We start from the raw sequence: 72,089 nt of genomic DNA, 5'->3' as shown, positions 1-72,089 counted from the left end.
GGATTAATCTTGCTCAGGATAGGGACCGATGGCGGGCTTATGTAAGGGCTGCAATGAACCTGCGGGTTCCTTAAAAGCCATTTGTAAGTAAGTCAAAAAAGAAAAAGAAAATTTAGCTCAATACCCAGTTCAGTTGCAACCCCTAGGGAGAGCAACCCCTAGTGCTATCTGCTGGTTACGGCCCTGATTTTGTTCCAAATCCTCACAGAAGTGAGGACAGAGCAGGCCAGGGGTAGAACATCATCACCAAAGCTCGGAACTTGGGGACTTGTGTCGTGTGCTTGAGTAAGGTTACAGGTACAACGTACACAAAGCTCACGCTACAAGTACTTAGGGACAGTCGTATGTACTAAGAAAGTGGCCACAACTAATGACAGGAAGACGGACGAAGAAACTGTTATGTCGAAGCCAATGACATTCAGAGAATTAAAGATAAACGGTCTGTTTGAGGAAATAGAAAATACGTGTTATTTCGAATGGGTATTATAGAAGTTTGAAAATACATTTTGTTTTAAATTTAAGATACAGAATTTCGTGGAGAATTCGGAGGAGATACATTATTTTTTTCGAATGGAGGGTTTATATTTTGTAAGTTGTGCCACACACAAACTAGAGGCTGGAATCGGAATTCATTGAAAGGCATTGCAGTCCCTCAAATTGGAGAAAGATCTGTTCATAGCCATGGATCGAGACGTAGAGGGGCTTGCCCTAGTAGTGGCAAATAAATTGAAAACTATTTTCGAGAAAAATTTAGGCTATACTTATATTTCTCAGATACGAGATCAGCTCAGCTAACAACTGCTGAAAATCGAACAGAAAACAGTAACAGTGAAAAAATTCAGTATTTTAAGTCTACTACCGAAAAATCTTCGAATGTAGGTAGTCATACATTGTAATAAAATGTACACAGCAGAACAGTAAATTTTATATATTTTTCATGTTTATTTTTATTATATACAGTATATGCTATGAAATTACGTGTAAATTTGATGTAATTTTCATGTTTATTTTTATTATACATATGCTATGAAATTACGTGTTTCAACCTACCATAATATTATCAATATGTTGTCGCAGCCAGAAACCACTTTTGTAGCTACCTGACAGTACCTCTGTGCTGGAAGCGGGAGTATGTTGACATTGAAGTCCGGTCGCTTAGTCACGTGCAAAGACACAAGTCCCCAAGTTCCGAGCTTTGATCATCATCATCATCATTTTAGTAATTTGTTGTGTATCATACTTCAGTAATTGCTCGTGCATATTTGTGCGGGCCGTAAGCACAGTCCAAACAAAACTCGCTCGTGGATGCAAGGTTACGGTACCCGTTCTGTAGTAGAGATGCAATGTGGGTCATCGAAGCCTCCCTCTACTCCCAATGTCAGTGACTTTCCATTGTGATTACACGATGTCTGTCTGTCATAAGTAACTAACGGAAAGTCCAAGCCACACGCGCTTTCTTGTTTGGTTTGCTTTGTTTTGCGACCAGTTCTATCTCATCTGCATAAACGAAAGCAGTCGTAAGATAGGGGCTTATTAAATCTGCTCATAGTCAAGAGTAGCGTGGAAATACCCAGAGTGCCAGGGGTGAGGAAACAGTGACTGCAACGTAAGAGATGTGACCTTCATGGCCAGTCCAAACCAATAATACAAATACGCACTTTTTACATACAGCATAATATTAAGGCCCATTCACAATGAAAATTAAACATAACCGTAACATAAACACAGAAGTTTGCGCCCAGGCTACCAAATGGGATCATTCACAATGATTCACATAAGCATTGACATAAACATTAACGTAAGACGTTAACATGAAAGTTTGCAAACTCCAAACTTTCATGCTTATGCTTACGTGATTTGCAAACAGAACACAATCGTGGAGCGCTGAAGTATACGACAGAATATGAGGAAATGGCGTCGTTGTTACGTTTCCACGGTTACCAAGTATGTTTGCGTTTATGTTTATGTTCCCATCGTGAATGATGGTATGACTTCTTGATTTTACCGTAACGTGTATATTCTTAAGTTAACGCTTACGCTATGTTTAATTTTCATTGTGAATGAGCCTTTATTGCTTCGATCAATTACGTTATGTGAGTCGAAATGTTAAGGCCCATTCACAATGAAAATTAAACATAACCGTAACATAAACACAGAAGTTTGAGCCCAGGCTACCAAATGGGATCATTCACAATGATTCACATAAGCATTGACATAAACATTAACGTAAGACGTTAACATGAAAGTTTGCAAAATCCAAACTTTCATGCTTATGCTTACGTGATTTGCAAACAGAACACAATCGTGGAGCGATGAAGTATACGACAGAATATGAGGAAATGGCGTCGTTATGTTTCCATGGTTACCAAGTATGTTTGCTGTTATGTTTATGTTCCCATCGTGAATGGTCTTGATTTTACCGTAACGTTTATATTCTTAAGTTAACGCTTACGTTATGTTTAATTTTCATTGTGAATGAGCCTTTAGAGAGGGTGGAATTCTTAAGTTAGAGGCCCGGATGCAAACCCCAAAGAGTTAAACTGGAATTTGTGTTGGACAAAGAAAGTGCGGGCAGATTTTGTTAGGACATTGCCATTGCTCTGCTATCATCCCAACCCACATTTCTCCATAATTCTCAGTCATTCCTAACACTGGGCATGACGTATCTGCGGAAGAAAAAGTTGAAATATGAGTGCATCAGTACTTTGAAGATAATATAGGATAGTTCATGATCATTACGTTTCCCAACAATTCAGCTCTCGCATCATGCAATGAATGATATTCCCCCTTTTAGTTTAGATCAGCGGTGGGTACGCGGGGTTGTCTTAAGGCAGGGCCGGGCATGAGAGCGGCTCCATTTAGTCGGCCAGAGCTGCTCTCGCTCCGCAAGGCACTTCAATTCCAAGCCAGAGCAGAACGCTCACGCAGCTACCTTCCCTGCATTAATATAACAAGAGCCACGGTTGTTCTAGTCATTCAGTCTGTCAGTACATAATAGGCTAGTTTATAAGGCTATTACATCAATCCATTGTACATTACAGAATTTATAACACTCTTATTAATTTAATGAAATAAACTTCGCTCTATGCACACATACAAATCATTAGGCTTATTTACATAACCCATACGCACATACTGCAATCTCAACACGGTTCTACGAGACAGGCTTATGGCTTCCACTTCCCCTATTTGCTGTGGACAGAGTTCATCTACCAATATAATTAAACATCGCTTGATGAATTCACCTTCGTTGAATGTTTTCAATTCCTTTGCAATTTCGTGGCAAATTTTGTAGCTAATTCTCATAGCCTATTCACTGAGTGCATTATTGTCATCCTGTTAAATGATATGATATGATATGATATGATATGATATATGATATGATATGATGTGATATGATATGATCTGTGATATGATATATGATATGATATGATGTGATATGATATGATCTGTGATATGATATATGATATGATATGATGTGATATGATATGATATGATATATGATATAATATGATATGATATGATATATGATATGATATATGATATGATCTATGATATGATATGTGATATATGATATGATATAATATGATATGATATGATATGATATATGATATGATATGATATGATATGATATGATATGATATGATATGATATATGATATGATGTGATATGATATGATATGATATGATATATGACCATAAATTAATACAACTTAAAGAAAATGTTTCTCAGGTACATTACATTAGAGTATCTATTCGATATTTATATTGCATTATAAGTTATTATAGTACATTTAGTAGACCCTAATATATAATTTTAAATTATACAGATATTATGATATATCATAGTATAGTATATTACAGTTCATGGTATATAATATGATATATAATATTATATGTTACTAAATGTATAATAACCTATAATGCAATGTAAATATCAAATAGATACTAGAGTATCTATACCTGAGTATAATATACCTGAGAAACATTTTCTAAAGTTGTGTTAATTTATGGCGTTCATTACCAACATATTTGTCATATTCAGTAGCATGTTGTAAAGAATAATGTCGTTGGATATTGAACTTCTTAATCAGTTGGAGTGTTTTATGCCAAATTAAACACTTTGCTAATCCACTGCTCTCTACCAAAAAGAACTCCTCCTCCCATGATACATTAAAAGCATTGGGAATAGCGGGACGGTTAGTGTATGAGCGGAAGCTCCGTCTTCAAAGTTCGCATCATACTGCAGAGTCACGACTGCACCGACACTGAATGGCGTACAGTATGCAAACGTCAGAGCGCTCGCTAGACCCGCTCTTTAAAGCACACAGCGCTCATTTCTCAGAATCACGTGATGTGTCTTAAGGGTACGCATCCCACTGATTGCGTATGTAAAAATCCTAATATATTTATTTTATTGTACTTATTGATAAATGATTATTGCACTATATTATAGTTTCTTTTGCAATATCAACTCTTGTTTTTCCTTGGTTGAATACCATTTTACGTAAATCATTAATATCATTGTTGTTTCAATAGGTATTATACAATAATAATAATAATAATAATAATAATAATAATAATAATAATAATAATAATAATAATAATAATTTATTTTTAGTACAACATCAATAATAGTCTTTGCTTAATTCTTATGTAATTGCAATGCAGTTTGGGAGTACAAATATATATTATTATGATGTACCGAAGTACATATGATATTTCCGTGCAGATATTCTGCGTCATAATATGATGAAATATGAGTGGGACGGAGAAAAATTCTCTCCGGCACCGGGATTTGAACCCGGGGTTTCAGCTCTACGTGCTGATGCTCTATCCACTAAGCCACACCGGATTCCCATCCCGATGTCGGATCGAATCCTCTCAGTTTAAGTTCCACCGCTTAGGTTCCCTCTAGTGGTCTACACTCATGCAGAATATCTGCACGGAAATATCTTATGTACTTCGGTACATCATAATAATATTTGATATTCGAAAAATAATCACTTAGTGATTTAAGACGGCGCTTATTCCGTCAGATCCCGGCCACTTAGTCACTCATAACGAGTGCACCTCTGCACATGTGTGGACATTGTGCCACTGTCATACATCTATGACGCAGTGCATGAGGGTAGGCCACAAGAGGGAACCTAAGAGGTGGAACTTAAACTGAGAGGATTCGATCCGACATCGGGAACGTTGGGAAACCGATGGCGAGATTATGAAGCCGGAACATGCAGAGATATGTCTAATCCTGGATATGAATAAGAGTAATGTAAAGCGTACATACAGCCATTTAGTCTTCATGGAATAAACTAGAGTTGTACTATATAGTCATTAGATGTCAATTAATGTAAAAACAGTTAAAGATGACAAATTGGCACAGAGTATCCTCCATAACACAAAGTAACTCGTAATAGCTCCCTTTGGAATGATATGCCTCAAAACATTCCTTACAAAAATCTACTCCTCATGCTATAGGCTACATCAGTACATTCATTTTCATTTCATGTTCTGCTCAAGGGCAGGAGTTTCACTGCAAACCCAGCTTTCTCCAATCTTTCCTATTTTCTGCTTTCCTCTTTGTCTCCTAATATGATCCGTATATCTTAATGTCGTCTATCATCTGATATCTTCTTCTACCCCCGAACTTCCGTTCACCATTCCTTCCAGTGCATCCTTCAGTAGGCAGTTTCTACTCACCTAGTGACTCAACCAATTCCTTTTCCTCTTCCTGATCAGTTTCAGCATCATTCTTTCTTCACCCACTCTTTCCAGCACAGCTTCATTTCTTATTCTATCTGTCCAATTCACACGTTCCATTTTTCTCCATATCCACATTTCAAATGCTTCTATTCGCTTCTCTTCACTTCGTCGTAATATCCATGTTTCTGCCCCATATAATGCTACACTTCATACAAAGCACCTCACTAGTCTCTTCCTTAGTTCTTTCTCCAGAGATCCGCAGAAGATGCTCCTTTTTCTATTAAAAGCTTCCTTGGCCATTGCTATCCTCCTTTTGACTTCCTGGCAGCAGCTCATGTTACTGCTTATAGTACACATTAAGTATCTGAAGCTATCGACTTGCTCTTCTGCCTCATTTAGAATTCGCAAGTTTACCTTCACAATGGAGAAATATTTCTGTGTAGCTTTCCCAATGCGGAATTTCCCTCGCTGCTATCCGCACAATCCTTAAACATCGTACGTTGAGCTCAACAAAGTGAATTTGAGTCATTCTCTATTTGAGTATTACTATAATTAGTCTAAATCTATAAACAGAGGAAGAAAATGCCAAAGAACGTTTTTGTATCTTCACAATGTATAGGCCTACAATGCGAAGAAATGCAGAATTTGCCTTTTCACTTTGCCTTATTCTAATGATGGAACGTGTAAATAGTTCTTTATCATTCGAGATATTAAGTCCAAACACACGATGGAATATTCCAAAACTTTTCCTTTGGATTAACAAGTCTTCAATATTGAAGTTAATGGAATGAGAACTGCAAAGCAGTTGTAATGTCTTGAAGGAAATCTCCATAGCCGTTTTATCTTGAAATTTTATACAATCTATGTATGTATTTCATATCGAATTCTAGTCTCTTTGTTGGAAATCAATTAACTGTCCGATTGAACCATAACTGACTCCCTTACTTGGAAATAGGCTCTTTTAAATTTGAAACTGTCCATAGTTTTATCTAGCTTGGCTCTGAAATTAACAACAAAAATAATGTTAGTTCTGAAATAAAAAAACGAATATTATCTGCCAATAGATGCTTTTATGGTCTTAGAAGACATATGAAATCTCAAATTATATTTAGAAATACAAAAATTATGATGTATAAAATTCTTATAAGGTCTGTACTATCCTAAGCATCTGAGACTTGGCCGTTGTCGAAGTCAGATGCGACATTATTATGTACATTTGAAAGAAAGATTCTTAGGCAAATCTTTGGACCAGTTAGAGAAAACGGAACATGGAGAAGAAGATATAATTTCGAACTGTACAGATTATATAATGAGCCGGACATTATTAAATTCATAAAAATGAGAAGATTGGATTGGGCCGGGCATGTTGTGAGAATGCAACACGATAGGGTTGCGAAGAGACTTTTTAAATTTATTCCGATAGAAAGAAGGAAGGTTGGGAGACCGAGATTGAGATGGGAAGACTGTGTGATGGATGACATCAAGACTTTGGGTGTTAGAAATTGGAGAAGTTTGGCATTGGATAGGGAGGAATGGCGAAAACTTCTGAAGAAGGCCAGGGGCCATGAAGGGCTGTCGTGCCATTGATGATGATGATGATGATGATGATGATGATGATGATGATGATGATTGAACCATAACTACATCTGTGGAGTACCTGAAGAAAGTATGTTGTTCGCCTAAATTATCAGAGAAAAATAATTGCTAATGGTTCCCAGGCAGAAAGTCAGTCAAAGTAGCTCTCACCTTGATGGCTCTATACTCAAGAGAAGCGTGAACTTGTACGGAAAGAGAGAGTAGGCCTAGGCCTATGTGAAGTCGAGAAGAGTGAGTCTTGCAGCGGTCCGTGACCCCGAAAGAAGATGACTTGCTGTACGAGACACACAGGTGGTCGGCGTGATGTAAAGCATCAAGGTTCAGCGAACTCCTTCTACACGCAGTCGTACGTGCTGTAACAATCAGCAGTACTTGGTAATTTGAACTAATGCAGTCGCTAAAAGCCAGTGGCGGAACTCTTAAGAGGCTTAGCAGAGTTCACGGTATGTTTGGAGAAATAGTGACAATGGACAAGGAATCGAAATTTTACTGCAATCCTTTTAGCTTGCGACCGATAGAAGCTCCTAAAAGTCTGCAGATTGAATTGATAAGTCTACAGAACAGCACGCCACTCAGAGTTTCGACGAAATCAGAATTCGAACTGTTCGCAGTGCTGCCTAGCGATAAATAATAAACACACGTCCAATTTGATATTCAACAATGCAAACTTATTTATACAAGCAGTTAAATTTAAGCAGTTTCATAGTATAATAACGTGATACCAGTATTACAATATGCATATGCGGACGATATTGTTATCTTATCACGCAATGTAAGTACAATGGATGAAATACTCAAACAAATAGAAGCTGAAGCAATCAAAGCCGGTCTGGAAATTAACAATGGTAAAACTAAATACATGTATAATATGAATCATGACAATACTAATAAGATTAATTTGAATGATACTAATTTATTTTGATACAAACTGCTGAGCCATTTATACCCGAACCCACGATTTCAGAAGTCGAAATTGCGATAGAAAATCTGAAAAAGTACAAGTCTCCAGGTCTCGATCAAATTCCAGCAGAATTAATACAAGAGGGTGGAAGTGCATTATATAGCGAAATTTATAAACTTGTACTTGCTATTTGGGAAAAGGAAATTGTACCAGAACAATGGAAGGAGTCCATAATTGTACCTATTTTTAAAAAGGGGGACAAAACGAACTGTGGTAACTTTCGAGGAATATCACTTTTGTTGACGTCGTACAAAATTTTGTCCAATATTCTTTTGAGGAGATTAACTCCGTACGTAGATGAAATTATTGGGGATCATCAGTGCGGTTTTCGGCGTAATAGATCGACTATTGATCAGATTTTTTGTATTCGGCAGATAATGGAGAAAAAATGGGAGTATAAGGGTACAGTACATCAGTTATTCATAGATTTCAAAAAGGCATATGACTCGGTTAAGAGGGAAGTATTATATGATATTCTTATTGAATTTGGTATTCCCAAGAAACTAGTTCGATTAATTAAAATGTGTCTCAGTGAAACATACAGCAGAGTCCGTATAGGTCAGTTTCTATCTGATCCTTTTCCAATTCACTGCGGGCTAAAGCAGGGAGATGCACTATCACCTTTACTTTTTAACTTCGCTTTAGAATATGCCATTAGGAAAGTTCAGGATAACAGGCAGGGTTTGGAATTGAACGGGCTACATCAGCTTCTTGTCTATGCAGATGACGTGAATATGTTAGGAGAAAATACACAAACGGTTAGGGAAAACACGGAAATTTTACTTGAAGCAAGTAAAGCGATCGGTTTGGAAGTAAATCCCGAAAAGACAAAGTATATGATTATGTCTCGTGACGGGAATATTGTACGAAATGGAAATATAAATATTGGAGATTTATCCTTCGAAGAGGTGGAAAAATTCAAATATCTTGGAGCAACAGTGACAAATGTAAATGACACTCGGGAGGAAATTAAACGCAGAATAAATATGGGAAATGCCTGTTATTATTCGGTTGAGAAGCTCTTATCATCCAGTCTGCTGTCCAAAAATCTGAAAGTTAGAATTTATAAAACAGTTATATTACCGGTTGTTCTATATGGCTGTGAAACTTGGACTCTCACTCTGAGAGAGGAACATAGGTTAAGGGTGTTTGAGAATAAGGTGCTTAGGAAAATATTTGGGGCTAAGCGGGATGAAGTTACAGGAGAATGGAGAAAGTTACACAACACAGAACTGCACGCATTGTATTCTTCACCTGACATAATTAGGAACTTGAAATCCAGACGTTTGAGATGGGCAGGGCATGTAGCACGTATGGGCGAATCCAGAAATGCATATAGAGTGTTAGTTGGGAGACCGGAGGGAAAAAGACCTTTAGGGAGGCCGAGACGTAGATGGGAGGATAATATTAAAATGGATTTGAGGGAGGTGGGGTATGATGATAGAGACTGGATTAATCTTGCACAGGATAGGGACCGCTGGCGGGCTTATGTGAGGGCGGCAATGAACCTTCGGGTTCCTTAAAAGCCATTTGTAAGTAAGTAAGTAAGTAAGAGTTTCCTGTTTTAAGTATCTGGGTTCCATGGTGAAAGACAATAATGATGTTATGACTGATATAAAAGAGAAGATTGCAGCTGGGAATCGAGGTCTTTGGGCACTGAATAAAACTATGAAGTCCAGGTGTATCTCAAGAAAAGCTAAAATAAGAATATATAAAACTATTATTAAACCAATAGTAGTATATGGAAGTGAAACCTGGACTCTATCTGAAAGGGCAATAAAGATCTTAAATGCCTGGGAAAGGAAAGTATTACGGAAAATCTTTGGGCCTACTTATGAGCAAGAGTTTTGGCGAATCAAAACAAATGCTGAGTTATATGAATTATATAAAGATAACAACATTGTTGTTGACATAAAACTCAGAAGGTTAGAGTGGCTGGGACACGTAGCCAGGATGGAGAACAATCGCACACCCAAAGCTCTACTAGATGCATTGCCAGTAGGCAGAAGGAAAGTCGGACGACCTAAATTGAGATGGCTGGATGAGGTTCAGGCTGACCTAACAAAAGTTGGAATTAGAAGATGGAGAACACGAGCATTAGACAGGAGTGATTGGTCGGATGTTCTGAGGGAGGCTAAGGCTAAACTATAAGGGCCGTAATGCCAATGATGATGATGATGATGATGATGATGATGAGTATTACAATATAACCACAGTCTAGTATATACAGTCACGAAGCTCAATACGGGCTATTCCATCTCAAATCGACCGAAATATAGAGAAAATTGACCTTGCAATTTTTAAATACAATGAAACTTTTTCTGTCCGTAGACAACTGTGATATAATGCTTTGTGCAAAGTTTGAGACATCAGAACTTAATAGTGTTTAAATTAATAATATTTAAATTTATCGTATTTTCATAAAATTAGCAACTTTAAACTGTTGTGGCTCCGAAACGCTTTCACCCAATGATCAAAATCATGGTTTATTTTGATGCTCAGAAATTATAGTTTATATTCACATATAAACAGTTTTTCTTACTTTTTATGGAAATTGAGAAATTTAGATTTTTCTTCATTAAGACGCCTTTGGCCACGAAAAAATATTTTTAAAATACAGGGACATCATTTTATTTTTACTAACATTTTTAATATTAACCTGTCTATACCTTTAGAGAACCGGAAACACCGCTTGCTCCCCCCTCCAAGACAGGAGTTCGATGATACTGGCGTAAAACACAAATCACTCTACTAGGTATAGGAAGGAAGAAAAGTAGTTCATCCATTTACGTAAACTAGGAAATATCGCGATTTTGAGTTTGATAATTTTTATTAGGTTTTTCTATAGTGAAAGTACAGTACTGTATTAAGAATAAGTGTTTTTACTCACGAAGTGAGTTATCCATGCGAACGTATTCATTATGCGGTGTATATTATACTGTCTACAGCACATTAGCGTACGATATAGAGAAAGAAGTTAAATTGAAAAATAATCATAATATGAATATTTAAACACAATTTTGAAAATGGTGGCCGCTCATTTCGATACAGGCTTCAGTTCTTTTGTGCATATTATCGCACTATAAACTATTGCATCTAATTCCAATTGCCAGTTTCGTCCTTCGTACTAGTAACTCATGTTGTAATAATTCTATACCTACTCTACGTACTGTTAATTCAATCTTCACTTCTGCCCGACCAGAAAATATAAAATTACTCAGACATGCTATCTACTGTCCGTCCAAGTGGTTATGCCGCAGGATTGTAGAAAGGGGGTAAATCACGTGACAGTTAATTACTTAACGAGGCCCTTTTATTTAAGTTAAATTAAACAGCTGTATAATATTACGTAAACGCCCAATTCCTAAGAGAAATTAATGTTTTCAGAAAAGAGCTAAGACAGCCCAGCTTTTACAGAGGGGCGAGCAGAAGCAGGTGGGGGAAATCGGGATGCGACGTAGGCAAACGGACAGTACCTGTGCGAAAATATGATTCAATATTGAAAGCTCTTTCGTCACTGGAAAACGCGAACATATTTCTGGAACGTACTATACTCAGTAACTCAGTACTGCTTACTATCTGCTGTCTTGGCTCTGTGAGGAATTGGAACTTCATTAGTAGAAGGGGTGGGAGTGAAGTACATACAAAAACACAGGTACAATAAAAATTGAAGTAAAAATAAAATGATGTCCCTGTATATGGTTAGATTCCGCATTGAAAGTACAAATAAAAACATATTTTTTACTGGTGGTACGTTGATAAGGAAGTATTGTAAATATCAAAGAAAAAACCTAAATAGTATGCGCGTGAAGTAACCAGCTGACTGTGAGGCGGGAGCTAGCCGAGGTAAGCAAGGCCAGGAGACATAAACGCGTGATGTGTCGTCTAGCAGTCATGGCTGGGCTAGCTTTATCACAAGTTTTCATAAACACAGAAGTAAAATGACGCCCAATTATTCTCGGCCAGTTCGTGCGGTCTTGGTGCGGTACTGCGCCGTTCAAGTCTAGGCGTGTGAAAATAATTTATTTAATACCCTCGAAACTTATTGCCGAGCCACTAAGCAAACAATGCCGAATCTCTCTTAATAATGCAAGGTTTTTTCTTAGTATTTTTTTACATTTTTACAAATGGCCAAAAAGCCTAAAAGCAAGTAAAATCAGATTATCTGTCTCTCTGTGTACAATAAAAATAAGGATTACTTCTTAATATAACCTACCAAATGTCAGCTTCAAAATATGCTCTCGTCCAATGTTCTGCAGTAAATGGTTCCAGAGTTCTGAGCGCTGAAAGAGGCTTGTTTTTTTATAAAATACGCTAAATTTGTCGCTCAATAATACGAAAACCGTTTGACTTTCGATAGTATATTGATGAAAATGCACTGCCCTCAGCACTTTGTATAAGTAGGGAAAAGATTAGAGTATAAAAAAAATGCGAGGTTTTTTACTGATCGATTTCATATGGAATAGTGCATACGTAGTAAATATACATCCATAGATAGTTGCTAACCACTAGGATCGCTAATATCGCCTCATTATAGACAATGCGAAATAGTACCAGCACAATCTATTGTTCCTAGCACCTCACAACTCAAGCTTCGTGACTGTATATACTAGACTGTGACATAACCATAGTCTAGTATATACAGTCGCGAAGCTCAATACGTAGTAAATTGCAAACATTAGATAGTTGCTCACCACTAGGATCGCTAATATCGCCTCATGCAAAATAGTACCGTCACAGTCTATTGTTTCTAGCACCTTCAAAACTCAAGCTTCGTGACTGTATATACTAGACTGTGATATAACTATGCAGCTGCACACTTTCCTTTTACTCTCGTTACGACCGTAACAAAACAATATCCGATTTCGACAAGGTGTTCAAGAACAAACTTCAGAAAAGATTTATCAACAACTGTTTTAAAAACGTATTTCACTGTAAAATGACATGGGGAAAAAAGAAAGAGAGAAAATGCCGCCCTCCTGGAAATTGCCGCCCTAGGCAATTGCCTAGGTTGTCTAGGCCTAAATCCGGCACTGGTAGTACTATTACATTTTTTTGACATGTCCATATTCTAGCTTTGAGCGATGTACGAATACTGTGGAATGTAAATAAATACAATACAATACAATAATTTTGTAATAGTAATAGCATTCGTAGTAGTAAGCAGTGACGTAGCGTCAATGTAAGCTAAAAAGCTTAGCTTCCCCAGTTAATAATAATTTCATAATAAACCTGCAGGTTATGGAGAAAATTATTTATTAATTTTAATAGAATTTATATTTACGCGTTAAATAATGCGATGCGGCAGCTCAGGATGATTTGTGATGCAGCAGTAAACAAGAAGCCTGCACACACCAGCTTCCAAGCAGACCGGTTTCTTCTGTGTAATCCAACCCGCAGATTTTCTATCCCTTTCTAACTAAGCTACCCTAGTCGCAAGGCTCGCAAAGAAGCTAGCTTTAACATTTAAAATAAGTAGTTTCCGAGTTATCCCTTTTCGTCAGTTGTGTTCAGTTGAAGTGTTAGTGTGCATTTGGCTGATATAATAAATAATGAGCGAAATAACAGTTCCTGACACTAATTTACTTGAATTTTTTTTAGGATAATTGTATTATCAAGACCGACTTACGAACAAAAGTGTGATTTAAAAAACAAATGACCGACTCCCTTGCTGTCAATGAAGGACACAACCAAAAGACAGACGCATAATTACGTAATGATACTAATATTGTGATTTCTCTAAGTATGACAGGGAGTGAGCTAATGTTATACGTATACGTATCTATTTGTTAAGAGATATGTGTAAACCGTGAAATCATATTTTATTACGTATCATTTGAGGTCATGCCTTATTGGTGTTACTTACGATGTTCCAACCAATCTTCGACTGCTGACTTGACATTGACTACTATTTATTTTAAGACTGTGTTTTTGCAATACGTTTTCTCATATTGCATGAAAGACAACTTGAGTTAGCTTCCCCTGCTCAAAATTTCATGCTACGCCACTGGTAGTAAGAGCAACATTTTGAATCGTCCTGTGTAGACGTCCTGAACCCAGATAGCTAGTTGTGCATGAAATATTACACAACACAAAAAATACTGCAGAAGTGTAGATGTTTTCTGGCTGGAATTGTTAACTGACCCTGTTTCCGACGGCCGCGGCCGTTGGAAATCCCGTGTTCTCGCCTCCTGCATTCCTACCACGCAGGCCGATAACTTTCGCATGCGGCACAATTTGTGTCAGCTCACCGCTGCGGCGACCTCTTCTAGTTCATCATCTGCTTCTATTTCAGATCGCAAGTACTCCACTAAAAATAACAAGTGGGTGTGTTCCATGTGGTACGGATTTATCGCGTTCTTGTTTTAAACATCGCAGTTAGTACTAACTGCCAACACGATGTTTTATTTTCTCGTACATGTTGTCTTGTGGTTTACCAAGCTCAGGCTCATTAGAAGTTTCATGTTTCTGAATTTAAACCCGGTCAAAGGCAATGCATTTTTTAAAGTCAGAAGAATTATCTTTAACTAGACTTACTTCGAAAGGAGAGTGAAGTCGGGGGTTCCGTATTATAGATTTACGTTATATAAAAAACATCTAGCGGTTACGATGTTTGACTCTGAACTCGAATAATTATTGCTGGTTCAAACTTACTCAGTAGCGATGAATTAATGTATCTTTCTCATGAGGACATTCGGAAGGCTCTGTATATTATGGGGTTAGGTACAGCTTACAGCAGTAACATTTTGAAAATATTCAACATTTTTTTCCTCCATTACTGTATCTTGTACAATAATAACAATTAGTATGTGTAAAACAGTGTCCTTCTGCTATATGAAAAAAAAAAAATATATATATATATATATATATATTTACGATTTAAAAAATTATTTACATTTTTTTTTTAAATTCAGTTCACTGTGCAGAGATGAAGCGTTTCCCACATAACTCAAAAACTGTACAACATTCTCTGATGAAATTTTTGTATATTTATGCATGTGATGTCTACAATATGATGCAAGATCACTTCTGTACCTTTGATAGATTGTCTGATAAAAAATAAATTCATTTAAAAAAATGGTCAAATATTAGTATTTTCTTCTAACACAAAATAAAAAAAATATTTATTAAGGAATGTAGTTGAAATGTATTGTAAACATGAGTTTCAGCAATAAAATAAAAGAGAATATGAAAAAAGTTTATGAGTTATGAGGGAAATTCTTGATCACTGTACAGTAAACTGCCACCAATTTGAATTTTGAAAAAAAAAAATATAAATATTTCTTTTTTACTTACTTACTTCCTTACTTACTGGCTTTTAAGGAACCCGGAGGTTCATTGCTGCCCTCACATAAGCCCGCCATTGGTCTCTATCCTGAGAAAGATTAATCCAGTCTCTACCATCATATTCACCTCCCTCAAATCCATTTTAATATTATCCTCCCATCTACGTCTCGGCCTCCCCAAAGATCTTTTTCCCTCCGGCCTCCCAACTAACACTCTATATGCATTTCTGGATTCGCCCATACGTGCTACATGTCCTGCCCATCTCAAACGTCTGGATTTAATGTTTCTAATTATGTCAGGTGAAGAATACAATGCGTGCAGCTCTGCGTTGTGTAACTTTCTCCATTCTTCTGTAACTTCATCCCTCTTAGCCCCAAATATTTTCCTAAGAACCTTATTCTCTTAATCTCTGTTCCTCTCTCAAAGTGAGAGTCCAAGCTTCACAACCATTTAGAACAACCGGTAATATAACTGTTTTATAAATTCTAACTTTCAGATTTTTTGACATCAGACTAGATGACAAAAACTTCTCAACCGAATAATAACAGGCATTTCCAATATTTATTCTGCGTTTAATTTCCTCCTGAGTGTCATTTATATTTGTTACTGTTGCTCCAAGATATTTGAATTTTTCCACCTCTTCGAAGGATAAATCTCCAATTTTTATATTTCAATTTCGTGCTATATTCTGGTCACGAGACATAGTCATATACTTAGTCTTTTCGGGATTTACTTCCAACCCTATCTCTTTACTTGCTTCAAGTAGAATTTCCGTGTTTTCCCTAATCGTTTGTGGATTTTCTCCTAACATATTTAATAAAAGAGCACCTTACGTACTGTAAATTCAATCTTCACTTCTGCCCGATCCGAAAAGATAAAATTACTCAGACATGCTATCTACTGTCCGTCCAAGTGGTTATGTCGTAGGGTCGTAGAAAAGGAGGAAATCACGTGACAGTTAATTACTTAACGAGGCCCTTTTATTTAAGTTGTTTTAAACAGTTGTATAATATTACGTAGACGTCCAATTCCTAACAGAAATTAATGTTCTTACAAAATAGCTAAGACGACAACCCAGCCACTAGCTGGCGAATAAAAGCAGGTGGGGAAAACCGGGATACGACGTAGGCAAATGGACGACAGTACCTGTGCGAAAATGATTCAATATTGAAAGCTCTATCGTCACTGGAAAACGCGAACATATTTTTGGAACGTACTGTTTACTATGACCGTAAGGCTACTATGTATATGTGCAGGACGGTTGAACTTCATTAGTAGAAGTGGTGGGAGTGAAGTACATTCAAAAACTGAGGTACAATGAAAATTGAAGTAAAAATAAAATGATGTCCCTGTATAAAAACATCTAGCGGTTACGATGTGTGACTCTGAACTGGATAAAGCTGTGGTTTGTCTACAACGATCTTCGCCGAACGATCAACGCTGACGATTGAAATCGCCAGCTTTCATCGTCAGAGAGTGGTTTCTTTACCGGCGAACTTCGTAGGTGGAAAGTAAATTGTTTTATATAGTTGACCATGCCTGATCAGCTGATTATTATATGTTTATCTTGAAAAAGAAGTATGGATTTTTAAAGTAGCTAATGTCATGTTAGAAATAGATATAATAATAATAATAATAATAATAATAATAATAATAATAATAATTTATTTATTTATTTAATCTGGCAGAGCTAAGGCCAGTAGGCCTTCTCTTCCGCCCAGCCAGACTCTAATTCTAATTAAATACATTTGCTTACATAGTTATTACATTAATATCTAGATCATAAAACAACATGAAAGTAAGTGATGAAAATTGGATAACTAATGTTAGTGTGACAATAATAAACACTGGTAAGAAATAGTTATAATAATAATGATAATAATAATAATAATAATAATAATAATAATAACAATAATAATAATAATAATAATAATAATAATAATAATAATAATAATAATGGTAATTATAATAGTAATAATAATAATAATAATAATAATAATGAGATAATTTATATATTTATCTGTGATATATATAACCATTAAACACTGAGAAACCTGAAACAGCTATTATTGTTGACAATAATTGTTAGAAAAATATCTCGTTAACCTATTCTTAAATTGATTTGATGTCTGACAGTCCCTGACATTACTCGGTAGGGAATTCCAAAGTCGAGGAACAGCCACAGTGAAAGAAGATGAATATGAGGATGTTCGGTGGGAGGGAATGGATAATATTGAGGAGTGTTGTGATCGTGTGTCTAGGTTATGATGGGTGGATAAATTTTGAAAACGAGACGCAAGATAGACAGGAGTGGAGAAATGTAATATGTGAAAGAGAAGGGAAAGACAGTGGATTTTCCTACGATCTTCTAGACGGAGCCAGGACAACATTTCGAGGGATGGTGTTACGTGATCAGCCCGGCGAATATTGCAGACGAAACGGACGCACATATTATGAACACGTTGTAGTCTCTGCGCCGAAGTAACGCTTAGGTCAGTAAGCAGAATATCACAGTAATCGAAGTGGGGCATCACGAGTGTTTGCACTAACATTTTTTTCATGGAAAGGGGTAGAAAATTCTTCAATCGTCTAAACGAGTGGATTAATGAAAATACCTTTTTGCAGGTTTCTGCAACTTGAATGTTCCAATTTAAACTTTTATCCATATAAATACCTAGATTCTTTACTGATTCACTGAACGGAAGGCTCTTTTAATTCATTGATATTAAGACATCTTGAAAATGATCCCACCAATTTTAAGGAATATTTCAGACTTTCTCCCGAACAATTTAATTTTGTTTTAAGTTTAATTGAAAATTATATTGTAAAATTACCTACAAAATTTATTCACAAACCAATAAGCCCAGCTAAAAGATAAGCAGTAACTTTAAGGTAAAAACCAATGATATAAACACTTTATTTTTACTTTTTACAATGTAATTTTTTTTCATTTCGGAGCATTTATTTAGAAAATAATGTTACAAGTAAAAAAAAATATTGTGAGGAGGTTGCTCGGCATTCCACTTCACTTACTATTTAACACTCAAACTTTTATTTTTTGGCTCATGTCGTGTGTTTAGAGACATAATCAATTAATATCTTGTCTTCATTAGTGGAGAAATTGCAAAAAGATTTCTGTTTTACTGCCATAATGGTATGTATGATGTGTAAATCTCATGTTATTAAATGATTTAGTTCATGACCTGTAATTTTCCAATTGGTTTCTCGGCGATGATCGCCAGGTTTTTGCCTCGAAGGCAAACGCCGACGAAGTTCGTCGAGCCCAGCATGTTCGTTGACGTTCATCGCTGTAAAGAAACCATGCACATTCACAGCAACGGAACAGAATCCCATCGAAGATCGCCGTAGCTTAATTATTGCTCAGTAGCGATAAATTAATGTATTTTTCTCATGAGGACATTCTGAAGGCTCTGTACATTATGGGGTTAGGTACAGCTTACAGCAGTAACATTTTAAAAATATTCAACATTTTTTCCCTCCATTACTGTATCTTGTACAATAATAACAATTAGTATGTGTAAAACACTGTCCTTCTGATATATATATATATATATATATATATATATATATATATATATATATATATATATATATATATATACGATTTAAAAAACTTATTTACATTTTTTTTTTTCAAAATTCAGTTCACTGTGCAGAGATGAAGCGTTTCCCACATAACTAAAAAACTATACAACATTCTCTGATGAAATTTTTGTGTAGTTATGCATGTGATGTCTACAATATGATGCAAGATCACTTCTGTACCTTTGATAGATTGTCTAATAAAAAATAAATTCATTTTAAAAAATTGTCAAATATCAGTATTTTCTTCTAACACAAAATAAAGAAAAATATTTATTAAGAAATGTAGTTGAAAGAGCATGATATTGTATTATTTCCGCAATAAAATAAAAGAGAATATGAAAAAAAGTTAAAAAGTTTATGAATTATGAGGGAAATTCTTGATCACTGTACAGTAAACTGCCACCATTTTGAATGTTGAAAAAATATATATATAAATATTTCTTTTTACTTACTTACTTATTTACTTACTTACTTACTTACTTACTTACTGGCTTTTAAGGAACCCGGAGGTTCATTGCCGCCCTCACACAAGCCCGCCATTGCTCCCTATCCTGAGCAAGATTAATCCAGTCTCTATCATCATATCCCACCTCCCTCAAATCCATTTTAATATTATCCTCCCATCTACGTCTCACCTCCCCAAAGGTCTTCTTCCCTCCGGCCTCCCAACTAACACTCTGTATGCATTTTTGGATTCGCCCATACGTGCTACATGCCCTGCCCACCTCAAACATCTGGATTTAATGTTCCTAATTATGTCAGGTGAAGAATACAACGCGTGCAGTTCTGCGTTGTGTAGCTTTCTCCATTCTCCTGTAACTTCATACCTCTTAGCCCCAAATATTTTCCTAAGAACCTTATTCTCAAACACCCTTAATCTCTGTCCTCTCTCGAAGTGAGAGTCCAAGTTTCACAGCCATACAAAATATTTCTTTTTAATCGTAAAAATATATATATCTTTTTTTCATATAGCAGAAGGACAGTATTTTATACATATCAATTTTCATTATTGTACAAGATATAGTAATGGAGAAAAAAAATGGAATATTTCCGAAAATTTTACTGCTGTAAGCTGTACCTAACCCCTTAAGCGGCCCACACTCGCTCACTCTTTTGTTAACTTTTGAATGAACATTCCAAGCGTCTCGATCAAAATGCGCGTGTATGGACAATTCGGACTGTGTGGAGTTGGAATTCTTGAATACTACTGGGTGTTCATTTCAAAGTGTGTCATGACGTCACTGCTGTTGGGTCACCGATTTGAAGCGAGTTTCAGTTTATATGTTAGAGAAGTTGCCTATTATTTAAGGCGTTCTTCAATCTGAACTTGAGAATGTATACGGTATAACTTGAACGTCGTAGCAACAGATGGCGGTCTGTACGGTCTGTGTGCTACCATAACCTCTTTCGAACTGTGTTTTGCGCCGGCAAGTCGTACGCAGGGTATTTGTTATCATCGGTTGCGTATGGTAACATTCCACAACACAAATCAAATGCTCCGTGTCTATGTTGACCGTCGAAGTTAATGTCAACAAATGCGTAAGTAATCGTCTTAACCCTCTCCCCATATCTCGACAGTACGTATTTCCAAACAGTTCACATTCCTGCCACTACCGGCGTTACCGTACGTATCGGCACGTACTCTTCAGAATGAACGCCGTACTTGCTAGCCAACTTCTCTGCCTCTTAGATTATACACCTGAGCTGCGGAAGTGTAGGAAGATTGAATTCTCTAGGCTCGTCAGCTAGCCACATGACGGCATGCAGCGAGCCAAGACACATTTTGAAGTGAACACCCAGTAGACTGAACTAGACTGAAGGAGTGAACATGACAGTAAAATCGGTAAATGTCAAATGAGTTGATGCGTGATTTTATAGAACAACAACACTAATCTTTATGGGAAGTGAAATCTGCAGCTAATGCTAATAAACACTTACGAAAGGAAGGAACACCAGAAACTTGTTAACCTCATTCAACAAACTTTTTTTCAACTGTAGACAAGAATTTTGTGATTAAAAGAAAATAAGCACAATAAAGTGGTATAAAAACCATCATTGTGGTACTTCAATTTATTCTTATTTACATACAACCAGGGAACTCCAAGGACCAGTGTATCATATTTTAACGCCGAAACTGTAAATGTAAATGATCAGACAAAATTTCACATGCAGTATTTAATATTCCCCACAAATTGCATACATGATGGCATTTTGGTCGTTCGGGAGTGCAATCATAATTGAATCGTCTGTGGTCAAATCGGGGAGTCAATGGAGTGCGCACTCCTAACACTGAAAAATATACACTCCAGGAGTGCATCCATAAATGTACGTGTGCGAGCCTCTTTATACAGGGACATCAATATTATTTTTACTAACATTTATAATATTAACCTGGCTATACCTTTGGATTAACGGTTGAGAACCGAAAACACCGTTTGCTACCCCTTCCACGACTGGAGTTCGATGATACTGCGTAAAATACAAACAAATCACTTTACTAGGTATAGGAGGGAAGAAAAGTAGTTCATCCATTTACGTAAACTAGGAAATGTCGCGATTTTCAGTTTGATAATTTTCATTAGATTTTTGTTTAATCAAAATACAGTACTGTATTAACAATAAGTGTTTTTACTCACGAACTGAGCTGTCCATTCGGACGTATTCATTATGCAGCGTATATTATACTGTCTACAGCATATTAGCGTACAATATAGAGAATAAAGTTAAATTGAAAAATAATCATAATATGGATATTTAAACACATTTTTTAAAATGGTGGCCGTTCATTTCGATACAGGCTTCAGTTCTTTTGTCCATATTATCGCACTATAGACTATTGTACGTAATTCCAATTACCAGTTTCGTCCTTCATACTAGTAACTCATGTTGAAATAATTCTGTACCTATTCTATAAAAGAGTACCTTACGTACTGTAAATTCAATCTTCACTTCTGCCCGATCCGAAAAGATAAAATTACTCAGACATGCTATCTACTGTCCGTCCAAGTGGTTTTGTCATAGAAAGGGAGGAAATCACGTGACAGTTAATTACTTAACGATGCCCTTTTATTTAAGTTATTTTAAATAGTTGTATAATATTACGTAGATGTCCATTTCCTAACAGAAATTAATGTTTTCAGAAAAGAGCTAAGAGACCCCAGCCACTAGCCTTTACAGAGGGGCGAGCAGAAGCGGGTGGGGGGAAATCGGGATGCGACGTAGGCAAGCGGACGACAGTACCTGTGCGAAAATATGATTCAATATTGAAAGCTCTTTCGTCACTGGAAAACGCGAACGTCTTTCTGGAACGTACTATACTTACTAACTCAGTACTGTTTACTTTGACTGCATACGCGGCTTTGGTTTTGTGTGGAGGAAGGTTGGAAGTTTACTAGTAGAGGAAGTGGGAGTGAAATACATTCAAAAACTCAGGTAAAATAAAAATTGAAATAAAAATAAAGTGATGTCCCTGTACTATTGTAAATTACATGGTAGAAAGGTAATGGGGAGGGTTACCACTTGCGATAGTGAAAGTGAACCCATGGCATAATGTTGCCAAGCATTTCTTATCTCGGGATCTCAGAAAAATTAATGAATATTATCTCGTCCAGTTAAAATCGTAGTTTTTTTAACTTCGATGTGCAGTAACGACCTTTAAAACTTTAAAACAAGGTACCGTAACCTAGCATTTAACACGTGAAAGCAATACAAACTTTATATTCCTTTAAATTTTAATGAAATGCAATATAATTTTAACCAATGCTTTTCCTCAAGATAGAGAACAAAATGACAGGGTGTAAATGATATTTTAAAAGTTGAATTTTAAGAAAAGCTCTAAAGGGCTCACAGACACACACTTTTGATTGCACTCCTGGAGTGTACATTCTTGAGTGTCAGGAGTGCGCACTCCACTCGACTCGCTCCTCGATTTGACCACAGACGATTCAGTTATGAGCAGGCTTCGGTCTAGGGACACGGAGTAACCAGTATGAGGTTTAGAATACACGGAGTATAAATGACGTCATGACCCGTGTGGAAGGGTGACTGCAACAGCACAGGTGGGTCCGTAATGTGCATTACCGTTGTGTGTATTGCTGCTTGGCTGCGGTACGTGTAACAGGCTTCGGCGTAGGGACACCTGATTGAAGGTTACAACTCACGTTAATACTTTAATGGTAGACATTTATTGTCTACACTAGGAATGTACTGTATATACCGCATCTGTAGAAGGTGAAATATATTTTGTGCCGTATTATGACGGACTGTTTACATGTTGAGACACGAAGTAACGACGCGCTCCATCTCCCAGTCTACTCGACCAACAGAACACTATCGACCGTGCGTTCTGAACTTCATGCGTTTCTGTGCCCAGTACCGAAGCCTGGCTATAACAGAAAAAGAAACAGACGTGACCAAGATAATCAACGTGTTGCAACTGAACTATGGAGGATGAATTATCATTACTGGAGTACGTTAAAAAATTGCACTTCGGTTCCAGCCCATCGCACTGTAGACAAATGACATACCGGGACAATCACTGGACAGAGTGCTTTAAAGGTAAGTTGTTGTATAGGTATTAATTTTATTTAAGGATCTATTAATTTGGGGGCTTGAAATATTTTGCGCATTTGCAATCCGTCGTTTTGCGGGAAAGAAAGTATGGAATTTTGCAGATTAGCGGTACCTATTTGCGTAAAAGTAAGCCGCTGGTCGCCAATGCAATCTAGGCAAGTTTCAAATCTAAGACTGAAAGCACATGTAGGCATCTTGAAATCAGTTGATTTATGAATAAAAACTATCTATATGCTAAGCGGGAACTAATGTTTTGGTAGCATCACAGTCTACTATATACAGTCACGAAGCTTGGGATGATTTTTTTGCCAACGAGTTGCATTTCTCGCGATAGTTGCTAGCCGCTTGGAGCGCTGTGAATACTAGGAACAATAGACTGTGTCACTGCCATCGTGATCTAATACAGGCCGTAAGGCAGACCATGTGACTCGCTTAGCCCGATCATGAAGGGCGGCGTTTCAACCATATAAATTAATTGGAATGCAGAAAGAGTAACATATATTTCTCTAAAATGTAGTGTAATTGCATTAATAAAATTTAAAACAATGATTATGAGACACTTCAGACATAATTCCTTGCGAGTGAGGGTGTAATATTATTTTTGGTGTGAAAATTACGTTGTTCGTATGTGTAATACCTGCCTTTATTTCGATTAAATATCGCGAAATTTTTGTACATTAATTTATGCACGATTCAATAATTTTCAGTTGCACCGCACGGATATTTAGATATGTTGAAGTTATAGGTTATGTTTACTGTACCAGTTGCCCATTTCTGTCTAATTTTAGTGGTCTCCAATGCCCTGCCACTACATATGTATATTATGTCATATGGAAATTGAAGGTTATGTTTACTATATTTAACTTATGTTCCTATATTCGCAATTATACATTATAATTAAACATAATGTCATGTATGACACCCGTCACATTCTATTTGTCTGTATTTTAATACGGTACTACAATTGAGTACTGAAATTATTGTATTTATCTACTACCTAAGAGATGAAGTAACACAATCGTACGTACACTAATTTCATAGGAGTGGTATGGTAAATTTTCTGTCTACAATTAAGGAAGGTAGATGTGCTAAATTAAAATCACAATATAAATTCGTTTTTATTGAACCTCAAAATAGTTTCCATTCTAAACTTAAAATGTTGATGCGAACAGATTATGTTAACACGTAAAATTCTCTTCACATTAAAATAACACACTTTCGCAATTATTTCTGCAACATATTATGCAACAAGAAGTAAACGGAACTTATGGACACATTACACTAAATAAAACTTAGCAATGATACGCAATAAAGTTATAATATAATATTTCACTGAGCTCCATACTCTGAAATAGAAAACCCCAACATACATTACGGCCTGGTCTAGATCGAAAAGGCATTGACTGTGCCGTATTTCGCTTTGTTGTGAAAAGTTGTGTAAACTGTGAAATGTTCGTTATCGGTTGTAATAACTGTAAATGGCTAAAATACAATAATTTGAATAATGATATGGGACAAGGAGATGTTTGTGGTACTATAGATATTGTAAGAAAAAAAAGGTCAGAGTTACTCTTCTTCCGAAAGATCCAGGAAAGTGAGTTTATAAAATATAATATATACTTTATGAAAATAATATGTAAACCTTAGGTATTTCATATTTCAAAAGTGAAAGGAAGGTATTAATTTTTTCAAAAGATTGCGATGTCGAAAGTATATTACATTTTATCGTCTGCTGGGGAAAGGTTTTGTGATGAGGCGATAGTAGCGATCCTGGTGGTTAGCAACTATCAATCGATGCATATTTCAACTGTCTATGTTTGCATATTTAGTAAGTATTGAGCTTCGTGACTGTATATACTAGACTGTGATATTGTCTTGGAGTCCCATTGGTTTGACCTAAAATTCTACATTTTCATCCCTTAGTTTTAAATGTAATTCAAACTACGACATTTCTTCGAAAATGACGTCATATCATTAAATAAAATTGAAAACAATATCCCAAAGCTTTACATTATAAAGAGTGCACAGACTGTAGCTTAGGATGTGATGTTTTGTATTAACGACATACTGAGCGAAATGTGTTAATTTTATATGTGGAAAGTGCAAATTCCTTACTGAAAGTCCAAAATAAAGTGAAATATATCCGCGAATTTTCTCGAAATTGTTATAAAATCACGAAATTCGAGCGAAAAACGATTCTTTCTAATAAAAAAATGAAAATTTTCTTCGGTGTAAAATACATGAATACTCCTACATATCTGATCGTTCAGTATTGCATACGTGTACCTAGCAACGATGTACGCATAGTTTCAGGGACTACTTCCACGGAGCAGCGCAAGCAGATAATAGTCGTTTCTCTTTCCCACAACTGGCTTCATGAGATTATGAAGACAGTGCCTTTACCCCTCACAGAGGAACGAAAATGAACTATGAAATTAATTAATGATGCAAACAATTTTCTGTCAGTTTCGAAAGGGTAGTTTCAACAATGATTAAATAATGTTATTTTATTATTTTTAAGTTCCTTTACGGTGCGAAATATGAACGAAATTGCTCGTTTTTTTAGTAAATATTCACCGAAATCAAACCATTTTAATCACCGAAATCGGGGTAAAATAATCACTTCAATATTATACCCCCAGCTATAGCATTTACCAAATTCATTGTTTAGTGTTCGTCGAATTGAATTACAGCGCCCGAATGTTTCGAATCAATATGGAGAAAATAGATTCCTTAAAGTAAGTATCAGATGTTTTGAATGATATAATATGTGGAAAGGACAAAACTAAAATTCTTTAAATCACGTATTGTCATAATGCATTGTAGCCCTATTCTTCACCTGACATAATTAGGAATATGAAATCCAGACGTTTGAGATGGGCAGGGCATGTAGCACGTATGGGCGAATCCAGAAATGCATATAGTGTTAGTTGGAAGACCGGAAGGAAAAAGACCTTTGGGGAGGCCGAGACGTAGATGGGAAGATAATATTAAAATGGATTTGAGGGAGGTGGGATATGAGGGTAGAGAGTGGATTAATCCTGCTCTGGATAGGACCAATGGCGGGCTTATGTGAGAGCGGCAATAAACCTCCGGGTTCCGTAAGTAAGTAAGTAAGTATTATCCCTGATTTTTACATATAGGGACACAACATAAATTGGCATTTTGAGTTGTTTTTAAGAGTATTTAATATGCTAATACACTAAGTAAATCCTCAATGTTTATATATTGGAAAACAAATGCACACGCAAAGCGCACCCCTCAAAGTACATGCGCGCTGTCTGTTGGTGCTAGTTCAGGATATCGGTATCGTCGCTTAGCATTTAAGAAAATAAAATGGGCACACTCACTCTACTTCGCGCAGCGAGAAGGAATCCTAATAATGATCCCTTGCTGATGTGAACACTGAGTAAAGGATACGTTTCGGCAGTTACGTGTTTATAAGAAACAACTAGCTCACCCCAAGGTTATAATTAGGGCTAGGATTTTGATGAAATTGCATCTTTTTTCTAGTAAGCCAGAAACATTGCTGCTTTAGTATTTATATGTTATGTGATAAACTGGTTGTTTTAAGACATATTTGTTATGGCATCTTTTTGCATTTTTTGCCTGATTCAACTCATAAGAGCATCTTTTGTTTTATTTGGTCATTTTTTTTTAGGGATTTTCATTTCATTTTGGCCATAAATTCCCATTATTAATTTAAAATAATGTTTATTTCCTTTGGTATTTTCTTTACATATTTTTTCCATTAATACCCATTATTTAGTATAGTATTTCAATCGTTTTTCTACACAAATATTGTCATTTTAACGTAGTAATGGATCAGTCCAACCACCTCTTCAATATAGACTCCTCTATTCCTGCTAATTCCGGATAAGAGTGGCCTTGCGGTAGACTGCATGGAAACTACATCAAGTAAAATAATTAATTAAAGTCTACTACTTAGAAAAAACTATGTAAAATTTAATTTAACTGCTAGTCTAAATATTAAGTAGTACAAAACCTCTTTTCCTACCAAGCCAATTATATAAGATCAATTTTTAGAGCATTTTTAAGGACATTTTTGAAAGATTTTTAGGTCATAAATGCATTGTTTTAGGACATTTTTTCATGATTTATAGGTCATCAAAATCCGGTCCCTAGTTATAATACTTCCAGTTCTGAAATAACATGTAAAATATTATGTCCAGAGAGAGGACTGATGACGCAGGGGATATAAGTCTGTCTGCCAGTGAAGGAGATTCGTCAGTGAGAGTGCACGAGACAAACCAGTCGCGCAGGTTGTCGGTGACGTAACAAGTGAAAACGAGTCGCGGACCTCGACGGTTCTTCTTCTATCACTTGCGTTTGGGGAAAGGAATGACTCCTTTCTGTGATTGGTTGCTCCATTGAGGGCGTGTCTACCAATACTACGAACGTTTGATACTTCTAAGTTCAGGGAAGATACATCTTGATTACACAACTTTTAACACTATATCACTTCCGAATATGTATTATATGCCTTTCTTGTGTTAAATTCTGTGGTACCTGGTTAACATGTTTCGGTCTGTTATTGGCCTTCTTCAGAACTGGTTGTTGCTGGTCTTGGCGCTTTTTGTTTTGTTTCCTGTGGGGGTGTGTTTGTGTAGTGCAATGTGGAGTCAAAGAGTGTGTGTATTCTGAAATTGAGTTGTTTGTTGAGAATTTCATTTGGATATGTTTTTGTGTCTCTGTATATTTCGTATTGTTCTAGTGTGTTTAGTTTCTGGCTTTTTATATATTATTTTAATGTACCGAAGTACATATGATATTTCCATGCAGATATTCTGCGTCATCATACGATGTAAGAGTAATGGATCGGAGAAAAATTCTCTCCGGGCCGGGATTAGAAACCCGGGTTTTCAGCTCTACGTGCTGATGCTTTATCCACTAAGCCACACCGGATACCCACCCCAGCGTCGGATAGAATCGTCTCAGATTAAGTTCCATCTCTTGGGTTCCCTCTAGTGGCCGCCCTCTGCACTTACGTCATAGATGTCTATGAACGTAGGACTGAAGACGATATAGTGAATCTGGTATGTGGCACAAAATATTATTGTTTTCAAGAAAATTTGTCGTTTCTATTGTAATGACAGCTAGAAGTACGTACTGCAATTCTGATATTCAACTTGGACTGTAACGCAACCGATTGCGTAGCAACACGAGACGTCGGGGAAGGGGGGGGGAATAAAAGTGTTATAGATCCACCAACTTCTAATTACCGATTGGAGATGAGGCGGCTGCTATCGCTACAATTGTGTTGACATCTATGAGCTCAGTAGTTCGGTCTCCTGCCGTCGGTAATCGGAAATTGGCTGGCCTATACACACTTATGTTTGCATAATTATTTAATATTCCTTGATATAGTTAAAATAATATGAATGACATAATATGGATGCATATAGATTTATATGAGGTATGTCCAGTGGCGGCTCGTGGTAAAATATTATGTGTGTTCACAATTTTGTGTTCCAAAATCGAAGAGAATTTGAAATCGTATACGTTTTTAGCCTAATATGAAATGTCATGATTCCAATGTTTCACAGTCGAAAGAAACCGTATATAAATTCAATACAACCTATAATAATAATAATAATAATAATAATAATAATAATAATAATAATAATAATAATAATAATAATAGTAATAATTAATTTAATTTAATTAGATTTAAATATACAGAATAAAGAATGTAATTACAAACAAACAAGAGAAATAGAAGTAAAATGATACAAACAATATAAAAGAAGGAGCTGCAGTAGTATTAACAAAATTTGAGACCGAATGAGCAGCGCTCGTGTTCGGTCGCAGTTCAGATATAATATTAATAGGCCTATAAGAGAATATAAAATAAAATAAAATAGGAAATAGAATTAAAATTACAATTACAGAAATTATATAATACAATATTAATATAAGAGAAATATAGGAAATAAAATAATAATAATAAAAATAAATAAGTAAAATAAAATAGGAACTAAAATTTAAATTACAGCGGCAATGGAATTATATAATATAATATTAACACTCGAGAAGAATAATATTGCACGTGAAAAGTAGGACTATATATTTCAAAATTATAGAATATAAATATAATATAGGTTGATTAATTCATACACATAGGCTATAAATTTATTTAATCAAATTGAAGATATTAACACGTTTCTAATTTTCTTGTTATATGTTAGTGGGTTACATGTTAGAAGTTCTGGGTGTAATTTAGTTAAAGCATTGTACAACGCGTGGGCCAAAATTAATGCTATGCTTTAGACCAGCAGATGTGAGACATTTAGGTTCTACTAATGTTGAATTAATATTTCGTCTTGTGTCATAATTATGTGTCTGTAATACAAACTTATTACGATTTTTATGATAAAATTTTAACAGCGTATACTTAAAAATTTGTTCAATATTAAATACATTAAATTCAGAATAAATTAATTTAGTTGGATAATCGAAACGTTTCTTCAAACAAATTTTAATTATTCGTTTTTGTAGTAAATTTAACGGACTAAGATTAATTTTTGTACTTCCACCCGAAACAATTATACCATATTGAATGATAGACTGAATAATGGCCAAATAAACATTTCGAAGAACTCTAATGGGTAAGTAGCATTAAAGATTAACGAATTTATAAATTGTTTTACGAAGCCTCTTACAAAGATAAGTAATGTGATGAGGCCATTTTAAATTGTGATCAATAATGATAACCAGATATTTCACATACGTGGCTTCTTTCAATAGTGGACAAATAATAATATATATTATATATAATATAATAATAATGATAACAATAAAATAATAATAATAATAATAATAATAATAATAATAATAATAATAATAATAATAATAATAATAATAATAATGAAACCTAGTCTTTTTATTTCCAATTTTTCCTGGAAACCCAGTTTACCCAGTTCTTTACTCTTCAAAATTACTTGAACAGAGTTCATTGTTTACATTTGTTAAAAATTAATACATAAAATAATTTACAAAAGCGTGTGTTCAGTAATATATTTTTATTCACAAAACACTGATACACTATAGCCTATACCAGTACTGTAATCCCATTCGCACAGGTTGATTACTATAAATACATGCCAGTAAATATTATTCTTAAATAATATACACCACCATACAGATATTTAAATTCATACCACCATCACATTCAGCCAGCACGTCTTTGAAAGCCAAACCATGGATGAATATATATTTATCTATGGCCAAACTATGCTATATGCTGACACTGAAGTATAGTAATTCACAAACTACACTCTCGTAGCAGCACTGTACACACATTCACATAAACTAAACGTTCCGACAGTGAGATGCTGACACCTGCAGGCTAAAATACAGGCTAATTAAATTTTCTGCTCGAGATATAGCATCGATGCACTTCACACATATATACAGGATGTTTCAAAAAACGGGGCATAATTTCAGATGCAAGATGCGGGAAGTTTGAAATACTCGATCCTGATACTATACATCCCCACTACGCCAATACGGTATTAAATAATAAAACTAGTCATGCATTAATGGAAACAAGGTGTTCACGTGCTCTTGTGATCTTATTGACGCACCGCCATTGGGTATGTCATTCAGAAGTATTCGGATTAATATTGTGATGTTACAAAATTGTGCCCGATTAAGAAACTGTATATTGATTGTAACGTTAATGCAGTATGGTGCATTGTGGTATATTTACCAAGGTTAGTGCTGTAATTCTAGAAATTAGATAATGTGATGTGATATACAAAGGTGCAAATTAATTAGAATGATGTAAAAAAAAGAGGGGTGTGAGGCTAACTTTGGAGAAGCGAAAAAAGAGAATTAAGAAAATGACTCAAGCTTATTTGTTGCGAGACATCGATTTGCGTAGCGTCGTCCTTTGTTTCAGCACATGCAAAGTGCTGTGCAATATTGCTGCAACCAGTGAGACACTTTCATTTGGAGTTATGGCATCCGACAAGATGCAAAGTCCTGTAACAAAATATTTCGTTGCGAGACAAAATGCTGTATTTTGTGTCCGCTCCGCCTAATGGATAGTATTGTCTTACTTATGCTTGTAAGTAATGAATTTTTATGTGCAATAATTCAAAGGAAAAATGTCATCTTCTTTTGTTGCATAATGTATTAATTTATTAACATAAATTTTAGTTGTATGACAAATCGAGCATTACATTATAATGAATACGAGTTGTGAAAACTCTTGAGAAAATTAATAAAACATTAATTGAACATCCAGACACTTAACATTTTTATAAATGTTAAAAAAAGTTCTAAAGCATAAAAAATCAATCTCCTTTCATTTTTCACTTAGCCTCTTCCCCTTCTTCAAACAGGTTCCTCCATTTCTCATTCCGGCTCCTCTTTTTAATCAGCCTCCCCCATTTTTCAATCAGTCTCCATTTTTAATCAGCCTCCTATTTTAATCAGTCTCCCTTTTTAATCAGCCTGCTCATTTTGTTAATCAGCCGCCTCGTTTTGTGATCAGCCTTCTTTTTTTTTAATCAGCATGCTAATTTTCTTAATCAGCCGCCTCGTTTTGTAATCAGCCTCATTTTTTTAATCAGCCTGCTCACTTTGTTAATCAGCCGCCTTGTTCTTTAATTAGACACCTTTTTTTTAATCAGCCTGCTCATTTTGCTAATCAGCCGCATCGTTTTGTAATTAGCCTAGTTTTTTTTAATCAGCCTGCCCACTTTGTTAATCAGCAGCCTCGTTTTTTAATTAGACTCCTTTTTTTTAAATCAGCCTGCTCATTTTGCTTATCAGCCGCATCGTTTTGTAATCAGCCTCTTTTCTTTAATCAGCCTGCTCATTTTGTTAATCAACCGCCTCGTTTTGTAATCGGCCTCCTTTTTTTTAATCAGCCTGCTCATTTTGTTAATCAGCTTCCTCCTTTTGTAATCAGTCTACTTTTTTTTAATCAGCTTGCTCATTTTGTTAATCAGCCGCCTCGTTTTGTAATCAGTCTCTTTTCTTTAATCAGCTTGCTCATTTTGTTAATCAGCCTCCTCGTTTTGTAATCAGCTTCTTTTCTTTAATCAGCCTGCACATTTTGTTAATCAGCCGCCTCCTTTTGTACTCAGCCTCCATTCTTTTAATCAGCCTGCTCATTTTGTTAATCAGCCGCCTCGTTTTCTAATCAGCCTCCTTTTTTTTAATCAGCCTGCTCACTTTGTTAATCAGCCGACTCCTTTTTTAATCAGCCTACATTATTTTAATCAGCCTGCTCACTTTGTTAATCAGCCGCCTCGTTTTTAAATGAGACTCCTTTTTTTTAATTAGCTTGCTCATATTGCTAACCAGCCGCCCCGTTTTGTAACCAGCCACCTTTCTTTTAATCAGCCTGCTCACTTTGTTAATCAGCCAACTCGTTTTGTAATCAGCCTCCTTTTTTTTAATCAGCCTGCTCATTTTGCTAATCAGCCGCCTCGTTTTGTAATCAGCCTCCTTTTTTTTATTCATCCTGCTCATTTTGTAAACAGCCGCCTCCTTTTGTAATCAGGCTCCTTTTTTTAATCAGCCTGCTCATTTTGTTAATCAGCCGCCTCGTTTTGTAATCAGCCTCCTTTTTTTTAATCAGCCTGTTCATTTTGTTAATCAGCCGCCTGCTTTTGTAATCAGCCTTCTTTTTTTTTAATCAGCCTGCACATTTTGTTAATCAGCCGCCTCCTTTTGTAATCAGACTCCTTTTTTTTAATCAGCCTGCTCATTTTGTTAATAAGACGCCTCGTTTTGTAATCAGCCTCCTTTTTTTTTAATCAGCCTGCTCAATTTGTTAATCAGGCGCCTTGTTTTGTAATCAGCCTCCTTTTTTTTAATCAGCCTGCTCATTTTGTTAATCAGCCGCCTCGTTTTGTAATCAGCCTCCTCCTCTCTGTAATCAGCCTACTTTTTTTTAATCAGCCTGCTCATTTTCTTAATCAGCCGCCTCCTTTTGTAATCAGCCTTTTTTTTTAATCAGCCGGCTCATTTTGTTAATCAGCCGCCTTGTTTTGCAATCAGCCTCCTTTTTTTAATCAGCTTGCTCATTTTGTTAATCAGCCGCCTTGTTTTGTAATCAGCCTCCGTTTTTTTAATCAGCTTCCTCATTTTGTTAATCAGCCGCCTTGTTTTGTAATCAGCCTCCTTTTCTGTTAATCAGCCTGCTCATTTTGTTAATAAGACGCCTCGTTTTGTAATCAGCCTCCTTTTTTTTAAACAGCCTGCCCATTTTGTTAATCAGGCGCCTTGTTTTGTAATCAGCCTCCTTTTTTTTAATCAGCCTGCCCATTTTGTTAATCAGCCGCCTCGTTTTGTAATCAGCCTCTTCCTCTCTGTAATCAGCCTGCTCATTTTCTTAATCAGCCGCCTCCTTTTGTAATCAGCCTTTTTTTTAATCAGCCGGCTCATTTTGTTAATCAGCCGCCTTGTTTTGTAATCAGCCTCCTTTTTTTTTAATCAGCTTGCTCATTTTGTTAATCAGCCGCCTTGTTTTGTAATCAGCCTCCATTTTTTTAATCAGCCTGCTCATTTTGTTAATCAGTCGCCTTGTTTTGTAATCAGCCTACATTATTTTAATCAGCCTGCTCACTTTGTTAATCAGCCGCCTCGTTTTTAAATGAGACTCCTTGTTTTTAATCAGCTTGCTCATTTTGCTAACCAGCCGCCCCGTTTTGTAACCAGCCACCTTTCTTTTAATCAGCCTGCTCACTTTGTTAATCAGCCACCTCGTTTTGTAATTAGCCTCCTTTTTTTAATCAGCCTGCTCACTTTGTTAATCAGCCACCTCGTTTTGTAATCAGCCTCCTTTTTTTTTAATCAGCCTGCTCATTTTGTTAATCAGCCACCTCGTTTTGTAATCAGCCTCCTTTTTTTAATCAGCCTGCTCACTTTGTTAATCAGCCACCTCGTTTTGTAATCAGCCTCCTTTTTTTTAATCAGCCTGCTCATTTTGCTAATCAGCCGCCTCGTTTTGTAATCAGCCTCCTTTTTTTATTCATCCTGCTCATTTTGTTAATCAGCCGCCTCCTATTGTAATCAGCCTTCTTTTTTTTTAATCAGCCTGCTCATTTTGTTAATCAGCCACCTCGTTTTGTAATCAGCCTTTTTTTTTAATCAGCCTGCTCATTTTGTTAATCAGCCACCTCGTTTTGTAATCAGCCTCCTTTTTTTTATTCATCCTGCTCATTTTGTTAATCAGCCGCCTTCTTTTGTAATCAGCCTCCTTTTTTTTTAATCAGCCTGCTCATTTTGTTAATCAGCCACCTCGTTTTGTAATCAGCCTCCTTTTTTTTATTCATCCTGCTCATTTTGTTAATCAGCCGCCTTCTTTTGTAATCAGCCTTTTTTTTTAATCAGCCTGCTCATTTTGTTAATCAGCCACCTCGTTTTGTAATCAGCCTCCTTTTTTTTATTCATCCTGCTCATTTTGTTAATCAGCCGCCTCCTTTTGTAATCAGCCTTCTTTTTTTTTAATCAGTCTGCTCATTTTGCTAATCAGCCACCTCGTTTTGTAATCAGCCTCCTTTTTTTTATTCATCCTGCTCATTTTGTTAATCAGCCGCCTCCTTTTGTAATCAGCCTTCTTTTTTTTTAATCAGCCTGCTCATTTTGTTAATCAGCCGCCTCCTTTTGTAATCAGCCTCCTTTTTTTTTAAGCTTGCTTTAATCAGCCGCCTCGTTTTGTAATCAGCCTCCATTTTTTAATCGGCCTGCTCATTTTGTTAATTAGCCGCCTCGTTTTGTAATCAGCCTCCTTTTTTCTTAATCAGCTTGCTCATTTTGTTGAGATGTTGGTGTTGATGAGGTGGCGGGGGTATTATTTCTCGTATAGGCGGCTGGTTAAGGTGTTGTTGTTGATGAGGCGGACGGGAGTATTATTTCTCGTACAGGCGGCGGGTTGAGGTGTTGTTGTTGGTGAGGCGGGCCGGGGTATTATTTCTCGTATTGGCGGCGGATTAAGGTGTTGTTGTTGATGAGGCGGACGGGAGTGTTATTTCTCGTACAGGCGGCGGGTTATGGTGTTGTTGTTGGTGAGGCGGGCCGGGGTATTATTTCTCGTATTGGCGGCGGATTAAGGTGTTGTTGTTGGTGAGGCGGGCGGGGGTATTATTTCTCTTATGGGCGGCGGGTTATGGTGTTATTGTTGGTGAGGCGGCCGGGGGTATTATTTCTCGTATGGGCGGCGGGTTAAGGTGTTGTTGTTGGTGAGGCGGGCGGGGATATTATTTCTCGTATTGGCGGCGGATTAAGGTGTTGTTGTTGGTGAGGCGGGCGGTGGTATTATTTCTCGTATGGGCGGCGGGTTAAGGTGTTGTTGTTGGTGAGGCGGGCGGTGGTATTATTTCTCGTATGGGCGGCGGGTTAAGGTGTTGTTGTTGGTGAGGCGGGCGGGGATATTATTTCTCGTATTGGCGGCGGATTAAGGTGTTGTTGTTGGTGAGGCGGGCGGTGGTATTATTTCTCGTATGGGCGGCGGGTCAAGGTGTTGTTGTTGGTGAGGCGGGCGGGGCTATTATTTCTCGTATGGGCGGCGGGTTAAGGTGTTGTTGTTGGTGAGGCGGGCCGGGATATTATTTCTCGTATGGGCGGCGGGTTAAGGTGTTGTTGTTGGTGAGGCGGGCGGGGGTTTTATTTCTCGTATGGGCGGCGGGTTAAGATGTTGTTGTTGGTGAGGCGGGCGGGGGTATTATCTGTCGTATGGGCGGCGGGTTAAGGTGTTGTTGTTGGTGAGGCGGGCGGGGGTATTATCTGTCGTATGGGCGGCGGGTTAAGATGTTGTTGTTGGTGAGGCGGGCGGGGGTATTATATCTTTGTGAGGCGGCGGGTTTAGATGTTATTGGGGTGGCGCGGAAGGGGCGAGATCTCAGTCGTCCGAGTCGTCGGTGTCATCAGAGGATAATTGGTATTGATCTTGGAGCTGTAAATGAATTTATAATTCACATTGAAGAATCGGTAGTACTATATTTAGTTTCTTGCCTACAAGATTACTAATTACAAGGAAACAATGGCGCGAGATGAATTATTTCTATCTTATAATCATTCCATAATGATTTGTGGAGATAAAGAGCACTTGGCAAGTTTGGCGCCTAAACTATTACAATTTCTCTCAGTCACGATATTTCAAGCAATACAACACACGAATTTCCTCAAGCACAATGCCCGCTTCAAATCATAGATATTCTGTGAAGTCACAACACCATACACATTTTTGACATCCACTGTCAAATACAACTTTGTACGCCCAATATCAAAAGTTAAAACGCCTACAACCCCAAAAAGATTGTCCAATAATCAACATTAGAATAATTCACACATAACTCGTTGAATGCTTAGACGTTAGCTATGAACTCCTTGACACATATCAGTCGACATAACACAGAAAACATACAAAAATCTACGACTTACGTAAAATTTTTATATGATATTATTAGACCCAACATCGACTTCCCGACGAGGAAATTACGATCAATCCAATTATCAGAAACCACAGCTCTTTGGTTCTACTTAACCGCAGCGAATTCCTGCAGTGCTTTTCCATTATCTTATTGGCACCCACACATGTGCCCCTGCATGAAATGGTGTAAATTTAATAGTGAAAATATAAAAATTACAAACAGTTTTCTTACGAGAAATACCTTGTTTTTTTTTTTTCGGGCACAGTAATGCTGTAATTTGACACCGCAGCTTTGTATCAGTTTCTCTAAATACTTTCACCCGTGATCACTAGATGGTACTCGGGGTATTTTTTTAAACAAGGCCACAAAGACTACTTCTTTAAATACAATAAATAATGTTTTAGTTTTTCAATCTTATGCCTCATTAATATTAACATTTGCTAGTACATGTTAATTAATAAAATAATGTATGAACGCTTTCTCCAATTTAAGGCATCATCAGATACAATTTGCTTTTATGATATCTAAATTACATAGTGGAATCTTTGTTTACTCTTAAAGTAAACCATGAAATTGGTGTTATAATAAGTAATAATGACTCACGAGTTTTATTTATATGTATTTGGGTGGAAAAAGTTTTATGTTATAAATAAGTCTACATTTGGATAAGTAATTATTAGGGTTCGTATTCCAGCTACCTATAAACTGGAGTGAGGTTACCTGATTTGAAGTATATATGACGTCACAGTGCAGGTACAGGTACTTTCGTATACAAAATAGTTACGCATCGTTTGCCCTCTTCCTCTAGAAAGTCAAAACCGGGATGTAGTCATAGTGAGTAGTCTTATCAATCATTGCCCTTACTGGTCGTATTATTTAAATAACTACATCTTTGTGGCTGATTGAAGGTTCATTGCAGAGGTAAAATGCCTTAGGTAAGACGCTCAAGCAGGCCATAGTTGAGGATACTTTAACTAATATTTTCACTGTCAATGTAGACAACATTATATATAAGTTGTGTAAAATAAACGTAAAGTGACAAAAACAGTACACTGAAAGACACTGCAATACCAAAGGCACAGAAAGTGTGTTGAACGTAATTCAAAAGTAAAAATCTGAAAATTATGAAGTTATGAACTCTATGTTTAGCATGGATTTGTTTAGTCTACCATGATGATCGTCGTCAGCATCTCAATTAAGAAATTTAATTATCTATATTTTATGGAATTTCTAGAAAAGTTCATAAAAATTAGTGAGTTCTCAGTGATGAGTTATATATAAAATATCCTATGAAACACGGACAAAAATCAGATACTACATCATGCACAAATAACGTCATGTGCTATTGAAAGAATTTCTCGCAATATAAAATCATTTCAAGTGGCATCCGCTTATGTTAAAATTCCGTGATTTGCGAATGCACTTATTATTAACTGTAAAAATCACGATGAAAATGAACATCACGGATCACGCATGTGTTTACAGCTTCAGAATGTCGAGAGTTGACTGTACTCCACGAACACGCAGCGACAAACTGTTTGTTTATATCTTTATTCGTTGGATTACCTGTGTCGGCGTATTATATGCCCAATATGTCTTTAACTTCAGTCTTTAGGTAGCTGGAATACGAAGCCTACTAATTATGCTCTATTTAGTATCTTCGTTGTCTTACTTGCTTCTTACTCAACTTTGTATTTTGTAAGTTTGGATGAGTAGTATTAGCACTGGCAACAATAATAATAATAATAATAATAATAATAATAATAATAATAATAATAATAATAATAATAATAATACAGTATTTACCTGTACATTGAAGCTGACATTCAATATCCTACTCAAATCTAGTCTTTCAGGTAAAGCTCCCTGTAAAGCAGATTTGAATGATTTCAAGTGAAAAATTGTTCCGGGGCCGGGTATCGATCCCGGGACTTCTGGTTGAATGTACGAGCGCTCTGCCAACTGAGCTACCCGGGAACTCCTCCCGACACCGTCTCAACTTTTCCCTTCTACATCCACACAATTCGCGTGGGCTGACGAAACGCCAGAGACCCACATCGACTGCACACAATCTCTGTGTGACATGGAATTGTGGCTTTCTGTTAACGTGCACAGTCACGTATATATTATGCAAATCTAGTCTTTCAGGTAAAGCTCCCTGTAAAGCAGATTTGAATAATTTCAAGGCAATTTTTCCCTGTGCGATATGATCTACTGAATCATTTGCCTGTCTTTCAAGATGTGAAAGAAGAAGGAAGAAGCAAAATTATATTGGCTGCAAGGCAAAAACCTACATAATTTGCAAAGGAATGTCAAATAAATTTGTGTATAACAAGAAAATCAAAATGGTTGCTCTTCACGATATCTTTAAAAATGAATTCTGTCTAAAATACATATAATTTCAGTGGTAAACTTTCAAAGTGGTTGCTCTTTATATCATTTCTCTGTTGTAGTCTCTTCAATAATAAATGTAGCTTATTAAATGAATGAGATCCTTTTAGTCACCTTGACCTCTCAGGTGGACAGTTCAAATCTGGAAATCTGGGCATCATGGTGAAAAAATGAGACTGTGGGTAATTCACAAAAACTTAAAAGGAGTCAAGACAAAAATTAGAATTTTGTAAACAAAAAACATAATTCGTGACTGAAAAGGTTAATCAAAAACTTCCTCTCTTAAACAATTTTTAAATTTCATATCTCAGAAATAAATTAGAGGCACACTTTTGACAATGTTTATCAATGGTTTCATGATATCACTAAAATTAACACACTGAGATAAAAAACATTCACAATTTATGAAAGGTACTAAGTCTCATAACATTTCGCAGGGGCTGCGTTCTATTTGTTATCTACAATGTGCAAATTGTATTCCATATTTTCTTCCTTAAACTAATATGGAATCATGGTCTTCAAATCTGTCTTTTTTCATCAGATATGGAACTCGGTGAGGAACTAACTTCAAACATTGCTGATCGAATATCTTTCAGGTGTTTCTTTTTCTCACACTTTTGTCTTAGGCTACTCTCACTCTCACTGTATGATTCTTTCACCTGGGTGCATGCTAGTCTGGTGAATCTGGTGATGCTGACAGTTTTGAAAATAAATGTTTATAATAGTGATGATCTGATCTGGCACAGTTTCAATGTTATAGCAATTTCAGTAATTCATAGGATGTGCTTTAAACGGTTTTACTACGTTAGTTTCCTTCACTATTTTATACAGATAACTGGGTTCGTATGAGTTTGCGACTGCCTTCGTTTTCAAGGAATTGTATGATGGAGGACAGGCTAACAGCTTTAGGAATGTTATCCATTGAGAATAACATGGTATGTAACCCAGATTTCAACAGGAAAGTGGTGTAGTTCGTCAGTGAAAAGCACCGGAGACAGGAGTTCCACTACAAGTAATAAGGATGGCACCTACTTTGCTATATGGGTACACAGATTTGTCACTGTTCCTAGTTTGTTTTAGTTTCTATGTTTGAGCCTTCCCAAAATAAAATCCACGAACAGCCGCTAATCACAGTAAAGTTTTTCTAATCTGTTTTTATTTTCTATTGACATGTTATAAACATCTAATAAGATGGCGCTACACCTCTATCCTAATGCAGGTAGTAAAACAAAATGTACACGTGACTTATAACAACTGACAGTCGTTAATGACAAACAATTATTTTGCTACAGTTTACAAATGAAATGAGTCTAATACAACTACAAAATCTAGGGCAGAGATATTTTCTATCTTCATTCTTTCCTCTCCCTTAAGTATTAGGCCTACAGTACATTATTACACCATATTTGAAAACCAAAAAATAAGAATAACTTATATAATTAACTCTAATGAATTTGCTTATTTTCCAGAACAGGACAGCTACGAACTATCAAAATTTTCCTTGTAATTCAATCTACATCGATGTTTAATTTCTTAAAATGTGTTTAACGATACTACGAGTGCTACAATAATGCAGAAAGTAGGTTTCGTGGCTTAAAATGAAGAGAATGTGCGTGTGTATTTGTCCCTTATTAACAGTGCTTACCTTTTGTTGTAACTTATGCATATTCGACTTCAGGCTGGCGATTTGTCTATCCCTTGCACGAATCATTTCAAAAATACCGTTGCATTTATTGATTTCGTGGTTCAGTTCTCTCTGCGAGGTTCTTATCATATATCGCTTTTCCTCTGTTTGTTTAATTAGTTCTTGTTGTTTTTCTCTGCATCGTTTTAGCATTGCTTTAAGTTCTTCATACGTCGGCTCTTTCTCATAATCTACCGTATCGATGCTTTCTGTGTCTGAGTATTCGTAGTCCTGTTCTTCGAACTCGCTACTCTCTGACTCATGTGCGTCTGGCTTCCTTAGCCCAATCTGTAAAATATTTTACAATTTATTCATGTTGAAGAAACTGTGAAGTACTAGATTTAGTTTCTTTCCTTTAAGATTACTATTACTGCGCTACATTATGGAAGCTTGGAAAGTTTTCTCTTCTCAATCGTACTATCAGGGACTGGAATTCTCTACCTTCAGACTTACTAAAGGCTTTACCAATAACCAAGCGTTTATTTAAAACTAGGCTTAAGGACTTTAAGGACGGTACTATATTATGCACACCAGTACACTGAGTAAGCAGAGAAACACAGTGAATATCTAGTGCTTTGTATCGGGTGTACAGTGTGTTGTAGTGGAAGTGCAGTGAACTATCAACTGAGCGTAATAAATGCAGAAAACAGAGAAAGGGTGTGAGTTGGAGTGAACGTGCTGAAATTGCTTGCAATAAGGTCTAGGCTAGCGATTTTGAGGTTAATGTAGTAATTACGATTCTACGGAATAATAAGAGTGTAATTGATGTTTAGTTATTTGAAATGTTGTAACAGTGAAAAAAGTGTGTTCGGTCAGTGAAGTTTCATAGTTTATAATGGTACTGCAAAGTATTTTCACAGTGAAATGTTTTTGAAGTGTTAGTGAAATCAGGATAGTGTCAGTGAAATGTGACGTAGTTCCAGTGCAGTGAGTGAGTTGAGAACGAAATGAGTGTAGTGCTGAGAGGTACTTGTGCATGTATGAAGATATCATACAATACTCGTGGGTTTAAGTTCGAACTTAGGGTTAAGATACAAATTAAATTAAATTTAAATGCTACTTTAAGTGATCGTGCTTCATTTAATTTTAGGATGCTGCTTCTTAATATTATTATACTATTATTATTGTTATTATTGTTATTATTGTTACTATTATTATTATTATTATTATTATTATTATTATTATTATTATTATTATTATAATTAAGTGTAATCGTCGTTATTGAATGTAATTAGTTACCACTGCTACCAGGTATTTACACATTTGTAGTATGAATAAATACATACATACAATTTTAAAACCATTATCTGTGTTATATGAAGTGACTTATTCTATTCCCTTTTGTCCATTCATTTATAATAGTGTCAAATTTAGAATAGATAAAACTATTCATATGTAGTGTGTTATGCCGTGCTGTAGGATTACTATAAAATTGCCACTGGTATAAATCAGACAATGCAAGTCAGACTCGAGATCCAAAGCCACACGCGGATGTGGGTTCAAATCTCACTTGCGTTCGTTACCCGATGGTTTTTTTAATGTAAAGCAAATGTTAGGTAATTTCACGGTGAATCCTCACTACCACGCCGTACAAAACAAAAGACTGTGGTGCATGAAGTATATACAAAAATGTCAAAGTAAAGTATAACTTAATATAAAAGACAGGAAATTCTTATGAACACAACTGGAAAGCCGCCATTCAGCTGTTTAATTTTTCTTTTTGCTGTTATTTATATTCCCTTTAACATCACTGGTCACATTGCGAATTAATCTTTCGGCTGAAATCCGAAGACCTGTATACTATTGTTGAGACTGGTTGTATTGTTGTAAACTAGATGTGGTCTGTAGAATATTACTGACTTGTTATGAATATGATTTTGGTGATGAGTGAGGCCGGTGATATTCAGGGATTTGTGGTCCGAATGATCTGGCATTTGCCTTACGCTTGAGGGGAAACCCTGCAAAATCTGAACCAGGAAATTAAACCCGACCGGGAATCTAACCCGGGCCATTTGCGTAAAAGACCAGCATGCCGACTCCTACACCACAGAGGTGGTTAGTTTTTAAATTGTTATGTATGTATGTATGTAAAACGTACGTATATAGTCGTGCTCGCTCACATACTTATCAACAAACGTGTTATTTATCATATCAAGTATCGTGTTACGTCATTGATGATGCAGCAGATTAATAGCTAATATCAGAAAGAAGAAGAATGAGGTTCGTAATAGTAACAAACATATGTCAACAAGTTACACACACATTAAAACAGACTTGTCAGCCAAATACCATCTTGTTTGTTATAGGTTTTGATTATGAAAACAGACTTACTATATGGTCTGAGTTCGGTTCCTGATCCCAGCATAAAAGTCAGTGATGATAATTTTATTTACCATGATGATATAGCCATGACTGAATTGCACTAGATATTAGAGCAAGGAATTATTAGTAAGTATTTATGGCCTCCTCGTTCCACAGACCTCACACCTTGTAACTTTTACCTCCGGAGAATGCTAAAATTCCAATTGCACACAACCAATTCCCCCATTCTAAAGAAACTGAATATATACTAAGAGAAATTAGAACTATTGCGTGTGAAAGACCATTTCTTAATCGGCATCATTATCATCATCATCATCATCATCATCGTCGTCGTCGTCGTCGTCGACCTGGTTGCCGAGTTGGTATAGCACTGGCCTTCTATGTCCAAGGTTGCGGGTTCGATCCCGGGCCACGTCAATGGCATTTAAGTGTGCTTAAATGCAACAGGCTTATATCAGTAGATTTACTGGCATGTAAAAGAACTCCTGCGGGACAAAACTCCGGCACATCCAGCGACGCTGATATAACCTCTGCAGTTGCGAGCGTCGTTAAATAAAAGATATCATTTTTTATCATCGTCATCATCATCACAGGTTGTAAATCTTTGAAGAAATTTTATGGCATTCCAAGTTTTCTTCCCACATTAAAAAATCTACATTGTCAATTCATTTAATACTGACGCCTTCGAAATCAGTCTAAAAAAATATGCCTACCATTTCTTATAATAATTCCCTTTGCATATCAGGATCAAGACATTTATATTACATATTATGATCAATGAGATGATTAGCATCCCCAAGCTTCATTTGTAAATTAGCTATCACGTTATTACTTACCGAGATTAAGATGTTGTTAATGACGTCATGCGGGACGAAGCGTCCATTGGGTGCCACGTACTGGCCAGCTGGCCCTCTTCCGTAACGCATCTGCAATTCAATGACAATCACATTCTAAGCTGTAGTTAAAATTAGTTCGGCAATAAGACGGAATTTTATGGATAATTAAAATGTTCGTTACATTACACCAGAGCTTCTGACTGGAACAACTAGTTGAACGCCTCAGTCATTAGAAGTGCCTGTAGGCCTATATGTTACAGTTACTATTAAAGAAAGTCTCTAAGTACATATTACAGACAGTGAAAATTACATATTACATCAAAGTCAGTCTGCAGCACAAATCCAGAGGGAGAGCAGACTTATGCGTATATACGTATGACTAGTCAAGTATAAAACTGTTAGGAAACGTAAAGTTACCATAAAAGAAGATGGAAAAGTCAGTACAACAGGAGATATCCGGACGAGAAAATGTGAGTGAATTATACAGAGAAGTATTGGAGAACAGTACAGGAATATGCAAATCTGGCTTTCAGGTAGTAGTTCCCTGTAAAGCAGGTTTGAATAATTTCAAGGAAAAATTGTTCCGGGCCCGGGTATCGATCCCGGGACCCTTCGCTTAGCGCGCGAACGCTCTTCCGACTGAGCTACCCCAGGAACTATACACGAAACCGTCACAATTTTTCCTTTGTATCCACACGACTCAATTTGAGCTGACAAGACGCCAGAACTCAACTATGAGTGCACACAGATACTTGTGTGACTTAAATTGTGGCTTTCTGTTAACGTACCTCCAGTAACGAATGTATTATACAAATCTGGCTTTCAGGTAGTAGCTCCCGATCGATATTCGGCCCCGGAACAATTTTTCCTTGAAATTATTCAGTACAGGAATAAACCAGAAGGACACAGCAAAGAAGAAACAGACAATAGAAAACTTAAAACTGGAGACAGAAAACATCAGTTTGAAGATAAAAATAATAATCCGAGGCACGACAGCCCATGAAGAACCATGACCGACCAGCCGGCTGCTGACCTCACGCCTACATGCCGAAGCAGAGGTGGACGATCATTCAACCAGAATGGAGATGTCGTGTGGTTAGCACGATGATCCCCCCAGCCATTATAGCCGGCTTTCGTAACCGATGCTGGGTAGGCACCGGTCCTGTACATTGGCAGAAATGTTATGAGAAAATATCTTCCTCCTTGAGGACTCGAACCAGCGCCCATTCCGTTACGCGAGTCCTAGGCAGGATGCCTTAGACCACGACGCCACGGCGCGGGACTTTGAAGATAAAGGGCTTGGTAAAAGAGAATAATCGGTGAAGTAAAAATTGAGTAGTGAATTGTTTGAGGATTCTAAAAGGTATTTACTTACGTTCGGTTCCTGAGACCACATGCGGGCGTCGATGTACTTCGCCTCATAGTGCAGGTGACCCAGTTGGCGCTTCTCGCTGATAACCGAGGGGATCGTGTCCCTGAATTGGCTGAAACTAGGCGTATAACTCTGTAACTTTCTAAGTATATCCATTATTTAGCTCAAATGTAGCTGAAGTCTCGATATGTATCCATAGCAACAAGGAGGCATTGTAAGGCAAAATAACAATGAACGTTATTGCATCACAAGCCATTATTACAAATTCTTTATATGCTCATTCTTAACTCGTTGACTGCCATTATGTTTTTATGTACTTACGTCCTAGGCCATATTAAATTTAGAAAAATTTTATTTCAGGCCAAATGGCCTATTTCATACAACAAAAAACACATCCGAACCTGTGGCGATATAACATACATTAGCTATACTTAATCGTTCTTCGGTGAAAATGGAATTATTCCTCTAGACTCGTAACTTCAGTGCATGAAATGGATAGCTTACGTTAGGTCTTCGGTGTGATGGTTCAATACGGGACGTATACAGAGGTGTTATATTACAACAAAATCTGCAGATTGAAGAACTCGACTCCATTAATCCTTTGTACTTTTATTTATCTTTGCTTTAGAATATGCTTTTAGGAAAGTCCAGGATAACAGAGAGGGTTTGGAATTGAACGGTTTACATCAGCTCCTTGTTTATACGTAACGTGAACATATTAGGAGAAAATCCACAAACTGTTAGCGGAATGAACGGCAATTTTACTGAAGCAAGTAAAGAGATAAGTTTTGAAGTACCCCGAAAAGACGAAGTATAAGATTATGTCTCGTGTCCAGAATATTATACGAAATGGAAATATAAAAACTGAAAATTTATCCTTTGAATAGGTGGAAAAATTCAAAATATCTTGGAACAACACTAACAAACATAAATGATAATAGGAAGAAAATTAAACGCAGAATAATTATGAGAAAAACCTGTTTTTATTCGGTTGAGAAGCTTTTATCATCCAGTCTTACTTCAAATCACTTATGACTTTTGAGGAACTCGGAGATGCATTTCCGCCCTCACATAAGCCCGCCATTTTCATTCAAAAAAGGCTGAAAGTTAGAATTTATAAAACAATTACATTACCGGTTCTTCTGTATGGTTGTGAAAATTTGATTCTCACTTTGAGAGAGGAACAGAGGTTAAGGGTGTTTCAGAATTAGGTTTTTAGGAAAATATTTCGGGGTAAGAGGGATGAAGTTACAATAGAATGAAGAAAGTTACATAGCGCAGAACTGTATGCATTTTATTCTTTCCTCACATAATGAGGGACATTAAATCCAAACGTTTGAGATGGGCAGGGCATGTAGCACGTATGGGCAAATCTAGAAATGCACATAGAATGTTAGTTGGGAGACCGGATGGAATAAGATCTTTAGGGAGGCCGAGGCGTAGATGGGAGGATAATATTAAAATGGATTTGAGGGAGGTGGGATATGATGGTGGAGATTGGATTAATCTTGTTCAGGATAGGGACCCATGGCGGGCTTATGTGAGGGCGGCAATGAATCTCCTGATTCCTTAAAAGCCATCAGTAAGCACTATTATTTAAACAGTGAATTGTGAAACAATGCCAATACCACGACCATTATCCCTCGTACTCCTTCCCTATGGAGTTACATCCGTCTTAGTAGCCTAAAAATTTGAATAAATAATTTGCGCGTATAAACAAGTTAATAAAAACAAGCATTGTTAAATTAAATTTTCCAAAATTAGAAAATTTTGACACATATTAGACAATTTCATAACTCCACAACCATTAGAGTTGAAATGATTAGCCTAAAAATGTCCCGTTAAGGGCAAAGGCCTCCTCACATAGAGGGAGAGCTCTATTTGTCTCACGCGGTGAGCTACTCCGCGTAAGAGATGTTTACAACCTTGGAATTGTTCACTTGGTTCTCATTCTGCACTGTTTGATATTGTTCGCTTGTTTCTGTCGCACTGGTTTTAGTCGCTGTTCACTTGTCTTCTTAGGTTTTTCCAGTCTTCCCTATGTCTTGCTCTGCTTGACCAATGGCTTCCAGCACGTTCATTGAAGAGCTCGGCCCATTTTCTTCTTGGTCATAGAATTCTGAAATTTTGTACAGTGAGTTAACATGAACTTATGCAAAAAGTAGACTACAGTAATGCCCATTTCTTTGAAAATAGAAAAATTAGGTCACAAAACATTATATAAATTTATATATATATATATATATATATTATATAGGACAAATAAGAAATTAATTGCATTAAAATAAAGAACTCTACATGTCTGGGAGTTGTCTACTTTTCAGAAATAAATGTTTTATTACATTCAGGAAATAGTACATTGTGCAACGAGCCTATAATGGTAGTAATAATGGTAGTAATTAAGACGCGAGTATGTTTATGAAACGAGCGCAAGCGAGTTTCATAATTTTCATACTAGCGTCTTAATTACCATGTTAGGCAAGTTTCATACGACTTTTTATGCTCAACCATATTTCTAACTTGAAATTGTTCATAAGTTTTCATATTATTCTTATCTGACTGGAGAGTTGAAGGACCTTGTGCAATATTTCGTAAATTGTGAGATGTGCGCAGACGCGAAAGTATTGGTTTTTTCCGAGGAACAAATGTCATTGACCATGATATAATCTAGAGAGTAAAATGAACATTAATATTGATATAACCTGGAAATTGATTTAGACATTGAAAAACGAGATGACAAATTGAATTTATTTGAATATTATTTACAATTAAGGCTAATTATTATAGCAACAGAACATAACCTTCTGCGACAGTACTGGATTTCCAGCCTCCGTGACATTTCGCTAGTTGTCTTTCGATTGCATATCCGAGATTAATCGATACGTGCACTTTCATATTGCTTTCTGATTGGTGGAAAACCCGAACTTTAATGAATAGGTGTACTTTAATGAGGTCCATTAAAGGGCTGCTACCAGGTGTCTAATTACTACATTTCGGCATGGTCGAGCATAAAAATATTAAAGATGTCAGAGAGACCATAACAATGTTATGGTTACCAAATGATGTAAGTGCAGAATTTTTTTCCATACTCTGATAAAACTGGTTTTAAAATATTATTCGTAACCTTGTTTTATACTTTTATCAGATATTTAAGTTCTAATAAGTCTTGTTGTGGTACCTTGAAATTGTTATCCATTTGCGATTTCATTTTCTTATAAAACTTTAGAAATTTAGAGCTTGCATTATCTGATAATATTTGTGGTCGTTTACGTACATATACCCTTTGTCGTATATCATCAGATATATTCTTCTGCCCCGAACTCTTCTCCCGTTCACCATTCCTTCCAATGCATCGTTCAGTAGGCAGTTTCTGTTCAGCCTGTGACTCAATCAATTCCTTTTCCTCTTCCTGATCAGTTTCAGCATCATTCTTTCTTCACCAACTCTTTCCAACACAGCTTCATTTCTTATTTTGTCTGTCTACTTTATACACTTCATTCTGCTACATATCAACATTGCAAATGTTTCTAGTCGCTTCTCTTTACTTCGTTGTAATGCCCACGTTTCAACTCCCAAACAATGCCACACTCCACACAAAGCAATTCATTAGTCTATTCTTCAGTTCTTTTTCGAAGTTTGCAGTAAACGCTCCGTTTCTATTAAAAGCTTCCTTTGCCATTGCTATTCTCCTTTTGACTTCCTGGCAGCAACTCATGTTACTGCTTCTAGAACACTCCAAGTACTTGAAACTTCCACTTGCTCTACTGACTCATTCAGAATTCGCACGTTTAACTTCTTCATTTCCTCTGACATGGTCTTCGTCTGGTTGCATTTATATTCATTCCTTAGCAGCTGTCATTTAGCTCCAGTAGCATATCTCTCAGTATCGTCTCCTCTTCTGCTAACAACGCCATATCATCAGCAAATCTTATGGACTTTATTTTTTTAGTTGGTTATTTAACGACGCTGTATCAACTAGTAGGTTATTTAGCGTCGATGAGATTGGTGATAACGAGATGGTATTTGGCGAGATGAGACTGAGGATTCACCATAGATTACCTGGCATTCACCTTACTGTTGGGGAAAATCTCGGAAAAAGCCCAACCAGGTAATCAGCCCAAGCGGGGATCGAACCCACGCCCGAGCTCAACTTCAGACCGGCAGGCAAGCGCCTCAATCGACTGAGCCACGCCGTTGGCCTACTTTATTCTTCTTCCTCCTACTATTGCCCCTCCTATGTTCTGAAAACTGTTCTTTATTAAGGGGTTAGGTAGAGCTTGCAACAGTAAAATTTTGGAAATATTCAACATTTTTTTTCTACATTACTTTATCTTGTACAATAATGAAGATTAATATGTGTAAAACACTGTCCTTCTCCTATATGAAAAAAAAATATATATATTTTTGCGATTAAAAAAATATTTACATTTGTTTTAAATTCTGTTCTCTGTGCACATAATTGAAAGACTATCCAACATTCTGTGATGAACTTTCTTGTGTGTATTTATGCATGTCATATCTACAATATGTTGCAAGATCACTTCTCAACCTTTGATTGATTGTCTAATAAAAAATAAAGTCATTAAATAAAATGGTCAAATATCAGTATTTTCCTCCAACACAAAGAAAGAAAGGTATTATATATTAAGGAAGGTAGTTGAAAGAGCATGATATTATAAACATGGGTTTCAGCAATAAAATAAAAGAGAGAGAACATGAAAAAGCTAACAAGTTTATGAGTTATGAGGGAAACGCTTCATCACTGCACAGTGTACTACCACCATTAGGAATTTTGAATATATATATATATGTACTAGTGGCTCGTCGCAGCATTAGCTGCATATTTTAGTGATTATATCACTGTGTTGGAACTGATAATCGTTTAATTGATTATAGCAAAGTAAATGAAACCATAATTATACCATAGCCATATCTTCAATATGAAGTACTGCTTCATCTCAATACTTCATCATAAACGAAGTTCTTGGTGAAATATCCTTCAACACCTGGAAATTGACCTTGATGTGAAGTAGGCATAATCTTAATTTTCACATAATTTGCGGCTTTGACTCTGCTGAATGCCACATATAACTGTCCATGGCTGAAAACGCACCGAGACAAATAAATTCCAATTTTGTCTAAAGTCTGGCCTTGTGCTTTGTTGATGGTCATTGCGAAAGCAAGACGTAATGGAAACTGACGCCTTTTAAATTTAAAAGGCAAATTATTGTCAGTGGACAACAAATCAATACGTGGTAAATAGGTTACTTGTCCTTTGGATGCACCAGTAATCACTTCTAGTTTTAAAAGATTATTATACATCTCCCTAACAATCATTCGGACACTATTTACCAAACCAAAGCCCATATCCATATTTCGGTTAAGCATTACAACTGCTCCAGCTTTCAGCTTTAATGTATGCGGAGGCATCCCAGATGGTGTGATGGAGTGCAAATATTCTATTGGTATGGTATTTATTAAATTGTCATCCTGGTCATATCAATACTGTTATATTCTCATGTATATCCATCAATTAGTTCCAATGCTTCTTCATTAATGATTGTACAGTCATCATTGACTGGACAGACAATAGCTCTGTTGCAGTAAGATGTAATATTGTTATCAATAGAATTACAAAAACATGAGTTATCAGTGAATCATTAGTTATAAATTCATCAGGAATTCATATTAGGTTATCTCCTATGTCACTTTTGATCTCATTATTTCCCAATTGTAAAAGCCACACTGCAAAATTTTTTTCTGAAGATTTGGCTCTCATATTTGACTTCAAATGTAGTATTTTAATTTTTGACCAAACTTGAGCAGCCTGAATACATGACTCAATTACTTTAATCTTTCCTCCTTTAGGTATCACACGCAAAACTTGTCGAAAATCTCCACCAAACACCACAGTCTTACCGCCCATCTCTTTTCCACATCTCATAATGTCCTTTAGCAGGCGATCAATGCAATTTACTGCCAATGCAGGAATCATGTATGCTTCATCTATAATAACTATGTATCTGTCCTTGAATTTTAAAACAATAAGGACCTATCCCAGGAATATGACTACGATTAGCAGAAAACGAAGCAAATGACATGGCACTATTATACTCTCTTATGTTGTTCATAAAATGATTATCATTTATCATCAAATCTTTAAGAGTATCATTAATATGAGGTTGTGGGAAATAAACCAAACCATTATGACAGCAAGAATTGAAATGCCCCTTCACCATTTCATTTTGGAAGTGTCTTGCTTGACAGTGTCCACAAATTTCATTTAAAGAGCCAACACTGAACATTTCAATTAATCTTTCATCATGAATAGTAATTCATGCTAACGGATTTACATTTCTATTACGGATATTGTTCACTGCATCGCGATTACAAACCCAGGCTGCAGCAGCGCAGCGATGTCCACCGCCTCGCCTTCTTGGGCGTCCTCTTAGACTCATTTTGATATCGCTTAAAAAAGGATGAAATCGCTTTTTACGTAGTTCATTATATCCACTACACTTCGAAATTGCAATTCAACTGGAACATGTTTAACTCATTTCGATATTACTTAAAAAAAGATGAAATCACTTTTTACATAAATAATTCACTTCATTTAAGAAATTACAATTAAACTGAAACACATGTTCAACTCATTTCCATATTACTTTAAAAAATACGAAACCACTTTTTATATAAATAATTTACTTCAATTAAGCACGAATCAACTTAAACAAATGTTTAACTAAATCAAAACACGCACTGTTTGAAAACATGGTCGCTTCATTCTTGGTCGATGGTCAGGACTTGCTTTAACAAATGAAAACGCTATTGTGCCGAGCACTTCCAATCTCGAAAGTTCATGTTACTGGAGAAGATCGCATAACTTTGAATTAGCTTTTGATTTTAAAATTATTTTTAACAATGAATTAACTTATTTAAGAAAAGCTATATTATATTTTCCAAGAATCCTAGGATTAATCCTTTATATTGATATAAGGTGATATAATCTCATACCTACTGATTTTACGTTTTGGTAGTGACTTGGATTTTTGTGTGAAATAGCATAAAGATTGTTGGTAAGGATATTATCTGACAACATTTGGAGTATATTAAGTACCAGTGAATGCGGACATCGTTTTGGCCACGTAAAACGTCAGCATAAATTATGTCGAATAAATGACGTACAATTTTATTGTCCATAAGCTTGTAATGACTGCACTACTACCTAGGAAAATTTGATACTCACAAATAATAGCCTACATATCTACACCACACCGCAATTAAATATCTGAAAAAGACTCACACCACTTGAATATTTCATTTTTAATAACAATATAAACAATAGGATAAATCGCAAAGAACAGAACACCAGTAGGGGAAGTTATCCCCACCCTCGCTGCTCTGCAGCTCGCTGGCCACACGGCAGCTCTCTCTGTCTACTTACATAACCTCAAAAGATTTTTCTATCAATAATAACGCTGTACTTCAGAATACCACGTAAATACTTATGTACAAAGACTGTGAAAATTAAAAATAATTAAAACACATGTTTTTATTGATGGCACAACGGTAGAAAAAATAAATAAGTACTGTACATAAAAGTATGTTCCCTGAACCAAAAATAAATCATTCAACAAAGCAATAACGACATGTACTTACGCGGTATTCTGGAGTCGTTCCAATAATAGCATTAATGTGTATCATTAGGGACAAATAAACCATGAGACCACCTCTGTGGTGTAAGAGGTCAGCATGCTGGTCTCTTACGCAGAGGGCCCGGGTCCGATTCTCGGTCGGGTTGAATTTCCTCGTTGAGGTTTCTTCAGTTTTCCCTCAAATGCAAATGCCAGGAAATTCGGGCCACAACATCCCTGAATATCACCGGAATCATATTCATAACAAATCAGTAATACGTATACAGTCGCCATCTAGTTCACAACAATAGAACCAGTCTCAATAATAGTACACAGGCCTTCGGATTTCACACAGAAGATAACTCGCAGTATGATTTTCAAGAGAGTATAAATAACAGCGAGAAAAAACCATGATATTAACTATATAATATTTAAAAAAAAATTCTTAAGTATTCTCTGACATCAATGAAAATCAAAGACGTTGTAGTTATATATCGAAAATCAACCTATTGACACTGTGATGTCAAAGAATCTGTTGGAAATCTTGGAGGCATGGCCTCCTTGATAATGTTTATTTTATTGCTTTGTTCGAATATGAGAAACTATTAGTTCTCAAAACTGACAACAGATGGATTTTGGAAAATAGGAAAATTATGTAGAAAAATTGACATTTCACTGGAAACTACTACTTTTCCGAAAAACTTTGGGTTCCAAGCTTCAAAATGAGGGGCCATTTATTAAAATCCGTTCAGCCGTTTTCCCGTTATTTCCATTACCAGTTCAAATTATATATATATATATATATATATATATATATATATATATATATATATATATATATGAATGTTAAGTTTAGTGAAACGGGTAAAGAGTTAATAATTCACAATGGTTCTAAGTTTCAATTTTCTAAACCCTGTACCGTAGGGTTAATATATCGATGTACAAACAAAAAATGCAGTTCATTTATTGTGTGTGATCGATAAAAAAAGTGTTATTTTAAATAGTAAAATTGATCATATGCTAGGCCTAAATGCAGCTATCACTGTAATATTTGTAAGTAATTTGTTTATATTATGACAATCACTTTCGTGTGTACTTTGCCCATCGGGGCGCAACTATGCCATGTCCCATCTGCTACCTGATTTCTTCAGGGCGCAATTATGCCATGCCTAGGCCTCCCAATTGACCGCGGGGCGCAACTATGCCATACCGGTGTCTTTTTCTCTACCTATTTCATCGGGGCGCAACTATGCCATGCCCCTTTTCTCTACCTGATGGGAATGGGGAGCAACTATGCCCACAAAACAGGGACCCTTACCTATCCTATACCTGCCAGATGTTGATATTAAATATTTTCATGATTTTACATATTTTGGTACATATTCAGCTTATTTTTCTTACATAAATATGTAGGGGAGGTCGGGGCAAGTTCGGCATTATGGGCAACTTCGTCATAACATTTGCTTCGAAGACCTGAGCAAATAGGAGCTTGTTTAGAGGGTAGCGTATTGAGAAAACATGAAGGCTTGCTCTGAATAACGCTTGTGTGGCATGGAGAGATATTTGCAGTTCTGACAGGTAAATATATTTTTTTAACTCATGGCTTATTGTAATTATGATACTGAATGTCTTAAAGAACTCGTAACGATAACATTGACGATATTAGTGAGTGGCATCATTATTTAGAACGCCTAAATCTGTATCAGACTATGAGCTTGGCAAGCAGTAAGCTGCCGATCTTGCCCGATAGAAAAGAGGAAGAAGACAGGGTTTCTGTATTGTTTGTTAACTATATAAAATAAGTAATTATGACATTTAAAGTAATTTAAAGCAATTATTCGAGGGTCACTCAAAAAGTAATGCACAAAATTTAAAAATTACATTTTTATCCTACAGAAAAACTATTTTCACAGAACGTAGATATATCCTTTAGGAACAAACTGTCACTTTTCCATATAATCCCTGTCCCTTTCACCTGCCTTACTCCACATTGGAACAAGGGCCTGTATATCTGCACGATAAAAGTCTGGACCACCACGTTTGAGCCACTCTTTAGCAGCGTGCACGAGGGAGTCTTCATCTTCAAAACTCGTTCCGCGAAGGGATTCCTTCGGTTTACCAAAGAGATGATAATCGCATGGGACCAGATCAGGATTGTAAGGTGGTTGTTTCAGTGTTGCCATCCGAGTTTTCTGATCTGGTCTGTGATTTTGTGACTGACATGTGGCCGTGAGTTGTCGTGTAATAGAAGAACATCCTGCTACTCCCGATGTGGTAAAACACGACTCAGTCGAGCTTGAAGTTTCTTGACAGTTGACACATACACATCAGAATTAATGGTGCTTACTTTTTCTGTTGAGGGCGCAGTTATTAATTTCTTTTTCTTTGGTGAATTTGTATGATGCCAGTCCATTGTCTGCCTCTTTGTCTCCGGTTCAAAATGATGGAGCTGTGTTTCATCTCCTGTCACAATTCTTGCAAGAAAGTCATCTCCACCACTGTCATACTTGTCCAAAAGTTCTCTGAACATTGTTTTCCGGGTTCCTTTGTAGATTTCTGTCAACATTCTCGGAACCCACCTGGCACAAACCTCTCAATATTCTGCACACAGTTGCTTCTCCTATTTCATTTTGGAGTTAAAATTTTTTCACTGTTACTCGTTTGTCAGCTACAATCATGTTGTCAACGCTCTGCACATTGCCAGGGCTGCGTGCAGTGCAGGGTCTGCCGCTGCGAGGAGTATCCCGAATATTGGCGTGTCCTCTTTCACCAGATAATCTGCTTGCCCACCCACTAACCGTACTGCGATCGACGCTGCATCTCCATAAACATATATATTATTTTAATGTACCGAAGTACATATATTTCCATGCAGATATTCTGCGTCATCATACGATGAAAGAGTAATGGAACGGAGAAAAATTCTCTCCGGCGCCGGGATTTGAACCCGGGGTTTCAGCTCTACGTGCTGATGCTTTATCCACTAAGCCACACCGGATACAATTCCGACGCCGGTCAGAATCGTCTCAGATTAAGCTCCAACTCTTGGGTTCCCTCTAGTGGCCGCCCTCTGCACTACGTCATAGATGTCTATGAACGCAGGACCGAAGTCCACACATGTGCTGAGGTGCACTCATGATGAGTGACTAGTTGGCCGGGATCCGACGGAATAAGCGCCGTCTTAAATCACGAAGTGATTTACGCATATCATATCCCGGCCAACTAGTCACTCATCATGAGTGCACCTCAGCACATGTGTGGACTTCGGTCCTGCGTTCATAGACATCTATGACGTAGTGCAGAGGGCGGCCACTAGAGGGAACCCAAGAGTTGGAGCTTAATCTGAGACGATTCTGACCGGCGTCGGAATTGTATCCGGTGTGGCTTAGTGGATAAAGCATCAGCACGTAGAGCTGAAAACCCGGGTTCAAATCCCGGCGCCGGAGAGAATTTTTCTCCGTTCCATTACTCTTTCATCGTATCTCTATACACCTTTTTCAATCTCTTGTGAATGTTTCCCACAGTCTCTTTTTCACAGCACAGGAACTCGTAACAGCACGTTGCTTCTGACGAATGTCAAGTGCAGCACCATCTTGAAGGAGTGCTATCATAGCGCCACTCACGGGAACGTCTTAAATTAAATATGAATGCAAGCGGGAAGGTTGTATCTATGACCTCCATAAATTGCAAAGGTGTAGAATAAAAAATAGATCTAAAAAATGTTGTGCATTACTTTTTGGAGTGACTCTCGTACATTTTAGTTGTCTATTTATTATCAGTTAAATGGTTCTAAATTACAAGTGGAAAACTGAAAATAAATATGACCAGGACACACTCAAGAAAGCTCTATGTGAGCTTAATAAGAGAAGATAAGCCTGTCATCTGCCGAAAAAAAAATTGGGGTGCCATGAACTACACTTCATTATTCGCTGAAAGTAGATCTTTCAGCACCAGGTGTATAAAATAGCCAGGTTTAAAAGAGTGTTTGCTTCAGATATAGCTGAAAATTTGAAGCAGCATGCAATCAATCTGCAGAAAATATTTTTCGGAAAGTCTAGAGTGGAATTTCGAAGATTAGCCTTCGAATTGCCAGAATCCAATGTTATAGAGCATCCTTTCAACACAAACAAGAAGATGGCTGGATCTGCCTGACTTGAGGCTTTCATGAAGTTATAAAATTGTCTAAACAAAAATTAGCCACACATATGATGGCCATATGAATATGTACAGACATGAAAAATGTATTTGGACATTCATTTGTGATATGTTCATTTGTTAAATTTATTCCTATGAGAGTTTATGTTGTAAATCAAATCTGAACTCGGAGGTAAGCTTTTTTGTTTAGGATACAAATAGTGACGAAGTTGCCCCAGAGTGTGCAAATGTAGCATCTTTAATTTATTTTTGTGTTTAACTCAATGCTTCACTTTTTTGTAAATTCTAATCCATATATATGATATAAATATGTCAAGTGTATTTATCATTTACATTTTGAAACATAAATTACATTTTTATTGTACTTAAGTGAGTGTTTAGCTTAACGTGCCGAACTTGCCCCGACCTCCCCTACATATTTCACACCTTGATATTACATAAAAATCCGGTCCCTACTTATCAGCTGTTTGGTTGTGTCGGCTGGGGGCGCTGCCGTGGTCTGCTGACCAAACGAGCTGGAGACCGACCGGCCTAAGCAAATTCCGAGAACAAGCAACAAGAAGAAATATCGCTTATGACCCACTCAAAGGGATCCGAACCATTACACCACCCGAAAACAATGAAATGGACCAATTTAGTGAATAACAAGAAGACATCAAGAAACACTAAACGCAAGAGAAGAATTACTTACTTACTTACTTACTTACTGCTTTTAAGGGGAGAGGATGGTATTTTTTAAACCTTTTTTCCTATTTGGTGTAAAATGTTAATTTTTTGTATGTAGAGAGCTCAAAGCTGTAGGCACTCAACCAAATATAAATATTTTGAAAAAAAAATTATTTGGGGGCCCAAATTTGAAAAAAATATACACAATGCAGGATTTCTACTTTAACCGATATATCCAAACCGGTTTTAAAGATAGATTCAAACTTTTTTTGCAATGCATTTGCAAAAGCATGTTCTACAAACTGTCTGTAACAGAATTTTGATATTAGTCCCTACGTTTGTAAAATAAACAATTAAAATTTAATAACATATTTCTGATTTCCTTTCTTGCAAACAAACGGACGTATTTTTAAAATGAAATTAGTTAACAAAATTCTGTTAAAGAGAAACGTTTCCTAATAGCCCGAAGAATGTGTGTTCTAAATTTCATGCATGTATCTTTAATAGTTCAGAAATTATATCCATTTTTGTCTTGCAATATAGCAAAAAAAAAAAAAAATTAAGTTACTGGAAACCGATTAAAGTGGGCATGTGATATCCGATAAGGACACAAATACCCACAAAATGTTATGCAATGCATTCTACACATATCAAAGACTATTTTAAAGAATTTTTTTTTTTGAAAATTTAATTTAACGGAAACAACAATAAAAGTGGGCCAGTGATTTTAAAATCCATAACGCAGAAAGTTTAAAAATGGCGACTCAACATCCAAGAAGGGTACAAATACCCACAAAATGTTATGCTATGCATTCCACACATATCACAGAGTATTTTAAAGAATTTATTTTTTAATTTACTCATTTTTCACCAAGAAATACCATCCTCTCCCTTAAGGAACCCGGAGGTTTCTCTACTACATTCGGGATATAAATTCACAGAAGTATTTATTAAGAAGCTGTCATTTAAGATTCAGTGAAAACACACATCCATAGAAAACACAAACAAAAGACGCCAAGACCAACAACAACCAGTTCTGAAGATGGCCGATAACAGGCTGAAACATGTTAACGAGGTAATGTAAAAATTTAACACGAGAAAGACTCATAATACGTTTTCCGAAGACATTTCACCGTAATTGTGTATGTCTAACTCGCCGTACCTTATAAAGTAAAGACTACTGGGTGTTCAGTTCAAAGTGTGTCATGGCTCGCTGTATGCCGTCATGTGGCTAGTCGATGAGCCTAGAGAATTCAATCTTCCTACACTTCCGCAGAGTTGTATTACTTATAGGGCTAGAGAAGTTGCCTAACAAGTACGGCGTTCATTCAGAAGAGTACTTACCGATACGTACGGTAACGCCGGTAGTGGCAATAATGTGAACTTTTTTCGAAACGTGTACTGAGGTAATTTTTTTTCTTTCTGTCGGGATATGGGGAGAGGGTTAAGACGATTACTTAGCCTACGTATTTGTTGACATTAACTTCGACGGTCAACATGGACACGGAGCATTTGATTTGTATTGTGGAATGTTGCCGTACGCAACCGATGATAACAAATACCCTGCGTACGACTAGGCCGCGCAAAACATAGTTTGAAAGAGGTTATGGTAGCACACAGACCGAACAGACCGCCATCTGTTGCTTCGACGTTCAAGTTACACCGTACACGTTCTCAAGTTCAGATTGAACGCCTTGATTAATAGGCAACTTCTCTGACATAAAAGCTGAAACTCGCTTCAAATCGCTGACTCATCAACAGTGACGTCATGACACACTTTCAAATGAACATCCAGTAGAGATGAACAACGATCCAGAAAACGAGGCTAACAGCGCCCGCAAAGCCGACAACCCGCACGACATTGTTGTATTACTTCGCGCCCTTGACTTAAAGACTGGTTGTGAGTCTTCCGAGACTCGATATTGATCATTTCCCGAAGTCTCGAAGTCAGCAGTTTTTTACACCTGACTGAGCTTTTATCTGCTTTTATCTAATATGTATAAACAATGAAATATTCTATTAGAAACATCTCTACCGTTCCCCAGTCTTTATTTGATTACTGGGCCCTTACTAAAAGGCTAGGAATTTTCTTTTCATATGTTTCAGATCAAGTGTGCAATCTCAAATAAAAAGATATTAAAGTTATATTTTATTTTTCTTAGAAATGCAAATTTATTTGAGAATTGTTTCTTTTTATTTATATAACCATAGGTAGTATCATCTATATATATATATATATATATATATATATATATATATATATATATAATTGAACTGGTAATGGAAATTACGGGAAAACGGCTGGACGGATTTTAATAAATGACCACTCATTTTGAAGCTTGAAACTCAAAGTTTTTCGGAAAAATAGTAGTTTTCAGAGAAATGTCAATTTTTAAACATAATTTTCCTATTTTCCAAAATCCATCTTTCGTCAGTTTTGAGAACTAGCTAATGGCATTCACGGCCGACTTGATATACCCTTCGCTTTTTTGTAAAGGAGAAGCGAAGCGAGCATCAAGTCGGCCGAGTTGCATTTCAGAATAAAACAAAACACATACAGTACTACAGTAAACAATATTACACGAAGGCCATGATCTGCAAGAATGCTGACATATTTAGAGCTCAAATTAAATTGGTTATTAAAAATTTAACTTACTAAAAATAATTTACAGGTTCGATTCTGTGTTGTGTAATTTTCTGGGTACAGCTGTGTATTGGATATTAAAAGTACAAAACTTGAAGTGGTTTGATGACATTATTACCATTAGAAATGAAATATTATTGTAGTTAATGCCATGATGTGACTATTTTTCATTAATTATACATATTAATGCTATATTGATGATATGAAAGTGAAACGTTTTGGGGTTATACAGGGACATCACTTTATTTTTACCAACATTTTTAACATTAACCTGGCTGTACTCCGAAACACTGTTACCCCCTTCCATTACAGGAGTTTGGTGTTACTAGTACAATATGTAAACAAATCATTTTACTAGCTATAGGAGGAGAGAAAAGTAGTGTATCCATTTATGTTACAGGGAAATACAGTATTACGATTTTCAGTTTGATCATTACTTTTACAGTATTTTATCAAAAAAAAGTAGAATAGTAATTTTTTTCACAAACTCAACTCTTCAGGCGGTTATATTCATTATGTAATGTCTACTTTATTCAGCATATTACTAACCTAATTTATTCCTGAGAATTTTGTGAGCACTTCCGTAAGAAACCCCAATTTCTACAGTTAACTTCTTGACCGACTTATTAGGACCTCGCTGCATCCTTTCTCTAGCATCTTCTACAGCATCTTCTGTCACAGTTAATAAAACCATTTGTTGAAATACTTTCGATTACGATAGGTGTAAATCTATGATTTGCCCCACAAATTTCAGAACATTGACCTTTGCTGGCCATCATACACTTTTCTTCCTTTCTGTACACTCTGTGGCTCTAAATGTATCTACCAGATTAATGACATTTCTACGAAAATACTCCGTAGTGATATAATCAGGACATTGTGAAAAAAACTGTTGTTCACATTCGGTTATATTGTAATTCCAGTTTCCATCATCGTCCTTCATACCTACAAACAGTAAAACAAAACTCTTGTTTAAATAATGATGTTAAGTACCGTACCACATTATAGGGTAACGTACTTTCGGTAACTCTAATCTTCACTTGTGCTCAGTCCACACAGATAAATTCAGTTATGCTACACACGATACCTGTTTGAAAATAAACTTCAATAATATAAGCACTTTCTTCTATAGAAAATGCAACATATTTTTGAAACACACTGTACTCTGTACGGTTTATTTCACTGCTAGCAACAGCGGCCGTAAGTTTGTGTGACTGATGTTAGCAAGGACATTAGGGAAAGGGGTGGGGGTCAAGTACATTTAGAAACGCAGGTACAATAAAAATTGAAGTAAAAATAAAATGATGTCCCTGTATAAGTAGATGTAGAGAGTAAAAATAAAATTATGTCCTTGTATAAGTATATGTAGAGAACAACTTAAATTAGATTTTGATTTCTATATTTTACTGAGTGGCGGCTATGTAGTATATATAGTATATGTTACTGAAAGCTATAAAACTTACGTCAGATAATAATATTATTAAAAATCAAATATTTTTATAATTATTAATCAAGTGGGGTTGGGTCTTTTTCATATATTTAATAGCGGTGTGGTGTAGATATTTATATGCGTGGTTCTCTTCAGTATAGGCTCGAGAGAGAGTATCTTTCATTGTTATGCAAGCAAATAAGTTTCCGAGCGTCAGGTATTCTTCATTGAAAATAAATCTGAAAAATGTTTATTTGAACGTCTAATGAACTTAGTTTGCAGCATTTGCTGCTCAAGCCACTAGTATAATAGAACCAGAACATTTTGATAACTAAGATACTGTTCTGTTTTGTCTTTTTGTATCAATTTAAACATCTCTAATGTTATCTATTTCAATGATGTATGATATTCAAAGTCACGAAATCGTTCCACACCGACCAAATACTATTTCGAGAATGATGAGCGAGACTCGAAGCGCTCGAGAATGACGAGACGAGACTCGAAAGACAAATGCAACGAACACAGCGAGCGAGAGCGGCAGTTAGTTTTGTTCATATCACAGTCTACTATATACAGTCGCGAAGCTTGAGGTGTTTTTTTGCAAATCTCGTGATAAAGCGCTCCAAGCGGTTAGCAACTAGAAACAATAGACTGTCCATGGTCGACTTTGGACTGTGTCGTATTTCTATCGAGTGCTAGCTCGTTGCGTATTTCAAATTGATGCTTGTGAAATGTTCGTTATTGGTTGTAATGAAAATGTTAATGGCTAAAATATAATAATTGGAATAATAATATGGGACAAGAGGAGACGTTTGTAATGCTATAAATAGTAGCAACAGTAAGAGAAAGAGGCCAGAGTTAAAATCGAACCATTTTTTTTATTAATTTTAAGCCGCAATTTGCATAATTGGTTAATAAAGGAAAAATCTGAAGGAATGACAGCATTTCAGACACGGATAACGAGGTTGCTTGGAAAGTTATAAATACAGAAAAAACATTGATCACCACATAACTGATATTTTTTAGTTAACAAAAAAATTCGTAATTATCGTCCATGTCTTCATAAGACGTGAAGTTAGGCTAATTACTACATTTGTATGAAAGGTGGTATTACGCAAATTTAAAAAACTGAGAAGAGTGACTGCCTCCGTGGTCTGTTGGTCAGCATGGTGACTTACAGGTCTGGAGTTTCCGGGTTCGATTCCCGGGCTCGGCTCGGTGAATTTTTCTTGAAGAAGAAAAATTACCCGGGTGTCTAGAGTCTGGAAATTTATATGAATGTTAGTGTGCCGGGTTAATACTAATTAGCAATATAAATAGTTGATTAAATGGCGATCTTACTCGTGTTAATTATGTAAGCATGTGCGGCTTACAGCTGTTTCGGTGCTACTTGACACCATCCTCAGAGCCTTCTGTGTTTCGGCGTCATCTCAACTTCGCTGCCTGTTGTGTGGGTGCGTTCGTGTGATGAAGAGTTGAGTTAAATAGTGTATGTGTTCTGAAATTGATCTGTGTATTGAGAATTTGATCAGGGTGTGTTTTAGTGTGTCTGTATATTTCATATTGTTCTAATGTGTTGAGTTTTTGGTTTCTGGGTTGTATGTGTAGGATTTCCATATCTGTATTTATGTTATTGTATGTGTGGTTGGCATTAGTTATGTGTTCGGCATATGTAGATGTATTGTGTCCTTTGGTTATTGCTTTAATGTGTTCTTTGTATCGAGTTTGGAATGATCTGCCTGTCTGTCCAATGTAGAAACTGTCGCAACTATTGCATGTGAGTTTATATACGCATGTGTGGTTGTATTTATTTGTTTGTGTTGTTTGTGTGTTGAGATGTCTTTGTAGTGTGTTTTCTGTTCTGTATGCTATGCTATATTTCTGTTTTCTGAATGAGGATGCGATCTTGTGTGTGTTTTTATTTTCATATGTTAGTGTGATGTATTTCTTGTGTTCTTGTGTTTGTGTTCTGTTTTATGTGTTTTTGTGTTTGTTGAGTTTCTGTTTTGTCTTCCTTATGATGTTGTCTATTATGTTTGGGTTGTAACCATTTTCTTGTGCTATGTATTTGATTGTGTTCACTTCTTCATTGTAGTGTTGTTGGCTCATGGGTATGTTGAGTAATCTGTGTACCATTATCCTGAATGCAGCATGTTTGTGTTGTGTGGGGTGATTTGATGTGTTGTGTATGTGTGTGGTGGTGGTGGTGGTTGGTTTTCTGTATATTTTGAAGGTGTGTTTGTTGTCAACTTTTGTTATGGTGATGTCTAGGAAATTTATGGAGTTATTGTTTTCAAGTTCCAGTGTGTATTGGGGTTTTGGATGATTCAACATGGATTAATTAGCAATCATAAAATAATATATATAAAATACATCAGGACTGTCGCTGGGCAGTAACCTGAACACACGTTTCAGCGTCACATTGTTGACAAGTAACTCCATCTGTTAGCACAACCATAAAGCACTAATAGATGCTATAGAATTATCAACAACGGAAAAAAGAAGAAGAGTGTGTGGCTTCTATGCATAGCAGAGCTGAAAATGTTCGTGCTATGAAAGACGATAAATTAAGGTTAAATTAAGCACTTTTATACTCAATAAGCTGCAAATTTTGATAAATAAAACTATTAGAGTATGACAGTAAAATAAAGTATTGAAAGACAAAGCACACAAAATCAAATTATTTGTTTATAAATTGCTTTTAAACTACTTAATGAGCACTTTTATTTGATTTGGCCCCGTTCATATAAAATTATTTGATCATAGATCAAATATGAAATTGATCTCCGTTCAAGCTGAAATTTGGAAATTTTTGTTATATCAATTCGCTTTGAACTGGAGTCAACCGTAAGTGAAGAAATTTCTTTCGCCACTTAGTTGGTATCTGTTTGAGAAATGAGATCGGCAGACTTAAATTTAGATTTATAAAAAAAAAACATTCCTTTGAAGGAAAGTGATATGAAAATAAATATTAAAAAATTTAAATTATGGTTTATTTAACGACGCTCGCAACTGCAGAGATTATATCAGTGTCGCCGGTGTGCCGGAATTTTGTCCCGCAGGAGTTCTTTTACATGCCAGTAAATCTACTGACATGAGCCTGTCGCATTTAAACACTTAAATGCCAACGACGTGGTCCGGGATCGAACCTGCAACCTCGAGCATAGAAGGCCAGCGCTATACCAAGTACGCTACCGAGGCCGACTAAATAAATATTTAATTCATACATCACTACATTTCGAAATATTTATTATCAGGGAAAGGATTTATATGTAAATACATATTTACTTATAAAGCTAATATAATTTATATTTTGCATTATCTTTATGTTTCACAATGTGTAGGGTTGAAAAATCCTACTTTTATTTTCCATATTTTTCCATATTTTAGAGTTTAGTACATATTTTCGTTAATTTCCATATATTTTCCATATTTCATATAAAACAGTCCATATTATATTAGGTTTAACAATAAAACAAAACAAAATTCCATTAACTTTTAAAAATACATTTCAACAATAGAGATTTAAACACATGTTCAGTAATCCCTTTAACATCAGAGTTATTTGAAAATTAGCAGTCCTATCAACAATGGGAAAGTAAGTTACAAAACTGTATTAATTTAATTTAAAATTTTTAACAGACTTCAGTTGTGCAGCTCAACAGTTAAATGCCAGTCAGAGTACACATAGGTTCAGTTTTGTAAATCATACTATAAAGACGGTAAATATGCCAAAAGTACGTCATTCAGTCAATTTAAAATCAAAACTAACAAGTTACATTTCAGAATTTAAAGAAGATGGTTTATCAACTGACAATAAAATATTATTTTGTAATTTGTGTCAGTGTGCAGTATCATCTACACAAAAGTTCCTGGTGCAACAACACATTACAACTAGTAAACATCAGGCCAACAAACAACTAAATTCCAAGCAGAGACAATTGTTTTTAACACAACCAACAACATCGAATGTAAGATCTGAGTTTAACATCGACCTGTGCCGTTCTCTCATCTCTGCTGATATTCCTCTCTACAAACTAAAGAATAAGGTCTTCAGGGAATTCCTTGAAAAATATACTCAACATACAATCCCGGATGAGTCAACACTTAGGAAGACGTATGCTCCATCCATCTACGATGAGACAATACAGAAGATAAGAGATGAAATTAAAGATAGTTCAATTTGGGTTTCCATTGATGAGACTCCCGACAAAGAAGGTAGACTTGTTGGTAATGTAGTTATCGGTTTGTTAAGTGAACAATATTCTGAACGAATTCTTTTACATTGTGATGTTCTAGAAAAGTGCAATAACAAAACTATAGTTAAACTGTTCAACGAAGCTATGGGTATCCTGTGGCCAAAGGGTATTATGTACGATAATGTGTTATTCTTTATTAGCGATGCTGCCCCTTATATGGTCAAAGCTGGACAAGCATTATCTGTTGTATATCCTAAATTGACTCATTTTACTTGTGTGGCGCATGCATTTCATCGTGTGGCAGAAGTGGTCAGAGACAATTTCCCTAAAGTAGATTTGTTGATTTCATCAGTGAAAAAAGTATTTCTCAAAGCTCCCAGTAGAGTTAACGTGTTGAAAGAAATGTACCCTGAAATTCCATTGCCACCAAAGCCAATTTTAACTAGATGGGGTACATGGCTAGAAGCAGTTGAATATTATGCCGAACATATAGACTCTATTAACAATGTTCTCCTTGCATTGGACTCTGAAGATGCAGTCTCAATTGATACTGCGAAAACAGTTACCTGTGACATAAGTGTGAAGAATGACTTAGCTCACATTCAGCATACATTTTCATGCATCATAAAAACGCTCAAAAGTCTCCAAAATAGGCACCTTTCACTATCTGAAAGTTTTGAAATTATAAATAGTACTGTGGAACAACTGAATCGTGGTAGAGGTAAAGTTGCAGATGCAGTAAGAGCTAAGGTGGACACTGTACTTTCAAAAAACCCTGGATATGAAGAACTACAAAAGGTTGTTGCTGTGATGAGTGGTGAATCAACAGTGAAGATTAACTTGGACTTATCCCCAGCAGACATTGTGAAATTGAATTATGTACCAGTTACTTCTTGTGACGTCGAACGCTCTTTTAGTCAGTATAAATCTATCCTCAGAGACAATAGAAGAAGATTCACTTTTCAGCACTTGAAAGAAATGTTTGTAACCTATTGTTATGGTAACAGACAATAAAAATTGTGTTTTGTTGAAACTACATTGGAAGATAAGGTACGTCCATTATATTTTTTGTTTAGTTTGATTAAAATGTACCAATATTTAACGTACATAGTCATTTTTTTATAATTTTAAGTCCATATTTAATTCCATATTTTGGTAAAAATCCATATTTAATTCCATATTTTGGTAAAAATAACTACATATATATTTACATATTTCATATATTTTTAGTCCATATAAATCCGTTCCCTGTTTATTATATATTGGGAATATGTAGGTTATTCAAGTGCCAACAAGACGAAGACCATAGTCATAGGAACAAAAGTAAAGAAGGTAAAGTTGCGAATTCTAAATGAGGCGTCCACACCTGTGGAGTAACGGTTAGCGTGTCTGGTCGCGAAACCAGGTGTCACGGGTTCGAATCCGGTCGGGACAGGTTACCTGGTTGAGGTTTTTCTTCCGGGGTTTTCCCTAACCCAATTTGAGCAAATGCTGGATAACTTTCGGTGCTGGACTCCGGACTCATTTCACCGGCATTATCACCTTCACCTCATTCAGACGCTAAATAACCTGAGATGTTGATACAGCGTCGTAAAATAACCTACTTAAGTAAAAAAATCTAAATGAGGCAGTAGAGCAAGTAGAAAGCTTCAAATACTTGGGGTGTAGTATATGCAGTAACATGAGCTGCTGCCAGGAAGTCAAAAGGAGAATAGCAATGGCCAAGGAAGTTTTTAATAGAAAAAAAAGCATCTTCTGCGGACCTCTGGAGAAATAACTAAGGAAGAGACTAGTGAAGTACTTTGTGTGGAGTGTATTATTGTATGGGGCAGAAACATGGACATTACGAAGAAATGAAGAGAAGCGACTAGAAGCATTTGAAATGTGGATATAGAGAAGGATGGAGCGTGTGAAGTGGACAGACAGAGTAAGAAACGAAGCTGTGTTGGAAAGAATGCATGAAGAAAGAAGGATGCTGAAACTGATCAGAGAGATGAAAAGGAACTGGCTGGGTCACTGGCTGAGAAGAAACTGCCTACTGAAGGTTGCACTGGAAGGAATGGTGAACGGGAGAAGAGTTCGGGGCAGAAGAAGATATCAGATGATAGACGACAATAAGATATATGGATCATATGCGGAGACAAAGAGGAAAGCAGAAAATAGGAAAGACTAGAGAATACTGGGTTTACAGTGAAAGCCCTGCCCTTGGGCAGAACTATTAATGAATGAATTAAATTCTGGAAAACCGCCCAATTCCGCGGCCGATTTTCACTAAGTCGTGAAGTACAGGGACATAATTTTATTTTTACTTCAATTTTTATTGTACCTGAGTTTTTGAATGTACTTCACTCCCACCCCTTCTACTAATGAAGTTCAACCGTCCTCCACACAGATCCAAGACCGCATATACAGTCATAGTAGCCTTACGGTCATAGTAAACAGTACGTTCCAAAAATATGTTCGCGTTTTCCAGTAACGAAAGAGCTTTCAATATTGAATAATTTTCGCAGAAGTACTGTCGTCCATTTGCCTACGTCGCATCCTAGTTTCTCCCACCTGCTTCTATTCGCCTATCTGTAAAGGCTAGTGGCTGGGCTGTCTTACTTCTTTTCTGAGGACATTAATTTCTGTTAGGAATTGGACGTCTACGTTATATTATACCTATACAATTGTTTAAAATAACTTAAATAAAAGGACTTTACTAAAGATGTTACAAAATGAAAGGGCCTCGTCAACTAATTAACTGTCATGTGATTTCCTCCCTTTCTATGACTCTGCGACATAACACTTGGACGGACAGTGGATAGCATGTCTGAGTAATTTTATCTTTTCGGATCGAATAGAAGTGAAGATTGAATTTACAGTACGTAAGGTATTCTTTTATAGAGTTGGTACAGAATTATTTCAACATGAGTTACTGATACGAAGTACGAACCTGGTAATTGGAATTACGTACAATAGTCTATAGTGCGATAATATACACATTAGATCTGAAGCCTGTATTGAAGTGAACGGCCACCATTTTCAAAAATGTGTTTACGTGGTACAGTCGTTAAGTTCTAATACTGAGCGCATAGTGGCGTTGTGGTGCACTATAGCGAATAGGTGGCGCCATGGTATGATACCTTGTCAGTCTCTCGACCCAACAAGAGACAGTTGAGTGCATACACTGTAAGCAGAACTACGGTCTTTGTTGTGACGTTGATTTGAATTCACACGTCGGAACCCGAGATGTCACAGTTTGAGCAATGGGCAAACATCAATTTCTGCCAGAAATTAGGCAAAACTGCTGCCGAAACGTTTCAAATGATGCAGCAAGTTTACGGTGAGGACGCAGTGAGTCGCAGTGTTGTGTTTAGGTGGCACCGACGTTTTTTGCAAGGAAGAGACAGTTTGGAAGATGATGTGCGTACTGGTCGACCACAAACAATTCGAACTGAACGCAAGATCCAAGAAGTTGCAACGTTGGTGCTTGCTAACCGCTTCCAATCGGTAGACGATATCGCAGCAACAGTAGGGGTCAGCCATGGTACTTGCTACAAAATTCTGTCTGATGACCTGAACATTTCTCGTGTTACCCAGCACAGTGTGCCACGAATCCTGTTGCAAGACCAACGTGATGATCGCATGACGATTTGTGGTGACCTCATCAGTAGTGCTGACGATGATCCGACATTTCTCAACTGGATAATAACTGGAGACGAAACTTGGTGTTTCCTTTACGATCCGCAACTGAAACGACAATCCGCCACCTGGAAAACGCCGTTATCACCACGACAGAAAAAACCGCGACAAGACAGGTCAAAAGGCAAAGTGATGCTTGAACTGCTTTTTGATTCAAATGGAATTGTTCACATGGAATTCATCCCAGAAGGTGCAACTGTGAACAAAACTCGCTACAAAGAGATCCTTGGCCGTTTACGAGATTCAATTCGCCGTAAGCTACCTGAGCTATGGCGTACAAAGAATTGGCTGTTGCTACATGACAACGCCCCTGCACATCGCTCTGTCCTTGTCCAAGAGGAACTTGCAAGACAACAGGTGACAGTTCTTCCACACCCTCCGTACTCACCTGATCTCGCACCATGCGATTTTTTTCTCTTTCCTCGCATGAAAGCAACCCTACGTGGGCGTAGATTTCATTCTTCCGAAGAGGTCATGACTGCCACAAGAGAAGCCATACGGGACCTTCCTGCCGACATCTTTCAACGGTGCTTCCAGCAGCTATACCAACGTTGGCAAACGTGCACAACGGCCAACGGAGACTATTTTGAGGGAGGATGTGGTTCTGTTTAAATGTACGCCGTATTATGCGGCATATTGTGATACATCCAGATTCTTGTGGGAGGCGTCAAGTCTTAGATCTTAATGACTGTACCACGTAAATATCCATATTATGATTATTTTTCAATTTAACTTCATTCTCTATAGTGTACGCTAATGTGCTGGAGACAATATAATATACTTACTTACTGGCTTTTAAGGAACCCGAAGGTTCATTGCCGCCCTCACATAAGCCCGCCATTGGTCCCTATCCTGAGCAAGATTAATCCAGTCTCTATCATCATATCCCATCTCCCTCAAATCCATTTTAATATTATCCTCCCATCTACATCTCGGTCTCCCCAAAGGTCTTTTTCCCTTCGACGTCCCAACGAGCACTCTATATGCATTTCTAAATTCGCCCATACGTGCTACATGCCCTGCTCATCTCAAACGTCTGGATTTAATGTTCCTAATTATGTCAGGTGAAGAATACAATGCTTGCAGTTCTGTGTTGTGTAACTTTCTCCATTCTCCTGTAACTTCATCTCTCTTTACCCCAAATATTTTCTTAAGCATCTTATTCTCAAACACCCTCTCTCAAAGTGAGAGTCCAAGTTTCACAACCATACAGAACAACCGGTAATATAACTGTTTTATAAATTCTAACTTTCAGATTTTTTGACAGCAGACTGGATGATAAAAGCTTCTCAACCGAATAATAACAGGCATTTCCCATATTTATTTTGTGTTTAATTTCCTCCCGAGTATCATTTAAGGTAAAGTGGCCAAATAAGAGACAGGGCTCTAATAAGAGATACATTGTTAACTTCTCCGGTATAATTTGCCATCTCTCGACAACTATGGTAAATCAATGTTTGTGCTTCTAAGGCATCGTGTTCTTCGTCTAACCTCAGTTGAAAGTAAGCAACGAAGCTGAGAGCCAGCAAAGTCATTTTTCATACTTTGAACTTTTTACTGGTTTTCGTTGAGGAAAAGAACAGCAGTTAATGTAGGCTACAACAAATCTATTATTAATTTTATAAAATTGCTGGCAAAATGTTGTATATAATAAGGTAGATTGGTAATAAGGAAGATAATAATTTATGACTTACTCTGTTCCCTAATAAGAGATACCTAGGGGTCCTATTAAGAGATAGTGTCTCTTATTTAGAACCCTTATTTGGTATTATTATGATGCTCACCTTTGAGAGTTTACGATAAGCGTTAATGCTTCCAGTCTTATCAGTTTGTGTGCCAGTAACTACATAAGAACCAATGAAAGATTAATTGAACTATTAATTAAAATTAATTACGAATTAGGTCAATCATTAATTATCAATTGTCTTCAATTA

This window comes from Periplaneta americana, chromosome 3, assembly GCF_040183065.1.
Source record: "Periplaneta americana isolate PAMFEO1 chromosome 3, P.americana_PAMFEO1_priV1, whole genome shotgun sequence".
In the NCBI taxonomy this organism is placed as follows: Eukaryota; Metazoa; Arthropoda; class Insecta; order Blattodea; family Blattidae; genus Periplaneta; species Periplaneta americana.
Note: the sequence above shows the minus strand (reverse complement) of the source record.